Below are 60,948 nucleotides of genomic sequence, written 5' to 3'. Positions count from 1 at the left end.
GAAAAAATGAAATAAATAACGTTATATTGAAAACGTTGGTTTACCATGCAAAGGGGGGAGGGGGGAGAGTCTGATACGCGAGGGTTGTTCTTCAGACACTGGGACCAGAACAAAGCTCTTTTACTCTACGACAGGGTGTATATAATTGGTTTAGTTGTGGGACATTTGAGGACATGTTGAGAAAGCAACTCGTTCACTCAGGACGTCGGATGTGTTTTCGCGCCTCTTAAGTCTGGTGTCAACGCGCTGCTATCATGCTCTCAAATTTATGACTATCGCTCTCTCTCTATATATATCTTATCAGTTTAGCACACGGAATGATAAGCGACAAGTAGCTGCAGCGGCCACCGACCACTCTGAGCCCGCCGCGGTTCCATGGCTTAGTGGCTTCGGTGTTCGGTTGCTCCTCCCTTGGTCGCGGGTTCGATACCCGGCGGCTGCGGCCCTCGATGGAGGCCAAATACGAAAACGACTTTGCGCTTTAGCCACCCCAGGTGGTCTAAATTAATCCGGATCCTTCCACTACGGCGCCCCTCGTAGCCAATGTGCCGTTTCGGAATGTTGGAACCCACAATTATAGAAAAGTAACAATTAAAGCACAACGTTTACGCTGCAAAATTCAGCGAGCAGTGGCGTACGTATACGTCGATTTCTTTTGAATCGCTACCTGTGGCCCACACACAAAGGGCCTGTTTCCGCTTTTTGATTATTACTGCAAGGTGAAACACACTTGGGGCGTTCAAGCTGTGACCAGGATGAAAGAGGGACAATTAAGGTGGATGAGGTCACTTACTTATTTTTGGTTCCTGGTAGCATTTTTTTTTCACGCGTAAAAAAAATTAAAACATCGCCGGTTTTTTTATTGGTAGTAAAGGAAGCGGAGGGGGGGGGGGGGGGGGGGTTGGAGGGCTTGCCTTTTTTTTCCCGGAACATCTCGGGAATCAGAAAATCTCTCCAGAGAGTTAGTTCTGTAGAGAGTTAGTGGTCGAAATTATTCCGGAGCCCTCCACTACGGCACCTTTCTTCCTTTCTTCTTTCACTCCTTCCTTTACCCTTCCATTACGGCGCGGTTCAGGTGTCCAACGATATATGAGACAGATACTGCGCCATTTCCTTTCCCCCAAAACCAATTATTATTATTATTATTAGTTCTTACTTGGCACGGAATGGGCGAGAGCTTGACTACTTCATTTCTAGACCGCTTTTAATGAGCATCAATCACAGTGTAAAGTCTGAGTAAATTCGGACACGCACACGGCGTTGAAGAATACAAGAGAATCAGTTGAATTCCATTCTTCAGTGGCTGAAGAACAGCAGTGAAAGACGTTGCAGCGTCTGTCGCGGGGTTCATCGGTAAGAGTGCGTTCGCTGGCTAAATACAGAGCACCGCTGGCTTGGGCTGTTTCTGGTATCAGCGAGCAGACGCCGTCGGTTCTACCAAAAAGATGCTCTGCAGCTGCTCGTTTTGTGTTACCGCTCTCGACCAGAGATGTGAATCCTCAGAAACCGCTGGAGAAGGACTTTGATTCGATTGCTCGGCGGGCACCGTTTGTTCCAGAATAGTCTTTGTGTGCCTACACCTCCCAAAAGCACAACTATACGCAGTAATAATAATAATAATAATATTAATAATAATAATAATAATAATAATAATAATAATAATAATAATAATAATAATAATAATAATAATAATAATAATAATAATAATAATAATTGGTTTTGTGGAAAGCAAAATGGCGCAGTATCTGTCTCATATATCGTTGGACACCTGAACCGCGCCGTAAGGGAAGGGATAAAGGAGGGAGTGAAATAAGAAAGGAAGAAGGAGGTGCCGTAGTGGAGGGCTCCGGTATAATTTCGACCACCTGGGGATCTTTAACGTGCACTGACATCGCACAGCACACGAGCGCCTTAGCGTTTTTCCTCCATAAAAACGCAGCCGCCGCGGTCGGGTTCGAACCCGGGAACTCCGGATCAGTAGTCGAGCGCCCTAACCACTGAGCCACCGCGGCGGGTAAGAAACGCCATTGGGGAAGAACATCTTGGCTTAGGCCACTTCGGGTCTTTTGGCACACAGCACATTGGGGATGATCACGTGGTCGCTTTGGGCGCTTGTCCGCATCAGCACGAGGGAACGTAACAGAAGCAGATCTTGTTGTAGACGTCGGCTCTCGAAACCATTTACCGTGAATTCGGGACAGGTGCTTCTAGTTCCCTTGGCTGCCATCACCTGGTGCACCGCTTTGAACAACCAGAAATATTGCCTGAGATCGTCCGAGATGTAAGAAGGATCCCGGGTTCGAACCCGACCGCGGCGGCTGCGTTTTTATGGAGGAGAAACGCTGAGGCGACCGTGTGCTGTGCGATGTCAGTGCACGTTAAAGATCCCCAGGTGGTCGAAATTATTCCGGAGCCCTCCACTACGGGACCTCATTCTTCCTTTCTTCTTTCACTCCCTCATTTATCCCTTCCTTATTACCCGCCGCGGTGGCTCAGTGGTTAGGGCGCTCGACTACTGATCCGGAGTTCCCGGGTTCGAACCCGACCGCGGCGGCTGCGTTTTTATGGAGGAAAAACGCTAAGGCGCCCGTGTGCTGTGCGATGTCAGTGCACGTTAAAGATCCCCAGGTGGTCGAAATTATTCCGGAGCCCTCCACTACGGCACCTCCTTCTTCCTTTCTTCTTTCACTCCCTCCTTTATCCCTTCCCTTACGGCGCGGTTCAGGTGTCCAACGATATATGAGACAGATACTGCGCCATTTCCTTTCCCCCCAAAACCAATTATTTTTATTATTATTATTACGGCGCGGTACAGGTGTCCAACGATATATGAGACAGATACTGCGCCATCTCCTTTCCCTCAAAAACCAATTATTATTATTATTTATGTAAGAAGGAAAAAGAATAACCGATTGGCTGTAGAACAGAGCGTAATAGGCAGCTAGGCCTATAGCGGCGCTGGCTGTTTGCTGTTCCGAGAGAGGGAGAGAGAGAGGGGGGTTTATCGACTTGAAAGGTAGATAGGTTGGCCTGAAAAATAAATATCTGGCCTTCTACTCTGCACTGGGGAACGGGAAGAGGAGAAAAAAGAGGGTCACGATGGGGGATGATGATGATGGGAGGAGGCAGATGAAAAAATACATAAAAAACAAGGCACACTTTCTAACATTCCAAACGCGAGGCAAGGTCCGTGTCGCTTAAAAAGCGTGAGAGCGCTCGCGTTGCCTTTACAGTTCTAAAACTATCCGGCCAAGCGTCGAGGATCAAATCCTCCAAGAGGGGCGTTGTGTCCACAGACCTCAAGCAGATGCAAGCATAAGTCTTTCACGTGTATATGCTGGACACATCACTAAAACATGTTCTATAGTCTCTAAGAGAGCACGCCACATGTGGTACAGTCCGCGCAGTCCGCTTGTCCTATTAAGTGCAAGTATTTGCGCGTGAATGCCACGTTTAAACGTAGTCTACGGATAACGCATGCAACAGGGCGTGGTATTCCGCGAGGAATAGAAAAGGTCATCGCCGGATCTAGCCGTCAGCAGGAAGCCAGGACATTTGTCCGGAGGGCAGACTAAATGTGTAAAATAATTAGTAACATTAATCTTGATTGTAGTCTCGTTTAGTTGCTAATGAAGCGCGTGAGTATACGGTTAGTACAGTTCTCCTGCTTCCTTCCGTACAGTCTCTTATGCGAAAGTAGCGTGTCTTTTGATGGAACCTGAGATATATCTCCATATTGCTTACTATCAGCGCTCTCGTTGTCCGCTTGCTTTTTCTCGCTTCTTTTTTTTTTTTTTTGCGGCGGGAAAGCGTGGGTGGTGGGGTGTCCGCGAGTGTTTGCTATTTAACACAAATGAAAAGCCGCGACAGTGAATCCAAGAAGCACGCGGAAACATATCGGATGATTTCGCAAGCATCCTCCTGTGGCGAAATTTTCATTCACAACATCTACGAAGCACTCACTGGATGCCACTTTCAGAAACAGCACGCATGTTGTGCTCGTGTCATCAACGCCGCGTCTCCAGACAGTGAACATGCACCGTAGGATGCGACTTATGAATTTAATTGCAGGAGGCAAAATCGCTGACTGATTAACGCACCGCGCAGCTAACCCTATCAACACAGCAATTCCTGTACTTCTTTGCCACGGGGAAGACCCTGAGAGCCTTCTGCTGAAGTGGGTCGTGCAGTCGACCAGCGTCGCGAGCAGAAAGTTGGCCTCTTTTTACTCACAAAAAAGTAAAAACAAAAATCTGTGTCAGAAGTGGGATTCGAACCCACGCCTGGAAGACCAGACTGCGACCTGAACGCAGCGCCTTGGACCGCTCGGCCATCCTGACAGCACTGTTCTACCAGCGAAATAGGGCCAAGTCAAAAGGGTTCCCTTGGCAGTTGTGCCATTTTGTGTGTGAAGAGCCATTCTTGAAGGGTGAATGCGCCGTAACTGCGACACAGCAAAGCGAGCGACTGCCAACGTGGTCGTCGTCGCAATAGGTTCGCCCCTACGACGCGGTGCGCGTCAAATCGCGCCAGCGACGGTGGCTTCCGTGATACTCATGAACGACGCTAGTAATGGTGCCCAACGGTACTTAGTCGTCGCATTGTGTTTTATTTTATCTATGCGCCGATACTGTAAGCCTCTTTCAGGGTCATACAGGAATGATGATATATTACGCGCACTACAAAATGTGATAGGCAAAATTTAATTACCGTTGCTAAAACACATGTCGCCACCGTAAATATCGACAATACATACACGCAGCCCCAATATTGGCCATTATTAGGCCACGACAATCTTTCATGGTCCTGCAGAGACACCAACGCCTCCAGCGTTTCGAAAAGCGTGCATGACTTAAGAAGTAGTCGCACCTAGAGAGAAAGGTCTGTGCGGGTGAGTTTGATTTTTCGTAGATTTCACCTTATGACGGTGTTTTTCTGTTGTTCGCCTTCACTTTTTCGACCTGCTGATCAGGTTCCCTGTTTTCCTTTGGATTATATGAGTCAGTGCATTCAAAACCAAGGTTTTTATTCCAGTGACTGCGTTTTGCTTGAGGAAAATTGCGCCTCTTTTGGCTTTTGTTGGTTCTTAATTGCTAAGCAGGCGGTCACAAATTCGCCCTCCTATATGTATATATAGTGCGTCCTTGGTGAGCATAGTAGGCACGACGACAAAGACAACATAGGCGCTTTTTATGGTGGTGAGCATGCAGCGGCCACGGAACTCCGTTTTGGTTGGGAATTCGAGGCAATGCGATGGAAAAGTGGTTTATGATTACCGCATACAAGCGGCCTATATAAGCTGCGCAGAGAAGACAAGGCGACCATGCATACACACAACATCTGCTGATTGCATTGTTAATCCAGGTTATGGGGACGTTCAGGTGCGCGAGGAACCGGTACTAAATTTCTCGCATCTTCCTTGCTCTCAAGATGAACGTCAATCTCACATTCCAGATGGTTGTAGCCCATTTTATCAGCTGTTAGTAGAAAAAAATAAAACAACGCGAAATGAGCGTAACGTGCACTTTTTCAACCGTTTTACGTGTGAAGTAACGCTTCATGGACAAGTACGAATAAGGCCTATTCGTGGTCGAACTTAGTGAACATGACACAACATGGCGCTATTTCTTCCCATGCTGTTTGTCAATAGACTTTCAGAATAGGCGGACTCTATTGGTTAGGGGAATAGTGGGGCACCCTTACGCATGCGCAGAACAGTCCTGTTCAGGACAGAGTCGCCGCAAATCCTATATTTTTATGGGTCCTCTAGGAGAGGGCATATGATACGGGGGGGGGGGGGGGGAGTTTCGTTTGAACCGTGTATTTCTTATGCTTTTTCCACCGAAAAATGAGGTTTGGTGTGGTTTTTCTATGCAGAATTTATCTCTTGGACAGGAAGGGTGGGGGGCGGGGGTGCGACTGTTACCTCTGTCCCCCCCCCATAGGTTCAGCCCCGATTCTAGCTGAAATGAAAGCTGTTCACAACTGAAGACTGGCGCCTGGTGGTAGGACAAGACTTGTGTGCGTCTTCCTATTTACAATACGCCAAAAATGCCCGGTCATCAGTCGTCGACGTCATGCCCTTTCGCAACAACCTCCAACCAGTGTTGGCCAGCGCTAGCGGAGGCGTTTTCTAATTACAATTCCCCACCTGACTCGCTTTTCACCCCAGCTTACCGCACGTGGCTGGCACGGTCGAAGGAAACCGCGTTCTTGGGGTGTTTTTTAGCTATTTTGTTCGTAGTTTTTCCGGTGTTTTCTTGGCGATTACACCGGACAGAGACTCTCTCAGAGCAGCGGGAGCCTGACTTTCACTATCACCCCCTTGTTCCAGAACAGGAAGATGGAACGTATCAGAGTTAACATTTTCCTCTTTTTTTTCTATTCTTCTCTAACGCAACGCACCACCGCGTTTTCTATCGATCTACGTCTTCCCTGGAACGTAAGCAGCGGTAACTGGATATGCCTGGCAATGCGGCCCAATCAGATTAGTATGAAAGGCGTGTTTTGCGGTCGCTGAACAGATCGCTCCTACAGTGCTGGGGGTCTTTTTTTTTCGCCCCTCTCTGCTATGTTGAAATGAATATTGCGGATGAAAAACAATAAAAATGATAACAACAAGAACGGTATCGCCCCGCCGCGGTGGCTCAGTGGTTAGGGCGCTCGACTACTGATCCGGAGTTCCCGGGTTCGAACCCGACCGCGGCGGCTGCGTTTTTATGGAGGAAAAACGCTAATGCGCCCGTGTGCTGTGCGATGTCAGTGCACGGTTAAAGATCCCCAGGTGGTCGAAATTATTCCGGAGCCCTCCACTACGGCACCTCTTTCTTCCTTTCTTCTTTCACTCCCTCCTCTATCCCTTCCCCTACGGCGCGGTTCAGGTGTCCAACGATACATGAGACAGATACTGCGCCATTTCCTTTCCCCCAAAACCAATTATAACAAGAACGGTATCAAGTCTCACTGGTATTTGACTAAAAATACACGTCAGAACGCAATGCAATACCTCCTGCCGTTCGACAACGATCCTGCCCTTGCGGTGAAGATAGCAAGAAAAGGCAGAAATTAAAAAATCACTTACAGAATCCGTAAATGTATTCTATCATTAAAAGTTTTACGAAATGACACTTCTTTGGGGGGCATTTTAAATAATCTCTAATTGTACATCGGTTAGGAAAATTTTTTCCTCTAGAATGAAACCTGACCTGGATTCGATAGATTCTCTTCCAGGTTAATTCCATCCTACTAGCCCTTCGTCAGTGACTTAATTTGCTCGTGAATTAGTTGATTTAGCAATTATTCTTTGTAATTTGCAGCCCTGTAAGGAAGATCTAATGCTACCGAGAAATATATACTGTAGACATATCTCTTTCAAACACAAAAGTATGCTGTGAGTAGGTAATTGTGTTCTCTTAGGTACACAATTATGTACTTATAATGCTTTTTGGAAGAACGTATCACAGCTATTATGCCGTTCTTTATTTTCTGTTTATCTGTAAGAATGGGAATGCCTGAGTCTGAAGTGTCGTGGCGAATTTTGTAGAAATCCAAGCACATGTTTATGCTTTAAATTCGACCGAAATAAAATTAAGAAAAAAATTGTAGCAGAGCGTGGTTTCGATCCACGGACCTCTGGGTTATGGGCCCAGCACGCTTCCACTGCGCCACTCTGCTTTTTTTTTCTTTATTGCCTGGCTTTGACCCATAACATTTACACAAAAAACACTCAACAAAAACACACAAAACGCTATGTACATACGACACTGTCGTGGTCAGCCATCATGAGTCTGGCTTCGTCATACTAAAATTCACGAAGCATACAGAGCGGCTCTAGCCTCGAGAGCCACTCGGGAGGCTCCGCAGCTGCTTTCTGGATGGCCAGAAAGCAGTCCATTCTTTCCCGAAAATAAATTCGGGCAGGTCGTGCGTCTTTGTCACAATAATAGCCAGCCATTCTGGAGCGCCATATACAGTGGAGGCCCAAGGGCATTATGAGATCAAATGGTACCCCATCCTCATTGTCTGTGCTTAAATAACGAATTCCCTGCGCGTCAAGTGGTAGCTCTTTCTTTATTGTCCTTTGTAACACATCCCAAAAATAAACCCCTTCCCAGCAATGCAAAAAAACATGGTCTATTGTTTCGGGCTGTTTACAAATTAAGCAGTTCGATCCCCACGGTAAAAAGAAATCCTTTCCTTCCAAAAACTTTTTAACTGGGAGTGTCCCGGTGTGTAATTTAAAAAAGAAGGTCTTTACTCCTGGTGGCACCTGCATTTTCTTTACCCTTTTTAAAACATCAGCTCCAGGACCTCCACTGTACAAGGCCCTGTACATAGGCTCTGGGAAAACAATATCACAAAGATCATGGGTGGCGTAAATTTAGTGATTTATAAACCGCAATACACTTTTTTATTATGATTTAATTGTTATTTTGGTTCACATTTTGGTTGTCACAAATAGCATGGAAGCTCCGAGTTTTCTTATGTTTCTGTCTGCGTACGTAACCATACCGTGCAAATCAGTATAATGTCTCTACAGCGGGGTTTTTATTATTTTTTTTCAATATATCAGAAGCATATGGTACTTTGTGTTCGTCGGAACACGTTGGACTGCAGCTGTTATAGCTTTGACAAGACTGCACTACATCGTTTACTCATGGCATCGTCATCTTCAACTGGTGTTGTATGGCTTAGCTGGGCTCCCTAGCACTGATGATTTTGTAGTTTCCAATGACAGCTGGTACGTATGCGTCGAACGTACGCACATAATAATATATATTACTTGATATATGCACCTATATTACATAATATACACCTGAACCGCGTAGTAAGGGAAGGGATAAAGGAGGTAGTGAAAGAAGAAAGGAAGAAAGAGGTGCCGTAGTGGAGGGCTCCGTAATATATATATATATATATATATATATATATATATATATATATATATATATATATATATATATATATATATATATATATATATATATATATATATATATATATATATATATATATATATATATATATAAAGGAAGCCAACAGTCACCCAAACCAAGGTGCACAGGGGAATGTTTCTATTTTTTATAATTTGTAGTGCCAATCAATTGGATTAACGAAAATTACTTATAAAGCAGCAGAAAGCAGCGAGGGTGGCGCTGGTGAACACTCTCAGGGTTCGCTTACATGCAAAACAAAAACACCCACGAAAGCAGCATATTGGACAACCGTCGCCGTAGCTCAGTTGGTAGAGTACCGCGGACGCGATATTCGGAGGTCGTGGGTTCGGGTACCACCGGCGGCATCCTTATCTGCTATATATATATAGCAGATAAGGGTGCCGCCGGTATATATATATATATATATATATATATATATATATATATATATATATATATATATATATATATATATATATATATATATATATATATATATATATATATATATATATATATATATATATATATATATATATATATATATATATATATATATATATATTACGTGCGTACGTTCGACGCATACGTACCAGCTGTCATTGGAAACTACAAAATCCTCAGTGCTAGGGAGCCCAGCGAAGCCATACAACACCAGTTGAAGATGGCGATGCAATGAGTAAACGATGTAGTGCAGGCTTGTCAAAGTTATAACAGCTGCAGTCCAACGTGTTCCGACGAACACAAAGTACCATATGCTTCTGATATATTGAAAAAAAAATAATAAAAACCCCGCTGTAGAGACATTATACTGATTTGCACGGTATGGTTACGTACGCAGACAGAAACATAATAAAACTCGGAGCTTCCATGCTATTTGTGACAAGCAAAGTATTAATGTAAATAACAATTAAATGATAATAAAAAGTGTATTATGATTTATAAAGCACTAAATATACACCTCCGAGCACCTAGCAGAGTGGCGCAGTGGCGCAGAGTGGCTTGGCTTTCTACAAAGTTCGGCACTACATTTCCCACCTAGGCATTCCCATTCGTACAGATATTTGCTGTTCCTGCGCCGTCTGCTCATCAAGTTTGAAATGTCCGGTGTTCCTCGATATATTGTGCTTCGGCGAACACATTTCCTGAAAAACTTGTGCACATGCTAAACGGGGTAACTATTTAAAGTTAAAAAGTTGTGGTTCGAGGAAATTTCTCCCAATTTATTAGAGACAGTCTGTTTACTGATTTCAATTTTTTGTGATAGTTTTTCCTGCTTTGAAGTGGAGAGAAAGGAATACATGATAGTTTTTCCTGCTTTGAAGTGGAGAGAAAGGAATACAGTGCGAGTTTTGGATAGTTTAGATCTCCAAGCGATCAAGAAAAAAAAGTATGTGTCAGAAGTGGGATTCGAACCCACGCCCGGAAGACCGGACTGCGACCTGAACGCAGCGCCTTGGACCGCTCGGCCATCCTGACAGGACGAGAACTCTGCAATATTGGGAAGGTGTGAACAGTGTTTCACTGGGAAAAATTTGGTTTGCTTACGATAGGCACTTTGCCGATAAATAGATAACTAGCTCTGACATCATACTGCCCGTTATTTTGAATCGGCGGGCCGCAGCGAAAGTCTGCTCGTTTTTCTAATGCGCGCATGTCAACATACTGTCACATGCACAACGAAGGTAGCGTGGTGCATCGCCATGACACCTGTGTCGCCACGAGTGAGGTATTTTCAGGTGTGTAGTGCGGCGATACGGTGGCCGCAGCTGGCAAATGACATGGTTAATTGGAGAGACATCGGGGAAGCCTTTGCCCTGCACTGGGCATAGTAAGGCTGATGATGATGATGATGAGCGTAGTCAGGCTGATGCTGCTGCTGCTGATGATGAGTGCACCGAAATGATGACTTGAGCACACGCATGGGAGTCGTACATAAATTTGGCATGAATACATGCGGCACTATAGGCTTTTCAACATGATAACGCCCTGTTCCAGAAAAGTGATGATTTGGCCTCCTCGTCCTTACCGTCCAACTTTCTCCTCCTCCACTACTCCATTCCGAAGCTATGCGCCAACTTATTTGCAGCGCCCTTTTCGATCCAGTTCCCACCAAATGGTGTTACTGACCTGAAGACATGACGATAGCGTAGAAAAACGAAATGTATTGTGAAAAACAAGACGGCGCTGGGCGCGGCTGTCCATTGGTCATGTGGGGCCGAAAAGAAAATGTCTGCCGCAAAAGAAGGAAACAGAAGCATGAAAGACACGCGGCAGCGCGTGACAGAGAAGAAGAATCCTCGGCTCAGAACGGTCGTGTCTTACTAATATGCACATTAAGCCATTGTCCCGTCCTCGATCTCCAAGTTAACAGGCCTCTGTCCTTCCGTCTTCCAATCTATCAGACCACATACTACTGCCACTCATTTTCCCGTCAAAACTTTCCTGTATCCAGCAATTTGCCGCCTGTGTCTTGGCCACTCCCCCGTAGTGGGTATGTCCAGCATCGTCTGAGGCCTTCCTTCCTTCCTTCCTTCCTTCCTTCCTTCCTTCCTTCCTTCCTTCCTTCCTTCCTTCCTTCCTTCCTTCCTTCCTTCCTTCCTTCCTTCCTTCCTTCCTTCCTTCCTTCCTTCCTTCCTTCCTTCCTTCCTTCCTTCCTTCCTTCCTTCTAAGCCAAGCTCCCGGAATGCGACTTCCATCGCGGCGCCTGGTGGTGCACGGCAATCCAGGAGCCCCGTTCCCGGTACACACAGTGGTAGCACGCGGTAATCCACGCCCCCCTGGGTCTCGCCGCTTAAGATGAAGAGCCTGACCATACAGCGACGTTGGTGCCCGCAAGCGGCGCTGTCCCCCGCTCCCCGCGGCATCCGGAGTGCACGGGTGTCTACGAGGTTTCGGACACAGCCTTCCAGCTGCTGGCGGCCGGGGTCATCACCGTGCACTTAAACCTCTTCAAGTCGCATCTGTGTCCAGTCGATGGCTGGCTTAGTAAGGGCGAGGACCTGCTGACCGAAGAGACCCGGTTCCTCGCCGAGCACGTTAAGAAAGTAGTCCAGGGTGCAGTCGGCACAGCCTTCTAGCTCCTGGTCTGCGGGGCCACCACAGCCACTACTCATCATTCCTGCAGGCAGCTTACACACCAGAACTATCCGGTACCTCAACAACCGCACGAGCAAGGCTGTTTCAACGCAATCATTATGCCAAGAGGACATGGGCATTCTAGACGAGAGTTGTCAGTTCGGCCGGCTGGAGGCCGACTTGAAAATTCAAAGGGCGTAGCTCAGCTGTCAGTTCTGCTTCGCGAAGGTCTTGTATCTGTACCCGAGGTCGTATGTTGGACAAGGAATAAAGTGTCCGTTACTTGATAAGGGCGAGTCATCCTTGGAACTGACCTCCAGTTCTTGTATGTGGGGTATAAAGGCACTGAGGACCCTCCATCAAAGTTGTGTTGTTTGCAAAATTTAATTCTATGCCTCTTTCTAGACACGTTGATCTTGGTTCGGCAACAAAACACGCGTTCATTGCGTGAGAAATTGTATTTAGAAATTTCCCCGCCATTCCGGAGATTCAAATTCGAGATGTGGAGGCCTGAAAGGACTCTGTGATTACCATTCCGAAGGTAATGGTGTCGTAGCCCAGCCTCAAGGTTACACGCTAAAAGAAAATCTTGACCCTTGCTTGCGACATGCTCAGCAATTCTGGACAAAAGCATTTTTTAAAGGGAAAGAGTTTCTGAACGCAAATTTTTTTATATGTTCTTAGATTCAACTATAACAGTAAACAATATCCGCAGATCTCAGGTCGCAGCCTTGCAGTGTTTTCCTGTTAACGTTTTTGCTATCGTCAGAAAAGTTCCCAAATGGTTTTCCACGGCAGTCCTATATGGCAGTCCCGGTGACTTCGAGTGCCACTCCAGAGCAGTCAGAGGCATATGTCAGATATCATATCTCTAAAGCCGAAGGTCGAAGTATATATCATATCTCTCAAGCCGGTGGTAGGAACATGAGTCAGCCTTGCATTGCACTGACATAACCGGAAGTGAACTTCCTTGATGGCGCCTGCTTTGAGTGAGCAAAACAAATAAATAAATACTGTTTTTTCGCTTTTTCTCTGCATGCACGCTCCGCTGCTGTTCGGTTGATGGGAGACATAACCGGAAATCGGCTGCATAATTTGAAGTGCGAGGAGCAAAATTTAAAATTCTCAGCTTATGAAAAGTTATGCAGTTCAGAGTCAGTGTACACACAGTTTGTAAGCTAAACGTTTTACGCGATAGCGTATACAGCTCGTTCAGTCGAAGAGCAGTCGGCGTAGCAGTAGCTCGGCACCACGTGTCAGAAATAATCGGGGGCTGCGCAAAAAAAAAATCGTATCATGGCAATTTGTGGATCTAGTGCTTGATGATTGACTGATGTGTCACACGCAGTGATTATTTAAATAAATAATTATAATTAATTGATTAATTAAAGAAAATGGAAAATAAAAATTAAAAAAATAGGTGTTCAAAGCTGTCAAAATGCTAAGAATGAAAAGACAATGCTTGATTACGCGAATTAAGGAAAATTAATCTGTAATTGATGAATTAATCAATTGAAACAATTGAAAACAACGAAAAATGCGTTCAAAGACGCCAAATTTCTCAGAATGGAAATCCTAATCTACTACGCTGTTGCGTCATACCCTTTAGGCGGAGCTTATGTGTCCTCTCCAATTCTAGTAGATTTGCTTGTCAGGGAGGGAATATCTTATAGTAAATTGCGGGTCATTTTTTTTTTCCAACAAAAACTTAAATTTAAAAGCAGCCGGCCCGGATCTATCTTCAGTGGGGACAGAGGACGGTCTGGTTTTTAGATTTAAGTACATCGTTACAAACCAGACTGCTTCCAAACCCCAAACCAAATTTTGTGGAAGAAGTTTAAATTTAAAAAGTCCTGCTTGGAGAAAACGTCCCACAATTTAGTTGGAGTTGTTAAGGGTTCGCAATGGAGAAGGAAATAGTCACAGTTTTCGTCGTTTTTGGGATGGGAGAGAGAAAAAGAAGTGTCAGAAGTGGGATTCGAACCCACGCACGGAAGACCGTGACTCCGACCTGAACGCAGCGCCTTGGACCGCTCGGCCGTCCTGGCAGGACGAACGACCTGGCATATCGGGAGCATGTGAACTGTGTTTCCCTTCAAAAATTCTCAATTGCTTACGATAAGTACCTTGTCGATAAATCGATGGCTAATTCTGACGTCATGCTGGCCGTTATTTTGAACAGCCGGGCCGCAGCGAAAGTCTGCTTGTTTGTCTAATGCGCGCATGTCGACACACTGAGACAAGCACCGCGTAGCTAGTGTGGTTCCTCACCATGACACCTGTGTCGCCACGTGCCAGGTATTTTCAGGTGTGTAGTTCGCCAAAGTGATGACTTGATGCGAGCACGCATGAGAGTTGTGCACAAATTAGGCATGAATACATGCAGTGCTATACTGGTGTGTCCAAGAAACACGAATACAACGCTCATGTTCCACCCTGATGACTCCCTGTCCCTAAAAAGTGATAACATCGTCCCCTATCAGCCTTTCTTCCATATGATTGATTTGTCCTCCTCAGGCTTAATGGCACATACCCACGGCGGGAGATTGGCCAATGTTGGTTGGTTGGCCTCAAATAAAGATGATACATACGCATTACTGGGGAGTGGCCAAGACACAGGCACTGATTTGCTGGGAACAGGAGCGTTTAGAAGGGGAAAAGGAGTAGTAATAGAATACAGGCTGCATTGCCCTCCTTGTCATTACGCGCCAACTTTTTCTACCTCCATTGCACTGTTGTGCGTCAACTTATTTGCGGTGCCAATTTCGGTCAAGTTCGCTCCAAATGGCATTCGTGACGTGATACATCAATAAACTATGCACATTAGACATGACGTATAAAAATAAACACACAGTGAAAAACAGATGGCGCCGGGACCTCTCGGCTGTCCAACATCGATTATATGCTTGGTCGCGTGGAACATGCCATTACTGGGGCCAAAAACAAAAGGAAACACATACGCAGAAGACACGCGGTGGCACGCGACAGAGAAGAAGAATCCTTCAATGGCACGTTTCACGCGACCAAGCGTGTATGGCCGGCCGAGTTCTGGCGAGAACCCGCTGACCGGAGAGACCCGGTTCCTCGCCGAGCACGTGAACAAAGTAGTCCAGGGTGCAGTCGGCACAGCCTTCGAGCTCCTGGTCAGCGGGGCTACTAAAGCCACTCCTCATTATTCCTGCGGGCAGCTTACACACCGGAACCAGCCGGTACCCCAACCTACTGCACGAGGAAGGCTGCTACGACGCAGTCAGTATGCAAAGAGGACATGGACGTTCTAGACGATAATTGTCTACTCGGCCGGCTGGAAGCCGACTTCAAAACTTGATGGCAACATATGGCCTTAACTCAGCTGTCGGTTCTGCTTCGCGACGGCCTCATCTCTGTGTTCGAGGCCGTATGTTGGACAGCGAATAAAGTGTCCGATGCTTGATAAGGACGAGCCATCATTGGAACCTATCTCCAGTTCTTGTATGTGGGGTGCAAAGACAATGAAGGCAACGGCATCCAACTTTTGTTGTTTGTAAAATTGAATTATATGGCTCTTTATAGATATGTTAATCTTGGTTGGGAAGCAAAAGGCGTGTATGTTGCCTAAAAAAAATCCTATTTAAAAATTTTCCCGCCATTCCGGAGATTCAAATTCGGGATGTGGAGCCCTGAAAAGGACTCCATGATTACCGTTAGGAAGGGAATGGCGGCGTTGCCTGTAGCCTCGGGGATACGCGGCTAATTGTCTCGACGCTTGCTTGCGAGGTCACAGACATATGTAGCAGAACGAAATATTGCGGGTGGGGAGGGCGAAGGGATAGCGAACATGGCCTTGAAAGGCTGTGTATCCCGACATGGGGCGCTGCGACCTGTGTTAGATTATGTTAGATAAGACATGGCTGGTACCGATAAATCCTGCCTGGAAGCTCGCCACTATGGTTCATCACATGTTTAAAATGAGCTGTAAAGAGAACTCGGGAAGAGTTGGTGATATAAGTTAGTAAAGAATACATTAGTAATTTATCATTTGTCTGGTCTTGGTGGCACTGACCTTATGTCCGCTATATATAGGGCCCATGCCAGGAACTAAATGTCAACAGCTGCGAAGCCTTTTATCCTCGGAAGGGCAAATGAAATATTTAGAGTAACTGATAAACTTTAGTCGCGATGTTAGTCTCGCATATTTTCTAATAAAACCATGCGCCCGAGGTTAGTAAGAGTGCGCAAGCTCCCGACAGCACCGCCCTTGATGTGAAACCATTGTCGTTTCCGTCAATGCTTGCGTTGTCCGCTTGTTTTGTGGGGGGGGGGGGGGGGGGGTGGGGTGGGGGGGGGGTGGGGGGGGCATTTTAACAAGGTTTGTGCATGAAGGCAATATCTTTCCCATGAATCCAAGAAGCATTCGCTTACATGTCATATGATTTCGCGAGAGCCCTGCTGTGGCAAGAGCATTATTCATAAGATCCACGAAGTAGCCATTGGACGCCTCTTTCTGAAATGAATCGCGTGTTGTGCCTTAATTTTGATGCTTCGTCGTTTAGCGAGGACTCGCATCGCATGTCTGTCCATCTCAGTGCAGGTCGCATGCGACAGACAGATCCGCAAAAGATTCTAAGGCTTTATAAATCGAAATGAAGAAAGGAAAATCACAGAATAACACATGCAGCGGGCAGCTAATGGCATCGCTTCACCTCATCGCCACAGAAAATGGTGCGAAATATGGGAGTTTCTCTAATATCGGTCTTGGTAATATCGGTGGTAAAAAAGTACAACTAGGAGCAGGCGAAAAAAAAGTAAAAAAAAAAATGTGTCAGAAGTGGGATTCGAACCCACGCCCGGAAGACCGGACTGCGACCTGAACGCAGCGCCTTGGACCGCTCGGCCATCCTGACAGGACGAAGGGGGTGCAGATTGAGCAGCAGGTCAAAAGTGTAGTCCTCATCATGGAGATAAACAGATTCCTAGCTCTAACGTAATACTGGTTGCTCTGTTGAAGGAAAGCCGAAGTGTGCGCGTCTGTGTATTCCACATATGACTACCGACTAAGACATTTACGGTGGAAGTGAGCGAAGTACATCGTCATGGCGCCTGTGACGGCACGTGTGAGGTATCTTCAGGTGCGCAGGGCGCCTAAGGGACGACTTCGCGCTCTGACGCACGGGCAAGGGGCACAAATTTGACATGGCCACCTGGAGCACTACAGACATGTCCAGCAACGAGAACGAAACAATACTTTTAAGTGAATACAGAGCCGGAAAGAGCGAAACCCGGAGAGAAAAAAAAAACGCTGTATGATAATTAAAGAGGCATCGCCCTCGTTTCCGTGGGTGATCAGGTTGCCAGGGAACTAGGCAATGCAGAAGTACGAACACGGAGATATTTGTGCAGGATAGGGTTGCAGTGACGAAAGTAATAAACATGTTCTGGTAGACTGAAATGCTATACATCCAGATATCAAAGCGGACAACCTGAACCTTCCTTTAGCATTGGGCTTTGGGGACAGTGTAAGCAAAATTAACACATCGGAAGGAAACATGAGTAAAAGAAGACTGGAGTACTGGTTTCGAAAAAAACGAAGTAGAAAAACTGTCTGAATCCTCAATGAAATAAAAATACTGTAGCTTAGAACTAAGAAAATATATCTTGGAATTGAAAAAAAAAAGAATTTAATAGGGTTCAAAGCAAAAAATAAAGCATGCAAAAAATGAACAGTCGTACAAACTGTCCTACGGATTTAAAAAGAAAAAGAAAGGCTTAACTGAACACACTCATTTTTGTTGCAAACTGCCTGTAAACTGTATACAGAAAGGGCATGTTGTGAATAGTTTTGTGAATGTGAATGTGTAATGTTGTGAATAGTTTGTGAATGTGTAACGCAGTAGTGGCCAGTGCTTCAACACTCGTGAAACGCACTTGGTTCTCGCACTTGGTACGTGCAGCTAGCACCCTCTCTCCAGGCTTTTCGCGGATTAACTCAAAATAAACAACATACCACCCTCCTTGTCCTATACCCGTCCACTTTGAAGTACCACGTTGCGCATTCAAAAGAGACAAACACAGGAAAAAGCCAAGAAGACGGAAAGAGCGCAATTCTGGGTTTTTCCTGTGTTTGTCTCTTTTGAATGCGCAACGTGGTTCTTCAAAGCAATGCACCAACTAGCCCAACAAGAAGTTCTTCTAAACTACCCGTCCACTTTCTCCACCTCCATGCTTGATTTAATAATAATAATAATAATAATAATAATAATAATAATAATAATAATAATAATAATAATAATAATAATAATAATAATAATAATAATAATAATAATAATAATAATAATAATAATAATAATAAAAATGGTTTTCCGCTGTTCTGAAAATTGAAAATTGGTTTTTGGGGAAACGAAATGGCGCAGTATCTGTCTCACATCTCGGCCGACACCTGAACTGCGCCGTAAGGGAAGGGATAAAGAAGGGACTGAGAGAAGAAATGAAGAGAGAGGGGTGTTGTAGTGGAGGGCTCCGGAATAATTTCGACCACCTGGTGATCTTTAACGTGCTTTGACATGCGATGGGAGAGGCCTTTGCCCTGCAGTGAGTGTAGTAAGGCTGCTGCTGATGATGATGACATAACAATCTAGCTTCACCATCTATAGTCTTCCTGACCTCAAGAAACGAATAAGATGCGTATGCTGTTATTATAATTCTATTGGTCTAAAGGAAAGACGCCGGTGGCAGGAGCTCGAGATGTGTGAGGTGCCGGCGAGAGCCGCCGTTTCCCTCTCTCCGTGGCCTCCTTCTTGGCCGGAGCCCTATAATTATTACACCTCAGTGACGCTCCGCACAAGTCCGAACCGGCTCCAGGCTCCGGCTGACCAGAAACGCCTTCCAGGGTACCTGCCGCGGTGGCTCAGTGGTTAGAGCGCGTGGCTACTGATCCGGAGTTACCGCGGTCGAAGCCGCCTGGGGCGGCCGCGTTTCGATGGAGGCGAAAGGCTAAAGGCGACCGTGTGCTCTGCGATGTCAGTGCACGTTTAAGTTCCCCAGGTGGTCGAAATTATTCCGGAGCCCTCCACTACGGCATCTCTTTCTTCCTTTCTTCTCTCAGTACCTCCTTTATCTCTTCCCTTACGGCACGGTTCAGGTGTCCGCCGAGATGTGAGACAGATACTGCACCATTTCCATTCCTCAGAACCAAAACCAATCGGCGGAGATGTGGTGAAGCTGTGGATGGTAGATAGAACTATAGAAAACAAAATGTGTTGGGAAAAACCAGGGGGCGGTGGGCCCTGCTGTCCATTATGCCTATCCTTGATAACGTGGTGCGTGCCAGTGCTGGGGCCCAAAAGAAGGAAACAGAAACCCGGACGACACGCGGCAGCACGCGACACAGAAGAAGAATCCTTGGCAGAGAACGGTCTCATCCTCTCAGCCTCGCTCCTGGACTGCGACTTCCAGGGCAACGACTGGAGGTCCACGGAAGTCCAGGAGCCCCGTCCTCTGTACGCGGCGTGGTCGCATGCGACGAGTCACGCTTCCTGGCCGCCGCCATCGACGACACTGGACAGCCTGACCGTCCAGCTATGATGGTGCCCGCAAGCTGGCCTCTCCCGCTCCCCGAGACATCCAGAGTACATGGGGGTCTACAGGGTTGCGGGCACAGCCTTCGAGCTGCTGGCGGCCGGGGTTATCACTGTGCTCAACCACTTCGTCGCTCCTGTGGCCTGCCGATGTCCTGCCGATTAGTCGCGAGAACCTGGTGGCCGAAGTCTCTGACCTCACCGTGTACGGGAAGAAGACAATAGTGGGTGCAAGTGACACAGCCTTTGAGATTCTGGTCAGCGGGGTCACTCCTCATCGTTCTTTCGAGGAGCCGACAGACCGGCGCCAGCCGGTACCCAGACAACCATATGAGCAAGGGTGCCCCGCCGCTTTCATTATGAAAAGCTGATGGACGTCCTGGACGAGACATCTGATGGTCACACCAAGTCCTTATCCTTCCCTGATGTCGCATAGCGAACTATTTTAGAGAGCAAGTAAAAAGTGTCCGATATCTCACAAGCTCGAGTTATCCTTGGAACCTACCTTCAGTTCTTGCATGCAGGGTTTAAATAGGACATTTTCGCCGAACCTTTTTTCGTTGTTAACAGCAATTCCGTGGCTGATCGGGCCATACTGAGTTTTGTCCGGATGAAAATGGGGCATTTATTGTCTAGCATGCCAGTTTGTTTTTGTGTGCGCTAGTCTAAAATTCAGGCTTCTCGCACCACTGCAGGAGGGCGGAGATGCTTGTTGCGACGCCCCGGATGGTAAGATTTCAAATTTACGCGGATGTCAACCACACCCTGCCGTGCGTCGGTGGATGCTGGCAAACAACAATTAACGCTCGGCGGCCCGGGCTTTGCGTTCTGTGGCATTTGTTTTATTCCTTCAAGCTAGCGTTTATGTATTGGAAACACTGGTGCCGTAGATGACGTCATCATGCACCCCCACTTGGCGCCGCGCGCTGCAGAGTAGCTATGGCAGTCGTGATTTTAATCAGCAATTACATCACCATTTCAGAAGCTAGCCCACGAGAATTTCGCATGCTTTACCTGCATGTTTCGCGCTTTCGGCCCATTCAAGCTCGTCCAGTTCTAAAACATCTGCAGTTGCCTTTTGAACTAACCTGCTTCAATGGCCGGAATGACAACAAACGACGTATCAGTAGTCATACTGCCGTTTTTTTCATGACTGACGGGGCCAAAACACTAACTACGTGTAAGAGGGATCATTCGGCCCATGAAACCGAAGCAGCATCAAGGCGAATACCACAGGGTGATTTATGTATACTTATGTTGTTGTTATTGTTGTTGTCCTCTCTTCTAGCGCATCATAAGTCATGCAAACAAAATTTTGATGTGTTTTTTATTTAATTTTTTTGAAATAAAAATTCATCCCTTTTCTGTTCGTGAGGTAGAATCCACCGGTGTTGCGTTCCCGCGTGGTTTTCTTTTCTCATTACTAATTACAGGCTAACAACAACAACAACAACGACAAAAACAACATGTCTTTTCTCCTTTAACTCACTACTAACACAGTAAACATTACTTTTAGAGCACGTCCACATGGTCGGATATTGGCTGCAAGACCCAAGGAATATATCGTCGATATCGTCTATGTTAGATGCGATTAAAATGTTTTCATCATCATTATCATCTGCAACAGCGAAACACGAGGAACTGACACGCAGCGGTGGAGGAAGTAGAAGAAGAAAGCCCTCACGCACTGTCTCAAGGCGGAGTGCTGCAGTCCACGATCTAAGATGGTTCACACTGACGTCGACGAGGGCGAGATCAGCGAGGAAGGTACTCACTCGAGGCTGTTTCTTCACCGTAGGCAGCCACGAAGCGCGCAGTACAATGTAGTACTAGGATAATCCGCTCGCCCAGCATGCAAGTACTGTCGGCGTCGAAGGAACCGCGAACAAGACCGTTGCTCCGCCTTGAGTGTATGACGCAATAATCTTAATGGATACCTTCAGCAGCCTGCAGTCATCCTTGCTTATCACTTCGCAGACACGGGCACTGTTCTTTCTTTAGTACTGGAGATCCCTCCCTCGCGTGTATTCCTCTGTGGCCGAGGTTCTGCCTACATGCCCATATATGCGGATTGGTCATTTTCTACCCGACCGCGGCGGCTGCGTTTTTCTGGAGGAAAAACGCTAAGGCGCCCGTGTGCTGTGCGATGTCAGTGCACGTTAAAGATCCCCAGGTGGTCGAAATTAATCCAGAGCCCTCCACTACGGCACCTCTTCCTTTCTTCTTTCACTCCCTCCTTTATCCCTTCCCTTACGGCGCGGTTCAGGTGTCCAACGATGTGTGAGACAGATATTGCGCCATTTCCTTTCCCAAAAACCAATTATTATTACTCCACATAAATGCATCGATGGGGGTTCTCATACTACTACTAGCGCCGTGGTGCAGCTGTTAACAACACAGAGCCACCAATGAGGCTTGTGAGAACTAGGTTGTTCTTGCCGAGGAACCTCATGCGTCCAGTCAACATTTAACTGCCACCTGCCACAATGGAGACTTTGCTGACAATCCGATGGGCAGGTTGTGATGAAGTGCCAAGGTCACATTATCTAGGTGACAGGTGGGTCAGCTGCTTTTCTTGACAAGCCGGGGTTTCCGCTAAACGTCAGCCTTAATGCTTTCGCGTTAAAACGAAAAGACATTAGAGGGTTATAGCATAGCGTGATCCGCGATCCGCCACCGTGATCCGCTTGCGCGGCACCACTGTCACAGTGACACGTGAGCTCTGAGTACGCGTTGATTGGCCTCGACGCGGAAGGCGTACACGCAGCTGACGGGCACGTGGCGCCACCTGGCGCCCTCGGAGCGATCTGCGCACGCGCAGTAGCGCTTCGCGGAAGCGGTTCATAATAGCGGATCGCACTATGCTATAAATCTATATTGATTCACGATGACGGAATACTTGCGCCGTTGACATTCGCTTCCATGTCGCCAATGCCGCTGTGCTACTAGCGTTAATAGCCAAGGTCTGTATTTACTGTTCTGCACCTATTTTTTGAATTATTGTTCTCGGTTTGCAGGTGTCCTGTTCGCGTTTTGTTTGACATTAACCGTCGATGTGCAACGGTGTTAAGGGATAGCGACAGGTGTGTTATGTGCCCGTAAACGTCGACTAGCTACTAAAGTAGGCGCATAACTATTCTTAGCAGAAGCGCGCGGTTGAAATTGAGGTAATAAACGCTCTTTTGTGGCGCTCACTGAAGCTGGCTTTATGTCTCAGGCAAATTGTTCAGTGCTAATAGATGCGCGTATAATAGGGGGCCAATATTGTTCTCTGCATGTTACAGCGGCTGATACATTTTAGTTGAGTGTAAACAGCATTCCATTTTTTGTGGCACGTGGAGCACGAGGTTTTTAAAACGTTGATCGGGATTATTAAAGAGGAATATCTCGATGGTGCTACGATTCGCACCGCTGTTTTAGTCGCCGCGACAGTCCGCGACACGGCGACAGTACTGGCATTAATCAGTTAACACGAACAGGGCTAGAAGTAGCAGCTGCGGATAGTCTTGGCTAATGTCGGAACTGGCAGATGCTTTTTACACCGGAGATGCTCTCCTACACCACACCCAAGAACCCTGTAGTTTACGAGTCTACGGGACACGTCAGCTGCATCCTCCGTTTACTTGCGCAGAGCCTACGGACGATTTCCAGGAGAAGCTGATCGTCTTCGTGGCCCTGCTGACGTGCGTGTCGCTCGTCGGCGCCACCGTCATGGGCGTGGTGCAGATACTGAGGCTCAAGGCGCGGACATCGGGCCTCGAGGCGCTGCTGGATGGAGCCAACGGCACGACCAACGTCAGCGACTGGAGCAACATCGCTGGTACGCTGCATCCATACTGTCAGGAACACAAGTCTCCAGGAGGGCCGCTTTGGAGTGTGATGTGTATTGGAAGAAGCATTGGTGAATTTACTCTGCAAACAGATGTTTCATCCTGACCAGATGTCCCGATTCAACCTGGGCTTGATGACACATAATATTACTTGACACAGCAAACAATATAGCGCATAGAAATATAATCGCTGTCCTGCCTTGTTCTTCCGTTGTGTGAGGCACTACTGTTTCCTGCCTGAAGAAAATGTCCTGAGGTTTTAGCGAATAAGGAAGTTTAAACTCTGAGGGTAAACCGAGCCACAAGTGTGAGCCAGTAGATGACCTCATGTCTCCCAACGCCTTCGTGGTACCGGCAGACACGTCTCCATGGCGACCGCTGCACTACGACCTGCTGCTCCACCCGAACCTGGAGAACCAGACGTACGAAGGTTACGTGCACGCCGTGTTCCGGATGCAGAAGAACGCCCGCAAGGTGACCGCCAGCCTATTGGAAACAGTCGTAACGTAACGAAAGGAAGCACGCCGATAGGTCCCGATGGGACGACGGAGGAGGGAACATCTCGTGAGGTGCTTCAAGGCGTTGAGTGGGAATGAATGTCGTTTTATGATATGCAGCTCGATGAAGTTTGTTAAAGAGTGCTTTATTGTGATTAGGCCTCTACAGCCAGTCGAAAAAAAATGAAAGATTTCTCCAAGTGGCTTACCGACAACAATTTGAGAGGAGCCCTCTCCGGTCCCTGCACGAAAATCTCTGAAATGAATTTCTATAGTATACGGGGAACCGAAATCATGCCTTTATGGCAAATGCGCGAAATAAAAAAAAAGCCATGCCCAAAATTGGACAAAATGTTTGCCGTTTTGTTGTAAGCACATATTTTTCTGTAGTACTGTAGTATTTTTCTGTACTTTATCACTACAACCACGGATAGCGCAAATACTAACGAAAATTCTTCTTTTACTACAAAATTGGTACGTACTGCAACTTAATGGGCAAAAATACTACAGGACATCTGCCGTGTCGACAGAAAGCTTTATTTTGTGTTTTTCGACTGGTGATCAATTACGGGTTTTCCTTCTTCATCATGACTGGGTAGCTGTGCCTATGCAATTGACTGTGACCCTAAACTTGCTTATCTTCTCCTTGTTCGTCAAGCCTACGGAAAGGATGGCATGAAGCTGCGTAGCCTGTCATGAAAAGAGTGCACATTCTTTAGCATTCCTGTCTTTTCTTTTGTTCCAGATCGAACTGGACTCCAGCCGGACGCTTGAGATCGCAACGACAGTGCTTCGGTGGAAGTCCTTTCCTGTGCGGGTGACGCGCATCCTCCGGCAGGGCGACAAGCTCGTCGTGGAGACGACTCATCTTCTCAGGATAGGACGCACGTAAGCCGTGTTATCTTCCCTTGTCAACGCAGGAAGTTGTGTGGGAGATTTCCGGCTCTGCTTGATCAACCTCCACATAATTTGCGTATCCCGTCCGTGCGATTACGAGACAAGAACGCTCCGAAAAGAGTGCCGGGCCACCGGACTCCCGCCTCACACGAAAACTTCCCTGTTGGCGGCCCGGGCAGAAATCGATCAAGCCCATCGCTCAACAATGCCAGCAGTGTAGTATGTTTCTGAGATCGGCGTGAACGGCCGGTTTCGGAGCAGGAGAGAAAACAAGTTGATTTTTGTGTGCTAATGCGTGTACCGCAAGGAAATTTGCACTCATATGAGGGTTGTATGGGTAGGGAACCCACATTTGCACACATGTAATGGCAACAAAGGGGTGCAAACACGATTGTAATTGGCGTTCTCTTTACACTGTGACAATCCACTTTTTTTCAAGATGTGGCGCCCTCGAGGGAGTGGTGAAAAGTCGCCCGGTACTGATTGCAAACTCACGTGGGAATGAATGAATGAAAAACTTTATTGGTTCCTTTAGGAAGTAGTAGCGGTAAAGGACGAAGTCTTAGTCTTGAAGCTTGGGTCCTCCTTGGCCGTGGGTGGGCCCCTAGTCCAGGGCACCACTGAGTCGGGCCACCTCGCTTGCGTGTGCTATGAGGGCCCTTTGGACCCCTTGCTCGCAGCTGGTGAGCCGGCTCTCCCATTGCTCCGTACTTGGTGTTTTGTGTTTGTGGAATGCTTGATTTCTTCCGCACTCCCATGTGACATGATATAGTGTTGGTTTTGCTCCTCACCACGGACAGTTGGCGCTATACTGTGTGGGGAATATCTTGTTTAATATGTATAAGTTTGGGAAGGAGCCTGTTTGCAGTCTTCGCCATCCTGTGGCTTCCTCCTTGGATAATGCTTTATGTGGTGGGTGGTATTGGAATCTCAGCCCCTTATATAGGTTTAATAATTCCGAATAGCTGTCCCCGAAATTAATCTGGGGCCCCTCCGGGGTTAATGACGTTACTGCTCGGCTGGTCATTCCTCGAGCTAGGTTGTCTGCCCCTTCGTTGCCCCTGATCCCTGAGTGACTCGGTATCCAGGTTATGTTGTGTATTGGTCGCCCCTCAGGGAGCAGAGCTCTACTGAGGATCTTGAGTGCCGTGCTGCTAATTCTGCCTCTAGTATAGTTCCGGCACGCCTCTTGTGAATCCGTTAAGATGTTAAGGGATCTCCCTGTCCTATATCCTTCATTCGCTGCCAGGGCGACAGCAATCTCCTCTGCCTCTGTTATGTTAGATACTCCGGCTGTGAGGCTTGTGATGTGTTCTCCGTGGTAATTTACAACTACTGCTACCGCGCTATTTTTGTGTGTTTGGGGGTATAGGGAGGCATCAGTGTAGACTGTGTTGTCCCGATGCCCCATGTTCCTCTCATAAAATTCTGCCCTAACCTGTCTCCTGTTAGCATGGAGGTTTGGATCCATGTTTCGGGGGATAGGTTGTGTGCATAGCTTCTTTCTTAGCGGGTCTGGTATTGCGGCCCTGCTATTTTGTGGCTTTTCTATTCCCCGACCTAGCTTTGTCAGGAGCGCCCTTCCAGTCGTTGTGTTGCTAAGTCTTCGTATTTGTGCCTTCGTATTTTAAGTCTTCGTATTTGTGTATTTGTATCGATCCCGCTAACATCATGCCTAGACAAGCTGTACGAGAGAATAGTTACCCGACGAATACAAACGCATCTAGAAGACGGAGAATGGTACCCCAACACCATGTTCGGATTCAGGGCAAATTTATCAACCCAAGACATCTTGCTACAACTAAAAGAAGAGGTACTCGAAACAATGCCAAAGAACGGGGAGAACGTTGTCATGGCCATCGATATTAAAGGGGCCTTTGACAACGTATCCCACGCCGCCATTATGGAAGGACTTAACACCGCCAACTGCGGGAAGAAGGTCCATGACTACGTTAGAAGCTCCCTCACGGACAGAACAGCGACGGTAGGCCTAGGAGACCTGCGGAGTGACACCTTTCAAACGCCATGCAAGGGCACTCCGCAAGGCTCAGAAATCTCGCCAATACTCTTTAACATAGCGATGGTCAACCTCGCCAAGAAACTCAGCCAAGTCCAGGGGATTAGTCATGCAACGTACGCAGACGATATGACCATCTGGACCACCCAAGGCTCAATGGGGGAGAAGCAGGAGGCGCTACAAGAGGCTGCCACCTGTATTGAAGAATACACAAAACAAAGAGGACTTAAATGCTCCACGGAAAAATCTGAGCTCCTCAGAGTGTGTAGGCACCCTACGGATGCTCCACTCGAAATAAAACTAGAGGGCCAGAACATCCCGGAACAAAAGATGATCAGAATCCTCGTCATGTGGCTGCAAGGAAGCCGGAAGTGCAGTCATGCACTCAGCCTGCTAAGCAAAGCGGCAGGACAAGTAGGCCGGATGATCAGCAGAATAGCGCACAAGAGGTATGGCATGAAGGAGGAGGACACACTCAGGCTAGTCAACAGCCTAGTGGTCAGCCGGGTAACATATTCATTACCGTACCATGTGACTATCAAAGCAGAGAAGGAGCAAGCGGAGAAAATACTCCGGAAGGCATACAAAACAGCTCTTCATCTCCCAAGAAATACATCCAACGACAAGCTCATGCAACTCGGAATCAGCAACACCTTCGAAGAATTAAGAGAACGCACGTGGGAGACAAAGTCACGATCTGGTTCCACGAGGAGCCAGCTGCCCCTGGGAAGTGACGTGTGTGTGTGTGTGTGTGTTACTAATGGGAACTGCGCATACGCAGGCAAGCAGGCAGGCAGGCAGGCTGGCTGGCTGGCAGACAGGCTGGCTGGCTGGCTACGTGCCTGAGCATGCGCAGTTCACGTTAGTGACAGGAACATGTGACAGATGGCGGCAGCTGTCAAGCAGGCAGGCTGGCAAGAAAGTATAGTTTAGGTTCGGGTTGGTGGTTGCTTAACACTGGAGTAAATTGCAGGCGCTTCATAGTTTTACAAGAAGAGAAGCCAGGAAAGAGCTTCAACGTTCAAATGTGCTGAGTTGTACATAACAGCCTCAACGTGCACCCGAAGCACTCGTTTCCGAAAACAACCTGTTGTACTTTGACTTACCTCTTTTTTGATCAATCGATTCTTTCGTTATCCTTTGCGTTTCTTTTTCTTCATGTCAAGAATAAACTTTCTGCTGGTAGTGTGCACATAACCATGCTGAACGTCTTGTCTGGCTTCTCTTCTTTTCTTGTAAAGCTATGCAGCGCCTGCAATTTCATCATCGTCAGCCTGACTACGCCCACTGCAGGGCAAGGGCCACTCTCATATGTCTCCAATTAACCCTGTTCTTTGCCAGCTGCTGCCACCGTATCCCCTCAAACTTCCTAATCTCATCCGCTCACCTAACCTTCTGCCGCCCTCTGCTACGCTTGCCTTCTCTTGGAATCCGCTCCGTTACCCTTAAGGACCTGCGGTTATCTTGCCTTCGCATTACATGTCCTGCCCAAGCCCACTTCTTCCTCTTGATTTCTATTAGGATGTCATTAACCCGCCTTTGTTCCCTCACCCACTCTACCCGCTTCCGGTCTCTTAAAGTTACACCTATTATTCTTCTTTCCATGGCTCGCTGCGTTGCCCTTAACTTAAGCTGAACCCTTTTCTTTAGCCTCCACGTTTCTGCCCCATAGGTGAGTGCCGGTAAGATAGAGCTGTTGTACACGTTTCTCTTGAGGGATACTGGTAAACTGCCATTCATGATCTGAGAGAACCTGCCATATGCGCTCCACCCCATTCTTATCCTTCTAGTTATTTCCCTCTCATGATCCACATCAGCGGTCACTAGCAGCCGTAAGTAGACATTCCTTTACCCCGTCCAGCAGCTGGCTACCAATTGTGAACTGCTGTTCCCTTGTGGGACTGTTAAACTTTATGCATGTTAATTTTTAGGCCCACCGTTCTTCTCTGCAATTTACTCCAGTGTCAAACAAGCAAGCCTACAAACACAAATAAAAAAAGAAAAAACACTTCGGTTGGGGGGGGGGGGGGGGGTCAGTATGCACCCTTCTTTTGGTTTGCGCTGTTTGTGTTTATATCATAACCGGCTTCTTTGGAACGCAGGTACAATCTGACGGTGCAGTTTCGTGGCCGATTCCACCAGCGACACGGCCTAGTCCTGAAGAGGGAGGGAAACGAAATCGCATTGTTCATGCGCCCCCGGTGAGTTCGCGTACTTATTGAATTGTCTGGTTATTTAAAGACGGAACACTTCAGCGCTTAAGCACTTTTTTATTATCAGTAACACTGGCTGGGTTTCCTAGCGTTCAAAATTCTCGCTGGAAATATTTTACTGCGAAGAAAAGCATTATGATGACGAAAAACAATTTTAAGATTTTTGACTGCAGCATCGGTCTCTGTAATGCACTTTGAAATGACTGCTGTCAGCGTTGATGAATGCAATCCAGAAGGCCGCTTGCCTTCCGGTCTCTGGCAGTATGAATATAATAGCAACAAAAAAGCTCTCATTTTATATCTCCGTGAGGCTGAAAAGACGTTAAATTATTACGCTGGCCTGTCGCTCTATTCATGTAGCCTGCCCCCCTTCGATAACGGCTTCTGGGTATCAAGATAAATAAACAGATCATGGCTTCTACAGGAAAGACATTTTGAGAGAAAAATCTTCTCTTACTCGTGAGTAACCACTGTCGGTATGTTAATAGTGTAGCCTGCATATCTGTGCGAGCTATATTGTAGAGAGCGCATAGTTAGCTTTCAAGGACAGACCTTACTTTTTATTAGTGCATACACCACGAAAAGCTTCCGATGAACTCATGCATCTGGAAGAAGGTGCTTAACTAAAAAGTTCGCTTCTCGGTAATATCTACGGTGTATTGCTCAATTCGTGCTAGTGAAATGTCTACATTTATTGTCGCCTTGACCTGCACTTATATAACAAAAAAGGCCTCAAGTAAAACACCACCCCGCACTGACGCAGCCCAGTGTTTTTGCTAAGACCACCCGACAGTGGCGACCAGGTCAAAAAACACACGAGTAATTCAAAGCGCAATAAAGGGCGAAAGCATTGCTCATACAAGGCGTTGAGAGAGCATGCACACATGTACCGAAGAACGTCTCCAAGAACTGCACAGCTATACCGCAGAGTTCTAATGTCCACGCAGAGACCTCGAGGCCCACGTGAGCTTCCCGTGTTTCGGAGACCCCGGCTGGAAGACCACCTTCGACGTGCGCCTGCTCGTTAGCGAGCACATGCAGACCTCCTCCACGGCGCGCCTGCGGAACGTCTCCTCCCACAGCAACGGAACTGCTGTGCACACCTTCCACAGGTATACTCGGGGCGGACCCGACCGGTCGTCTCGTTTTACTGGCTGGTTGCTTCGGTAGATACCCGGGGCCTATTTCTGTTACGAAACTATTTGGGATTCATTCTTCTGCCCCTTCTTCTTTGGCAGGGGTCTCCTTTGATACTGTGAACGCTGACAGAGGGCAATTAAAAAAAAGAGTTCACAGGGACGCCTAATTACCTTATGTGTTGGCAATGCTATAGCATTGGAAGCTGTTGCCACCTTCATCGGAAGGGACCTCACTCCCGGTCTGGTGATGTCAGTTTTGTCTGGTGATGTCACTTTCGGTATAGTGATGTCGCTTTCGTTCTGGTGGTGTCAATTTTGGTCTGGTGATGTCACTTTTGTTCTGGTGATGTCACTTTCGGTCTGCTGATGTCACCTTTAATCTGGTGATGTCACTTTTGGTCTGATGATGTCATTTTTCGTGTGGTGGTGTCACTTTTGGTCTGGTGATGTCACTTTTGGTCTGGTGATGTCACTTTCGGTCTGCTGATGTCACTTTTAATCTGATGATGTCATTTTTGGTCTGATGATGTCATTTTCTGTGTGGTGATGTCACTTCTGGTCTGCTGACATCTCTTCCCTCGAGCTAAAAGGGACTATCCGGTATGGGGACGTCACTTCCGTCTAGCCAAGAAGGTGATCTTATGTTTCTGAACGCAATTTTTTCCCGATGAGGCTTTTATGCTATCGGATTAAAAACATCTAAAGGAAAGAAAAATTTGAGAATCAAGTTAGATATATTAATTTTCCCAAAAATGCCATCTTGTGTACAGCAGCAATTAGTACATTCCTCAGAGCAATATAGACAGTAGATGTCGCTCTTGAGCTGTCCCACAGAAATAATCGTAATGAATATTTTGCTGTTGAAAAGAAAGGTTTGCAGGAATAGCTCGACTGGATATGCGGAGCGAGGAGGCACTGCCGGGAGGACAGTAGCGATTGTGACGTCAGCTCTATCTGCTGTAGTGTGTTTTGTGAGGCCAAACGCTTGTCCTCACGTGCTACGTATTTTTACCTGTGCAGAAACTTTGGTATTCTGCGGTTTTTCAAACACGGCGAACATTTTGAATTTCTTTTCAGTTCACTGCGCCAAATTATCTTCAACTATAAACTACACATTGTAAAATAAAAAGCGTGCAATACGGTGCTAGCATGCAGGGTTTAAAGTCTGGAAGCAGCACAGAGGCTATGAGAAACAGCCTGGTGGAGGACTCAGGATTAATTAAGCGCACCTGGGACTCTTAATCATGGTCTTTGCAACTTTACATCACTGCTGTGGCACACTGTCGCGTAACGAAACTGCGAAAGGCTTATCGAGACACTTCTCATACCCGGAAGATGAATTTCTCGAGCTGGGACTGATGTCCTAATATTCTTAATGCCTAACTTTCTGCTCGGGTGCGAATCCTAAAACGAAAAATTCGGCTGGTATTCGAAACCTTTCAATATTCGCACAAGAACTGTCCATTATATAGCGCTTATTGCTTAACATTGAACTCTTCACATATCCAATGTTGCAGGACCGACCCCATGTCAGCGTACCTCCTGTCCGTCATCGTCACAAATTTCAGCATGGTTTCGAGCGAGAGACTCAAGCTCTGGTCGCCCCTGTCGTGAGTAAACGCACCTCTGTCTTCACGTGGAAAAAGTATTCGCAGGGGAACCTAATTTCATTATGTGTTGGCGATGCGGCAGCATTAACACCTTTTGATGTCTTTCTTTACCGGATGTAACGTAACTTCCGGTCTGGCGACGTCACTTCCGTCCAGCCAATGTTAATGTCCCGGTTTGTTGACGCCAGTTCTCGCCAGCCAATCCGAACGATTCAGTCTGGTAGAGTTGCCAAGCCATGCATCTCCTTGCAGTTGTGACAGCACTGTGCACACTTTTGTTGTCTAGATTCTTTGCAGCGTGGAATTATAGTTTTTATCAATTTACAAAGCACGTCTTTACTTTGGGCTCTGCATTTAATCCAGCACAAAAGACTTATTAGAAGATTACGACACTAGGTAGTGCGAATTTCTGGCGCAGGTGCAAGTGCTTTCATTTCGCGATGTATTGAGCACCGCTGTCTCTGCAGCACCCTCAGCTATCACTCCTGTCACGAGCCGCGCCACCATCAGTCTGCCTCTCTCTGGCGCGTCTCTCAGCAGCAGCCGCAGACTGAACGTGCCACATACCTCCATTCCTGTCATACCTTTCTCGTTCCACAATAATCCTCCTCCTCTTTCCGCGGTAACCTCCATCGGCCTTGACGTGTAGCAGCCTCCAGGAAGTTAGCGACTTTCTTCCACGGTAACGTCCTCAGTGTGGTTACCGTGGTAGACACATGTAACAACTCTGGTAATTACGACATTAACGGTAAACGCAATCTTGGAGGTGACATAGTGAACACTCACAGTATCTACAACGACAACGTGGAAGCTCAGCCCGAGAAAAAAGCGCTTAACAGCTGTGCTGCCAAGGTCTCCAGAACGCTTGTTCGACAACCAAAGTGTAAGTTTCTATTGGTGTTCGCTTCCTATAGACCGCACTGGTGAACTTAGTGGTACGTGCGGGTTAACGTCCCACAACTGAACGTAGCTTCTGGCAAAGCTCCGGATTAATTTCGACGACTTTGGGATTTTTAACGGGCGCTTTTAAGGCAAAACACGTAGGCGATTTTGCATTTCGCATCCATCGAAACGCAGCCTCCAAGGTCGTCGCGATTCGCACCCGCATCCTGTGACCCGGCAAGTCAACGCCATAGCGGCTGAGCAGGTAAGGTACCGTGGGTGCCATACTCGTGAAAGTGAAAGTCGCACTCACGTGCTCATAAGCGGGAGTACCATGAGGTGATCCTTGGGAGACATCCAACCTGTGGCAGAGATTGCATTTCGCTTGTACCGAGGACTTGTGCATCTTGGAGCCAATGTGCGAGTCTCGCTGGGTTCCCAGGTTCTCTCGCTCCAGGTCTACTGTGCTGACGACTGTCACGCGGGCGATGCGGATCGTTGAGGGACTGGTGAGTGTCCGCGAGAACGGCTCGATCGTACTGGACCTGTTCGTGGTGCCTCGTCTGGTACACCTCGCCGCATCGGGCGCCGGCTTCATCGTGCTGCGCCAGGACGTCTTCGACAGCCAGCGCCCCTGGCAGAGCCGCAACTGGTTAATCACCGTCGTCCACCACATGCTGGTGCAGTACTTTCTCTCGTACGCCACGCCTCGGTGAGTGGAATTCTCTGTAGGATTGAAACCATTTTTTTCGCTCAGAAATATGTTGTAGAGATTCTACGACAAACCTTCGCGGAACTGGTTTTGTGTTGCAACTTGTAGCAACACTGCTACGTCTGCTGTTCCAGGCAGGGGTAAGATATGTGAGTTTGAACACAGTGGCCCGTGCCGAAGGCAGATAATGTCCCCTATTTCCTTTAGGCGCTACGGGATGACTCTTCGCTCAGCGCCCCGCTTTCGCACATGAAGTGAATCTATTGAAGGGATAAGTGACGGCGCTTATTGCTACAAAAGCGGTAAAGCTTTCCCCGCTTTGGGGGTGGGGTCCTGGCCCCAGAGCTCGTAGTATATCACGAACGTTTATCGCACTAGTTTCTTGCGCAAGATACGGGAAAGTTTGGCGGCAAGGCTCCATGCGGGCGAGGCTAAATATTGAAACGCGTCTCCGCACCCTTGCGTCCATCACTGCACGCCCGGTCTTATTCCCACTTTGGAAGGAATTCAAAGATCTTTCCGCGCGTGCATGGCGTTGATGCGCTGAACGGTGGATGGCTGGCCAAACGCCAAGAAAGCGGCTATCCGCGTTATCACCCAGTTTCTGTGGCAGCGAGAGGGCTCATGTATGTTTTTGTTTCGGCCGTTGAGGTTTGATCGCTTGGCTGATAAATAACGCTGTTATCGCAGGCCCGGTTGAAACTCCGTCATTGGCATTTCATTTGGCCGCTGGTGTACAATTCTGCTCGCGTGTCTTGCCCTCACCTGTATATCTGGTACGGTGGCTCAAGATAACACTTTTGGTCTGTGCTAAGCGGCAGCTTCTTTGTCCGCAATGTAGCCCTCGCCTGAATATGAGGAAAGAGCGGCAATGTTTTTATAAGCGTGTAGTAAGCAACACGTATAAAGTGTATAACGCATTCAAGGCTGCGTATGACGGGAGAAAAGGTTATATCAGCAAACTGAAAAGTAAGAACCAAGTCGGAAAATAGAACAGAAAATTTTCTGCCGCCAGAAAAGATCGTTTGTAGTGTTTTTGGCCATGAACTTGCAGCAACAGGAGATTTTGTAGTATTACGCTGTCCATTGTCGTAGCGACGTTACTATAGAATAATGCTGCAGAAAAGTGGGACAAAAAATGCTTAGTATTACAAAAACTCTCTAGCTGCGACAAGACCAGAAAACAATTTGTTGCATTTTAGGCATGATTTGTTGCATTTTAGTAATGAGCCTAAATAGAATGTAATATCTTCTAAAGTGAATATACAAAAGTGTATTTCTACGGCATTTCGAACAAGGGTTGGTGCTGCGTGCCGAGTAACTTTTTTTTTTGTTCTACTGCCTTGTCCTTACCTATGTGTGATGCAAACTGAATTCACTGCCTATTCCGCGCAGCACCATTCGGGATATATGGATAGCCGAGTCGCTGGCGTACGTCTACCAGAGGAAGGTCTTGTCCCGCATGGGTCTGGGCTCAACAATCAACCGGCTGCGCTTGCTGGACCGGCGCAAGGCGATGGAAGCCGACGACAACAGGCGGGACGGCGGCGCGCTGAGGGCCCGGCTCCTCTTCTCCATGCTCAGCGACCTCTGCCCCGAAACGTGCGTTGAAGGCGTTTGCTCGATCTTTGACGCAAAGAAAAAGCAGAGCTAAGAGATTTTCATTGCGAAGGGCAGGGTTTCTCTGAAAACATCCATTTCTGTCTCCATTTAAAAATGGTCTATAGACTTTCTATAGACTTTTTATAGAATCTAGCCATCTTTTAGACTCCTTTTGTATAATAGCAAAAAAATAGGAGCACTCGCCAAAAAAGAAAAAAGGAAAAACAAAGACGTTTCGGGGCCCGTACGGGTCCCTTGTTCACGTCTTTGTTTTTCCTTTTTTCTTTTTTGGCGAGTGCTCCTCTTTTCCTGCTATTATGTTCCCTCCTCGCCAGACGGGATTCCGTCAAACGCTCGACTACGTTAGACTCCTTTTGTATATGAACTGTCTATAGACTATCTATAGACTAAAATATAGAAGCGCCTCAATTTACTTTTGTTTGTAGACTAAAGTATACAGACTATATAGACTAAAGTATACAACCACCTTAATTTCCTTTTGTCTACAGACGGTCTATACACTATCTATAGACTGAAGTCAACTATAGCCTTAATTTTCCTTTGTATATAGACGGTCCATAGACTATATATGAACTTAAGACTATAGCCTTAATTTTATTCATGTATAGACAGTCTACATATTATCTATAGGCCATAGATAGTCTATAGTCTGAAGACCGCTCTATAACAATCCCAATTTCTTTTTATCTGACAATCTCTACACGGCCTTTCGACTAAGTACAGAACAATGACAATTTTTTTGCACTGCATGCTGACGGAAATTGCATTCGGTGACCGCAACTATGGCTTGAGTCCCCCACCTCCTTCGCTATTTCGGAATTTAAAAAAAAAATATTGTGTGAGGACAATGCAACGCCCTCCTGCTTATCGTTTTCAGAAGCCTTGAAAAGCTTTCCGTTATACCGTGACGTATATTATGAGTACAATTCAACAATAATTAATGCTAACAGGTAAAGCGAGGCAAGACAGCCATTCCTGAAGTAAGGTGTGACCGCAAATTGTACTACATAAAGTGAACGCGCTCTCACTAGAAGGAATAGTTCGAGACAATTCAATTCCATCTTTCGATCGTTACTGTCCAACGCGCTGAATTCAGAAGCACTTCATCATCGATTCTACCATTTCTCTTTAAAGCTACCTGAAAATAAAGGAAGAAAAACGGTTGTCAGAATTCAAGGATGTGCCCATCTCTTAAAAACACCGTTAGAAGAGTCTCAGAGAGCACTGTCCTCTGCTTGATTAACATCTGCCACTTATACCTTACAGTGAGTACTCACCTGAAAAGTGCTGGGACGCAACAATCACAAAACCTGTATTCTTTTGTCCCCGTCCATACACCTGCTGGTCCGGAGCCGATGACACGCTGATGTCGCCAATTCGAGTTTGTCTAAACACGAAAACACTGAAAAAATACGTTATGCTATGCCACTTTTCGATAATCATTCGAAAAGTGTGCCACATCCTATTTGGTGGGAGATGCGGCGCGTATGGACAAAGCAGTAAGGTTTTGGTTTTGTTTTCGGGAATACAATAAGGTTTTTAAAGGTTTCTAATTTAAGGTTTTAATTTAATTTACTAGTTTTTAATTTAAGCTTATAAACCAATTGCCATCTGTTGTCTTGGATACCAGATCAAGCTACACACGGCAATAGTGCGAGCAGTAAAGATACGACCGTGAAGTGGGTTTCTGTTTCACGTTTTACCCATTTTACCGCGAGACGGCGGAAAATCATTCGGGCTGCAAACAACTGTGTGCACGGATGTGTCGTTGTCGTCGGTCGTGTTTTCTCGTGGGTTAAGCTTTCATCTAAATCCAACTTAATCGTGCGCTTACGGTAAGTCTTCGCGACTATTTTTTATTTATTTTGTCCCCGAAACCACTCTAAGCAGAGCTGTGTGTGCAGAACAGGTTATATGCGCCGCGACAAACTAATGAATGCTAATAGTGTGTTGGTGGAATAAAAGTCATTGCCGGAGCGAATGGCCAGCCTGTGAAAACACCGCGAAGAACCTACGAGTAGCATCCTAAATCCCCTTTCGCTGCAAACGTATGGATTCGTTCATCCCTGTTATCAGAACCGTTGGCCGCCGCCTCTGGTCTGCGGGCACTTCATTTTGAAAGCTGAGTGAAGTCGCCTCGAGAAGATATGGCTTGTTCCGAGAGACTAGTTCACGAACCCCGCTTACGCGTGCACAACTTTCTTTAACAGCATTTGCATGAGAGGCACAGTATGCGTTATTGTTCTCAGAGGGCTACGTTACGAAAATGCCAGTGTAACTAGGCGCATATTTGCGCAAACGAATGCAATTAAGCTCGCGCTGTGTTATTCTGGCTGCGCCTATTGACGAAGACGTTAATTCTATCATTGAAATAGTTCCTACTTGGAGCGCATTTGTTGCTTTCGTTGATATTTCTACCAGCCTTAGGTTAGGATACCTGCATGCAAGAACCATCACTTTTCGGCGGTGTTTGGGCTACACTTGAAGAAACGAAGTGAATTTGAGACAGTATTGACAGTAATGCGTATGTTGGCTCAAGCTCACGCCTGCTTTTGAAACGGCGCAGCTGAAGCCACTGTGTGCTGCTCGAGTTTCGCTGATAATGAGTTCGGCATGGAAGCGCGTCAACCTGCTTGTTTCTATGCGCGCGCTGATGCATGACAATGCTATTCCCTGTCTGTGCTTCAAGTTACGGGCGCAAAACTGTGGTGGACTGGTTAGCAGTCTGCCTGATAAGATTTTGCATGGCTTGTGCCCGTTTAAGTATCGTCGTACAGTGGTGAGCAGCCCTGTCTAGATCGCGCCGACGGTGCTCAGCGGAGCAAGTCAGAGCCATCTAACATTGGGCTCTGGGTTTCAGTTATGCGTCCCGTGCGCATGCGCGGCCAAAATTAAGCGCTACCTGCTCGTGGGTTCTCGGCATCTTTTCCGCTCAGTGCTTGCGCTTCACGCCGCCAGGGCTGCTCTGAATATATGTAACAGCGGCCGGAAAGCCAACGTGTTTCGCGCTATCACGAGACGGCTAGGCAAGCAAGTGATATCGGGTGATTGCACGTTTCAAACACGCACGAGACTGCGTGTGCGAGAATTGGGCCTCGTTGGTTGTCTGCTTTCGTCCTGTCCGTACAATGTTGCGCGTTACCACACCGACCAGGTGTTGTAGGCGTATTGTTTGATGGCGTGCCTTTGCGCTTCGCTGACATTGCATTTGGCATTCGTACAGATCAAGGAACTTGGATACAGAAACGCGCGATCATCCGCTATCACTCGCGCTTGCTTGCCTGGCCATCTCGCTACACTCGTGAACCACGGCGGCATGGCGACGCCCTGGCCATCATCGTCACAGCGTCCCAAATGCAGGCTGTGCGCCCTTGGCGGCACCAAACGAACTCGCAAGACGTGGGATCGACAAGGAAACGATGAGCAGGCTTCCCTCCGTTTTTGCCGCGCATGCTCACGCGACGCATAACTCAAACCCAGAGCCTAACGGTAGATGGCGCTGACCTGCTCCGTAGAGCACCGTTGGCGCGCTCTAGACAAGGCTGCTCACCGCTGTACTATGTACCAGGCTTCAAGCAGGGTATTATGAACCTCTTGTTCAATAGCGGGTATAAGAATAAATGGTGCAATATTCTCCTGTTGGGATCCCTGTGTAAGGAGCACTGAATATGCATTTTATGGAGGAAACTCTCTCAACAGCTCGTAGCGGGTCAATGCTGATAGGTGGCACAATTGTTCGAAGTCTTCTGTTCCAATTAATGTAAAAGGAGTGCCGTACAGAGATCTGTTATGACAGTAGGCATCCAGTGTAGAGGTAGTGTCCCAGGGATTATGGGGCTTAGAAAAACTTAGAATTTGTCATGCGTATTTACTGAACTGATGAAGCCGGCGCGATGGCTCTGTGGTTATCGTGTTCGCCTGGTGACCTGAAAAATGAAGGTTAGATCCCGGCCTCGGCGGTCACATTTTGATAGATGCGAAATGCTAGAGGCCTGTGTACTATGCACTGTCAGCGCACGGTAAAAAACCGCAGGTGGTCGAAATCGTCCGCAGCCCTTAACTACAGCGTCTCTCATAGCCTGAGTCACCTTGGGTCTTTGAACCCCATAAAACCAAAACAGAACGATCAAGATTAGCTTTCTAGAACGGGATAGCCAGGATTTGCCTTGCGTTTTAAAACACGTTTGTATAGATGGAGTTGGAACTTTTTTCAGTTCCCCTTATATTCTTCCTTTGCGCTGTAGAGGCCAGCATGCCCGGATGATTAACTGCAGACAACAGGTCGCAAGAAATCTCCTGAGGAATCTAGTTGGACAGTTACTTTTAACATTTATTTGCATAATGTGGTGCATTCTTATGGTGTATGTATTGCACATTTTTCAGCTTGGATAGCGTGGAAATAAACTAAATTTATTAGTATATTGATCGTCATGTCATTTGTGAAGACCGTGTGGTGACCGTTTCCAACGGTTGTACACTGTCTGTTTATAGACCTCCTGCATGTTTGTAAACAAACGAGGTGGCGCTGCAGTCGCTAGCGAGCTCGTGGTAGGCAGAAGGTCGGGGACTGGCGTCGCGGATAGGTGTTGAGCGCTGGTTTTCAAGGCTTGTAGGCGCGTTTCCAGTTTCTGCGAATCATAGCAATGATCGATGCTTCCAACTTAGTAGTTTGTCGAAGTACACGAGCTCGCGTTGGCCACGTGCGGCCTATAAAGAGAAATTGTTTGCCACTGTATTGTATATATGGTTAGTAGTAAACATGTAGAAAGCGTTCCTGCCGTTTATTTGTGCGCTAGGCATTGAATAAAATAAGTTTTGACACTCTGCACTAGCCGGAATGATTTTACTTCGGGACAGTAGTGAGGGGAAGCGCTGGCCTTGTTTCGTCGGAGCAGACATGCGCTCATCGTCTGCAGACATGCGCTCATCGTCAGCGCGACACGTACGTGTCGCGCTGTGCGAAAAGTGGGGACAGCGTCGTGTCCCTGATCTCCTGTCTCGCTTAGCGCTGTTTTTAGCCGCATGACCACACACCAGCCAGGCCGACTTGTCCTCTTGTTAAGCTGGTCGATTTGGTGAAAATTTTTGATTTCTAGAATTATTTTCTTTCCTAGCCCTGAAGTCTAGTTTCGTGACGAAAAATTATAGCAAAATATTGAGTACAAATTTATAAATTACGCTTTTTAGAAGTGTGGTCGTCAAAAATTGTGAGGTAATTTCTTTGATTTCAGTGCCGCATTTCTTTGACCAAAGCGAAAGCGAAGATGCCATAAACGAGGGAATAAACTTTAAGGTTCACTTTGTGACCTCACATTTTTTGCGACTGGATCACTCACCTTCGTAATTCGCATGAAAATCAAATGATTCCATTGTCGCAAACTATTCCTGAGACGTTGAGGAGCGTAATAAATCTCGATTTTTTTCCCTACACGTGCAGTACTGTGTTAGTTATTTCTTGCAAGAAACGTTTTCATGTAACTATGCATGCATAAGTACTGATCATATAGAAAAAGAACTAATCGCGTCATCGTACAGAACAGGGCTTTATGTACATGCTGGCATAAAAAAACTGCGCCCTATCTACTTAATTATTTGAGACCTTGGGGGGACTTGACGACGGTGTTAATTATAATTACCCAGAACTGCACCAGGCATAGCTATAAATAAAAGGAATTACTGAAACTAGCGTAGGAATTTCATATTTGCACCAAGTTTAGTTACATATCGCATGCATGAGTAACGAAAACATTTCATTGCCGCGTCCCCTCTCAATCTCGCCACGTGTCTGTTAGTAGCTCGCCTGCGGCTGATTCTTTCCAAACAAGCTTTGCGATCATGTACTACCTCATGAAACATGACACATGCATGATGCAATGAAAAAGCATATGGCGTTTAGCACACTTAAGTATACGCTATTCTAAGCACACCAACGCGACCGCGCAAGATTGGCACAACTTACCAGACTTCTTTCTACTCGAATGAAACAATTACGTCGTCATATCAAGAAACAGTTTCAAGTAAATATTAAATGTCATAAAACGCGCCATTAAAACATGGTGTGCTATTAACAAAAGAACGCATTCCTTGGGGGCGAGTGAACCTGTCGGCGCCCCGTGCACTCCGGCTCAAGGTGATAAGTACGTGAGCAGCTGCATATGTCTTTTTTTTTCCTTGAGCAATTATCAGCCTACTATCCTGAAGTTCAGGTGAATGAACGCAGTAACTTGCATGCTATTAAGTGCATTGAGTGGCAGTGCCGATCGACTCCCAGACTTCGCGCTTTACTACCGTGGCCCAATGCCTGTTAGCCAGTTTCCGAATGCGGCATTTATGCGCGAGAAACCTATCGAGGCTAATTTAATATTTTTTATGCTACTACGCGGATCCAGCAGTGACGCAGCTGGTCAATACATACTGCTTCGGCAGTGCACAGGCTTGAAGCAGCCGCCGGTAGCTGCGGCAGCTGCGGTAGGCACAGGCAAGCGGAGCCTGTTTTGCTTACCATGCGAAAGTCGCTGCTAACATCAGCGCCATCGCATCTTCGTGACGTCGCGGGGTGAAGGAGGTCCATAGACAGTCTATAGGGAATGATGTACTGAATGTTTAGTAGACAGCGGTCTATAAATTGTCTGTAGACAAAGGTCTATAGCATTGCTAAGCCGTATACCCATGGAATGTCTATAGAACAGTAGACTGTCTGTAGACAGAAATATACAGGAGGTGTACGACCATAAGTCTATAGATCGTCTATTGACGTGTCTATAGACCTCTGTGTGTTAGACTTTCAGTAGACATCTATAGACTCTCTATAGACAAGTCTACTAAAAGCGTATGGCCCTATATGTAAAGACTGTCTATAAAATAGTATATAGGATTTGTATAAAGAAAGGCGATAGACTTCAAAGACTAAAGTCTACAGACAGCCTATGGACTGTTTAAAGCAATTTTTACAAGGGCTTTCTTACAGTGTCAGCTGTATGGCTGGCCATTGTCTGCTTGCCACGAATCTTTACACCGCCGTGTTCAAGTTGAATCTCATAAATCCGAAAATAGTGAATCCCCGAAAAAAAAGTCTGAAAAGACGCATGTGATGTAAGAAATGTGTTTTAGTTATTTCTTGTTCGTCGTTCGCGGCTTACACAGCGGCTGCACCGAATCGGGTGCTGCGAACACGTCGTGTAAGGGCAGCTTTTCCTTGCAGCTCCATTCTACCTGCGATGCACCAGGTGTAAAAATAAACGTCATTTTATTTTGGTCAAAAATTATGGAAGCTGCTAGCTATCTGGAAGCTTGAGGAGCGATCGACTTGAAGAAGTAATAACAGGTGCTGTGTCAGGAGATGGGTTTGTCTGGAGCTGTTGTACCTGATCAAGCCCACGACCCTAACTTGGGCGGAAATATACTCACGAACGTCAGTCTATGTCACAGGCCTGACTGAGGAGGCCTGAGCTTAAAGGATTTATCGGTACTCCAATTCACATATATGCTTACCTTTCCTGGGCGCAGTATCCAGTCTGGCATTCACCGGTACCTCTCCACGAATGAGTACGGAGTCGCCGACGACCGGACCTTCTGGCAGACGTAGCACCCCTCAGGTGTACTGTCTCGGAACATGGACACGTGGGCCAACTACGGGGGCTACCCCGTGCTCAGCGCGCTCCGGGTGTCCAACGACCGCGGACCAGCTCTCGTTCTCAAGCAGGCCAGTTTTACACACTTGCACCATAGACTGAATATCTGTTGGGCGGTTATTTCTACAATGACATCAGTACGAGGGGCTTATTTCTAGGTAAACGACATTGGTATGTGACGTGGGATTATTATATAGAGACCTAAAATTCAAGCGTTCAGATCCACTCCGAGGAGAGAATTGTTGACGCGGGTCTAAGCCATGAGAGGTACAGGAACCGAGACGCGGGTGCACTTTAAATGGACCATCTGTGGTCTGAAAATCCTTAAGGGTCCACTTGTGGCGTGAAGGCGAGGATACCACGTTTTTCGCTTTGCTCTGGGGAGTTCTGGGGATCGTCGGGTGTCGAAGAGAAATCTAGGGTCTTGAATCAAATGTGCACGAGGATGGCCGCAAACACTAGTGCAGGCTGAACATCTGGATTCCGTGATGCATGCTTTGCCTGCCGGCGTGCTTTGTTTGACGGTGCACGTTAGGGTTAAGAATGACGTTTATCAGGTGTTATGACGTCGGTTGTTTGTTGCGTAGGCCGACACCCAAAACTCCAGTAACAACCAGGAGTCCGATGAGGCTCTCTCAAGGGACGAAAGTAGCGTTCTGAAGAATGCGCCATGCGTGAATCCAGGTGTACCTAAGACTGGGAATTGTTGTCGACATGGCCCACCAAAGCTGTTCTTTTTCTTCTTTGTTTAGAAGGACAGTGCTAATGGAAATGGAAGTTAAACTCCAACTTGGATACTTACATGAAAACGTTTCCAACTTTTCAAAAACCATTTGACTTGTGCATAAAACATCAACTCTTTATTGCACTCGTCAATATCTGAGGATTTGTGTGAAAGAAACATTCATTGCATTGCAATTCGTTATGAAATGTCGAAGCGACTAGTAATATCAATCGAAGAAAATGCAAGAACTGAGAGAACCATCTTTAAAGCCTTTATTCCCTCCTTTGCCCCGTTTATTGCCTGGTATGCTTTGGCTTTTGGCGAGAAGAATGGTACACCTCAACCAACAGAAGCTCGAATTTGCAGATCTCTCCTCTTCATGGTGTCCCTCAGATAGTGGTGCTCCGTCGTCGGTCTGAAACCCGCAGAACTGGCGATGCGTGGAGACCATCAGAATTGCGATTCACTAAGAATTTTCGACGACCAGACATTTAAAAAGTTCGTTGATGCATTTGTAATATTATTTCGCTATAATATTTCATCACGTGGCCGATGAAGTTATAAAACAAAAAATTGGCGGTGGCTTAACTCGGCTATGCCAGGTTATACGTAGCTAAAGCTAAGGCATTGCTTGGTTAGCCTTGATTAATCTTGATTGCAAGTCCAAGTTAGTCTGGTTGTCTGGCTAGTTGTTGTCACGTGGTTTGTCACACGGTTGGTCACGTGATGCGGTGTGACCACGGTGGGAATGCGAGCACGACGAAATTGCGAGTTCGTGGCCAGTGTAGCTTTCGCTACAAAACCCAGGTACGCTTAATCTCTGCCTTTATGACTATGACGCGATAACGTAATATAGGTCCCAGCAGTGGCTGTCTGCAAATGTGCAAGATCACGCGGCGTACATAAAAAGCCGCAGTTCAAACAAGCTGTACGAACATGCCTGGTGGGCCGTGGGTACCCCGTATGACTCGTGACCTCAGGTTCGAGGGTTTGTTTCCCGACTGATGACTGGAATTTTCTTTTGGGCACATTATATTTACTTTTTATGCTTGCATGTTTTAATGACGGTTGAGTAATTTTGCAACCTTGTAACCACGAGTTTTTTAATGTCTTAATCATTTTTGAAATCCGCCGCTTCACATGTGACGTAGTCTTTTTGACCGGTCTGGATTTTTGGGTGACAAGGACTCTGCACGATTTTTGCAGAAGGGGATCGCTTTAAACGTATACTGAAAAAAGATAATATTGACCAAATTTCCCACTGAAAGGTTCCGTAAGAGCCATCCGTATAAAATTAACACCACAGAAAAGTTTTTGTTGTCAGAAAAGATTTTGCTGTTGTTTTTGGGACCTGATAACATAAATTCTGGTAGTAACAGGATTTTCTGTAGTATTGAGCAGTCTCCTGTCGTAACGACAGAGCCAGTTCTGTCGCAACAACAGACAACTTCACAATACTACAGAAAAATCTGTCGTAACGACAGAACGACAGAAAATTTCCGTTGATCATGGTACCCGCTCTGTCGTATTTTTCGACTGCGATGGTAAGGATTTCTGCGGATGTGGAGTCCATATTACATGGAAAAATGTATGGAGAGCAATGTCTTCCCTTTATGGTTTCTATTTGATGCTAAAAAACATTCCATATATTCTCGAAGATTTCCATAAAGTGTGCGCGACATCATATGCAGTCCTTAAGTATCCATATGCGCTATGCAGCGCTATCCATATACTCCATACAACTCTATATGCTCTATTTCTGGACGCCATACGATCCACGTGGAAAAGATACGCAGTTATGCGACACGTATTATGGATAGTTTCAGCAGTGCTTGCTTTTTTACCTGCCGCCTCGGCCGTTAAGTAGGAAAACTTCTCTGTCCCCAGGGCTGGCACTGCTTCGTCGATCTTGAGTGCAACGCGACGCTCGTGTGGACGGTGCCATTTTCGGTGACCGTGGAAGGACGTTACCGCTTTCCTCAAAATGGCGCCCGGTTTTTGAGGGGAACCATACAGCGTTACAAGTGAGTGCTGCTGCACGTTCTCTCCTGCCGAATCCCGCACAAGAATAAAAGGAACAAAAGTCTAATAACAAGTGAAATAGCGTGCGGAGTTCTTAAGAGGATGGTTTCGGTCATGATATTCACACTTTACGAGTGGGCGCTTGACGCAAATGATCGACATTTGCCGGACATCATCGAGGTGCTTGAGTCAGCTTTGATGGCCCGAACGGGCTGTTAGCTTACCCCATTGACATGCCATTCATACTTGCTGCGTATTAAACAAACACGCGATAATCCGAGAGTACGGCGTGTCGTCTGATGAGCGACGCACGGGCAGTATTTCAACTGCGATGTGGTATCAACTGAAATACGTTAGATTTCGATTGCTAATCGCATGCTTTTGAGGATTTCTCTATGCTTACACAGCACACTGTGCACCGAAGGCACACGCTAGCGTTGTCGTCACCGATGTGTACGCGTGCGAGCACGATCAGCTGTGTGTCCTGCAGTCTGCGGCAGCCCTCAATAACTTCAGGTCGTTGTTTTCGATCTCAAGCAGCCTATTCCTGCCGTGCGCGTGGAACAAAAGTAAACTGCTTAATGGCTGGAAAACGGCAATAGTCATTCCAAAACTCAAGCCGGGAAAGGACCGATGCCTTGCAGAAAGCTATCGTGCGATAACTCTACCTAGCTGCCTCTGCAAAAACCTTTCAACATCTCGTCAATACATGGCTTGTGTACATTTTAGAAATGAACAAGCGAATAGATCGATTCCAGTGCGGTTTCGGACGTCGCCGATCTACGGTAGACCTATTGGTGCACCTTGAAACACACATCCGGGAGGCCCACACAAATGGCCAGTACTGTCTGCCGGTTTTTTTCTTTCTAGAAAAAGCATACTACATAACTTAGGCATATGGAATCCTGCAGGACCTCGTCAACACTGGAATTGCCGGAATAATGCTGCGCTGTATTGACTCTTTCTTTCGGTACCTTTGGAGTCCGTTTGGGCAGTCGTCTTTCTGATGTGTTCGTTCAAAAAAATAGTCCCCCAAGGTAGCGTGTTGAGTGTGACGCTCTTTTCCCTAAAAATAAATTCAGTATCTAATATATTCAAGCCTTGTGTGCAGTACGTAGATGATCTGCAACTCAGTTTTACATCATGCAACTTTGCTATCTGCGAACGACGAATACAAACAACTGTCAATCGCCTTACAAAGTGAACGGATGAAAATGGTTTTAGGTTATCTCCAGAAAAACGGCTTCAATCTGCTTCTCAGGCAAACGAGACCTGCTTCCACATCCATCCCTGCATCTCAATGAAAAAAAAAAACCATCCACGTAAAAACTACAAAAGTTTCTCGGTTTGATTTTTGACTCTTAACGAACGTTCGGACTGCACACCAGACAGCTGAACCTCCGCACTCAGAAAGCAACAAATATTCTGAAAGTTCTGTCCAACAAGGCATTGAGTCCAGACGGGCTTTGCTTACTCCGTCTATGCCGATCACTGATTCGCTCAAAGATTGACTATGGGTGCGTTGTTTATTGTTCAGCCTGACCATGCACATTGAAAGCTCTAGACCCCGTCCATCATTGCGGTTTAAGGATTATTTCAGGCGCACACCGAACGTCACCTGTTCAAAGCCTATATGTTACGAACTATCCTTGCAGTCGTGAAGAATGTTCTTAACACTGAAATACGACCAAAATATTTTCACGGCAGGAACACCCTCGCAAACCTAATTTCGAAAATACACGTCAGACGACTCTCTTCCGAAATAAGACAAACTACATACCAGCCATAGGAATCAGGTTAATCGAGATCGCCGAATCATGTGAATTCAATCTTTCTGTAGAGCATCCGTTCCCGTAAGAAATTGACGTCGCACCCTGGAGGAAAACGCCCGTGCAGTGCAATTCTGCATTGGCCAAGCACGATAAGAAAGCTGTACCGTTGGTACTTACAAAAATAGTATTTTAAATCGAAGATAAATGCAGCGAATTTACAGCTTTATACACAGATGGCTTAAAAACACATGACCATGTTAGTGCAGCTGCTGTGCAAAAGGGTTCAACCGGCCGTGCCATTGTAATTAACCAAATGCAAGCTTCTACACTGTGGAATTGTATGGGATATTAACAGCACTGGACGAAATAAGTAATCAACACAATAAAACGCAGTAATGTATGCTGACTCCAGAATTGCCTTCACTGCAATTAGCTCGAAATGAACACCAAAAAACCCTCTTTTACTCTCTGTCCTACAACAACTTCATCAGCTTGCGATACGCGGGTACAGTGTACACTTCTGCTGGTCTTCAAGCCATGCTGGGATTCCAGGAAACGAGCTCGCCGACTCCGTGGCAGGAAATGCAACCAGAAGCTATGCCAACAAAATGATTCCCTGCCGGGACTATAAAGGAGCAATTAAGCGTGCGCTGAAATCTAAATGGCAGGTTGAATGCAGCCCTGAGCAAAATAACAAAATGCACCTCATAAAGCCAAACATAAAAGAATGGAAGGATTGCCATCATAAAAACAATTTTATGAACTTATACATTCAAGACCACACACACACGCACACGCACACTTATTTGCTCATGGCAGCAGAACCACCTGAATGCGAGCGCAGCAGTGGCCCGCTCTCAGTCATTCGCATCCTTTTAACCTGCACATTTTATGAAATGCATCGTAATGCTCATTTTGCAAACCTTTACAAATATAACGTACCATTCCATTCATCTTTTATTAGGTGATGAACCTATGGTATCACTTGACAAAGTTATGAAATTTTAAAGTTTTTATAGTTTTTTTATCCTACCAGATCACCTAAAGGGTACCCTGTCACAGACAAGGAGGTGCCGTAGCCATGCACGGTGGGAGGCAACTCCTCGCCCTCTTGCTCTTGGCAGTGCCCTACATACAGCCTCCATTTCAATGTATTTTTACTGCCATCATTACACTACATTTTAAGTAATGATATTTAATTATTGTGATTTTGTTCCAGCCATTTATGCTGGATTTTTAGTCTCTTTTATTTGCTTATTGTGCGTAGCGTTTCATAATTGCACCATTTTCACTATTAAACTACATTTAGATAAACATTGCTTTGGCGCTCTTTGGCCTTAGTCGCCCTTGCGCCAATAAACTCCCAACTAATCTGCATACACGACTGACACTGTGTAGTGAATTCCTGTGTAAGAGCCCACCAAGTGCCTTGCGAGCAGTAAGGTTGCAGCACGATGGAGCGCCAGTGCATATCTCGTTGTGAGTTTGGAGCTGCCTGGTCATACACGTTAATTTTTAGTGGATAGGGCTCGGTGGGTCTTTGTTCTGGCCTGTGAGATCGCTTGACCCAACTTTATTGCATACATTTTCCATGGATTCATATTGTAATGAAGACAGGACCGGCACAGATCACAGTCTCAGCGAAGTCCAGCGCACAGCAGGGAACTCACAAGATGGCTGTCCGATCCACACACACACTTCGTCTTTTGCGTCGGCGCGCTCCCATGAGCACGCGCCATTACCCCCTCCATCAAGGCGGCGGCCCGACGCCGGAAACGAACACGTACAGCAAAGGTAATGTTCGGTATAGACGGCGGACGGCAGAGAATACAGGGAGCTGTTCAGCTGGTAAAGCGGCGGGTTGCAGCCTGTCATGGTAGGGCTTCATGCGCACCACGTGGACAGTCTCGGTCGGATGGCGCCGACGTGGTGAGGAGGTCGTGTCCCGCGGAAAAACTTCGTATGTGACATCACTTATACAACGAACCACCTCGTACGGACCGAAGTAGCGTCGGAAAAGCTTTTCGGAGAGTCCGCGGCGGCGCACAGGTGTCCATACCCATACAGAGTCGCCGGGCTCGTACCGAACGCATCGGTGTCGGAGGTTGTAGCGACCAGCGTCGAGTTGTTGTTGATGTCGAATCCGGCACCTTGCGAGTTGGCGGGCTTCTTCAGCCCGCTGGACGAATGTGTCAACGTCAGCGTAGGGGCCGATGTCTCCGTCGTTGTGAGCAGCGGGTAGCATAGCATCCAGCATGGTAGTGACACACCGTCCGTAGACCAGCTGGAAAGGTGTAAGAAGGGTAGTCTCCTGTTCTGCCGTATTGTAGGCGAAGGTTGCATAAGGAAGAACTTCGTCCCACGTACGATGCTCAACGTCGACATACATAGCAAGCATATCTGCAAGCGTCCGGTTGAGGCGTTCAGTCAAGCCGTTTGTTTGGGGATGATAGGCTGTTGTCTTCCGGTGACTGGTGTGGGTGAGTTTGAAGAGAGATTGCATTAATGCCGCCGTAAAGGTGGTTCCACGGTCCGTGATGACGACTGATGGCGCACTGTGACGCAAGACGATTGATGTCATAAAAAACTGAGCCACTTCTGCAGCACTAGCGTGGGGGAGCGCCTGTGTCTCGGCGTACTGCGTTAAGTAGTCCGTCACCACAACAATCCATTTGTTCCCAGAGGAAGACAATGGGAATGGGCCCAGCAAGTCCATGCCCACTTGTTGGAAAGGGGTTGTAGGCGGTGGGATGGGCGGGAGAAGCCCTGCGGGTTTAACTGGTGGTGTCTTTCATCGCTGGCAGTCACGGCAGGTCCTCACATATTGCTGGACTGATGAGAGCAACTTTGGCCAGTAACACTTCGCACGAATGCGGGCATACGTCCGCGTAACACCCAAATGGCCATCCGATGGCTCGTCGTGACAGGCGTGCAAGATTTCTGGACGGAGTTCGGATGGCACAACCAGAAGAAAGGTTTCCGTGTTATGGGCGAAGTTCCTCTTGTAAAGGACGCCATCTCGGAGACTGTAGGAACCCAAACCTCGAACGAAAAGCCGCGGAACAGCGACGTTAAGGCCCTCCAGATGCTCGATGAGCGGACGCAACTCTGAGTCAGCCCGTTGACGCCGGGCCATATCGGACGACGTGACGAGAGCAAAAAACGAGAAGTCCTCCTCCGTTTCGGCCGGAGCAACGTCGGCAGGTGCACGTGACAAGCAATCGGCGTCATTGTGCTTACGGCCGGACTTGTACACTACCGTGATGTCGTATTCCTGGAGGCGAAGGCTCCATCTCGCAAGCCGTCCCGAAGGGTCTTTGAGATTGGCTAGCCAGCATAACGAATGATGGTCACTGACAGCTCGAAACGGGCGACCATAGAGATATGGTCGGAACTTGCTAATCGCCCACACTACCGCAAGGCATTCCTTCTCTGTGGTAGAGTAGTTTGCCTCTGCTTTCGAGAGGGAGCGGCTGGCGTACGCGATGACTTTCTTGTTGCCATCCTGCCACTGAACGAGAATAGCGCCGAGACCAACATTGCTGGCGTCAGTATGAATTTCAGTGGCAGCTCGTTCATCAAAATGGGCGAGTATTGGGACAGTTTGTAGGCGGCTGCGTAGCTCGTTGAAGGCAGATTCCTGATCATCATGCCACACAAAAGATACATTGTCTCTAGTAAGCATTGTAAGGGGCTCGGCAATTGTAGAAAAGTTTTCAACGAAACGTCTGTAATAGGCACAGAGGCCCAGAAACCTACGAACGGACTTTTTGTCGGTTGGGCGCGGGAACTGTGCCACAGCGGCAGTCTTCTCCGGGTCAGGACGGACTCCGTCAGCGCTTATCACGTGACCAAGAAAACTGAGCTCTTTGAAACCAAAGTGACACTTTTGTGGCTTTATCGCCAACTGTGCCGAACGGAGCGCCTGTAACACCATTCGCAGTCGGTTGAGGTGTTCCTCGAAGCTAGGAGCAAAAATGACATCATCAAGGTACACTAGGCATGTCTGCCATTTCAGCCCAGAAAGAACGGTGTCCATCATGCGTTGGAAGGTTGCTGGCGCAGAACAGAGTCCAAAGGGTAGCACTTTGAATTCATAAAGGCCGTCAGGTGTCACGAACGCTGTCTTCTCTCTGTCCCTTTCGTCCACTTCGATCTGCCAGTAGCTATTCTTAAGGTCGAGTGAAGAAAAATATTTAGCGTCACGCAGTCGATCCAAGGCGTCGTCGATACGTGGAAGGGGGTAAACGTCACGTTTCGTGACACGATTCAACTTCCGATAATCGACGCAGAATCACAAGCTGTTATCTTTTTTCTTCACCAATACCACAGGCGAAGCCCAGGGGCTCGTGGACGGCTGGACTACGTCGTCTGCAAGCATTTCTTGCACTTGGGATCGTATAGCCTCCCGTTCCACCGGCGACACTCTGTACGGGTGTTGGGATATGGGGCTAGTCTCCTCGTTGACGACGATGGCTACCGGGGTGCGCCCTACCTTTGATGTCGTGGCGAAGCACTCTGCGAAATCGTGAAGGAGCTCTAACAAGCGCTGCTTCTGACCCACCGACAAGCCAGGATTAATGTCCACGGTAGACAGAACGGTTGCTGCATCGCGTCCGTCCGGCGACGGTAGCTCCAGAGCACATATTTCTGCGGGCTCAACGAAGTCGGTAACGTATGCGACGGCCGTTCCTTTCGCAATAGGCTGGAACTCTGTTCCGAAGTTGGTGATCAAGAGTGTCGCAGAGCGATCCCGTAAGCGAACAAGCCCTCTTGCAGCGCAGATTCCTTTCTCGAGTAGAAGGCTGACGTTTCTCTCTGCCATAACGTCTCGATCACCGGGCGAGTCACTTTGCACGGGGACCATCATGCTGCACCGCGGAGGCACCGTCACGTCATCAGCAGCAATACGCAGGGCGGGTATCCTGGAGTCGTCTGGGTCGGCTATTTCAATTGCTTGCGTCGGCGAAAACGTCACGCGCGGCTCTTGTAAATTGATAACGGCGCCGTTAGCTTGTAAAAAGTCCAGGCCGAGAATGACATCGCGCGAACAGTGAGGTAGGACAACAAAGTCACAAACGTAAATAAATCCGTCGATTGTAACTCTCCCCGTACACCGGCCAACAGGGGTAATTAGGTGCCCACCAGCTGTGCGAATCTGAGGCCCAGTCCACGCGGTTAAAACTTTCCTCAGTTCTTTTGCTAGCTCGTTGCTCATAACCGAATAGTCCGCTCCCCTATCAACCAATGCCGTAACCGCTAAATCGTCGATATCGACCGGTAAGTTCGAAGCTGCACATCCTTTGTGATCGTCACGTGTCCTCGTTTGATAGCCGTCGTCTGGTCGGGAACGCGATGGAACATGTTCGGCTGTTCGCTCGTCAGCGGCCTTACCTCCGCAGGCTGCTGGGTCTAGTTTCCCCGGCGAGGACTCGGTGAGCGGCTGAAACGGCTTGTCGAAGGACGGGGACTCGGCGAACGATAGCGGCTAGAGGTTGGTGGGCGGTAGTCAGGGCGAGGGAAATCAGTGTGAGTGTGATCCCGGCGCTTTGACAGGTGCTCCTCAATTTCGCGGGACCGTTCGCCATTGGGCGGACAGGGGACTCGCGGATGAAATCCGCGAATTCCAGCTCGACGATAAGGGCACCACCGCAAGATATGGCCAGTCTCACCGCAGTGGTAGCAAAGGGGCCGCTGGTCAGGTGCCCGCCACACGTTCGTCTTCCGCAGCCTGGCTTCGGGCAACACAGGGACAGGTGGGGGCCGCGGCTGGAAAGCAGATGCAGATGGGCTGGTGCTCCAAGGGACGAGGTCGCAGTTCTGTCGGAGTACCGACGCATACGTCTGGCGCGGGGGCGTCGGTGTAAGGGCAGCAGGGGCAACAGGTTCAGGAACCACCTGCTGCACTTCCTCTCGGATAATTTGTGCTAACGATGGACACTGCGGCTGCGACTGGGCAGAGAGGCGCATTTTGTGCAACTCTTCTTTGACGATAGATCAAACCAGCTCACGAAGGGTGTCAGCGGAGTCGCTGGAGGCTGGCGCAAAGTCGGCAGTTGATACAGTGTTCACGGCGTGATTGTAATAGCGGGCGCGTTGTTGCAGGGTCTTATCGACGGTAGTGGCCTCCGATAGAAGCTCCGAAGTGGTGTTAGGTGGGTTTCGCACAAGCCCAGCAAACAGTTCTTCTTTTATCCCGCGCATCAGGTGGCGCACTTTCTTGTCCTCGGCCATGTTTGGATCCGCCCTTCTGAACAGTCGTGTCATGTCCTCATAATACATTGCAACGCTCTCATTGGGTCGCTGGTTCCTTGACTGCAGCGCCGACTCAGTTCGTTCCCGACGGTCGGTGTTGACGTAGGTCGCCAGCAACTGGCTACGGAACCGTTCCCAAGAAGGAAACGTTGTCTCGTGGTTCTCGTACCACGTCCGCGCCGAGTCGTCAAGAGCGAAGTAAACATTGTGCAGCTTCCGCTCCGCATCCCAGCCGTTGTACCTGGCAACGCGCTCGAACTGGTCAAGCCAGTCCTCCGCGTCCTCAAACACTTCGCCATGAAAGGTCGGCGGCGATCGCTGCTGGAGGACCAGGAAATGAGCAGCTGAGTTCCCGTTGTCAGCCATAGCTGCCGCGTCTCCGTTGCTAGCCATAGGTGCCGCGTCAGTCCTGCGCGTCGCAGCTGGAGCCCTGGTCCTAGGGGATAACGGACCGTACTCTGGTGACTGACCTTGGATTCGGCGGCTCGTACTGCGATGAATCGGAGTCAAATCCGTGTTCATAGAGAGCCTTCGGGGCACGTAGATGTTGGAAAGTACCCAGCACCTCCACCAAAAATGTAACGAAGACAGGACCGGCACAGATCACAGTCTCAGCGAAGTCCAGCGCACAGCAGGGAACTCGCAAGATGGCTGTCCGAACCACGCACACACTTCGTCTTTTGCGTCGCCGCGCTCCCATGAGCACGCGCCAATATCAATAGCAGATTGCATCGAATTACCCACGCACAGCTAAGTTATCTGGACGCATTGAACGCAGTGAAACACGTTGCCTTCGCTGACAGACGAGGACAAAAGACGAGCTCAATCTCACAAACCAGATATTAACAAAGTTTGCGATTTGATGGGAATAACGCGCTGCACGAGGGAAAACGACACCTGACACGACGGACACAGGACAAGCGTGCTCTTTCAGCTTGGTCTCAGCAAAATTCTCCAGCGCAGTTAGGGGCATATCCTTACAGTGACCGCCTTTAATCACCACAAACTTCCCCGTTTCTATAGGCAGTGTGCACACGTGCCTACGAAGAGGGGAAGGAGAGGAAAAGAAGGCAAATCAACCCTGCGCGACAATCCATCAAAACCGCTCCAAAAAATTCTTTTCCGCGTTGTACAATGAAACGGAGGTGTCACTCACACAGTTATCACCTCTTGCCTTGATGTGGTGTGCCTCTAGAAGTTCACGGGAAACTTTGTCATTACTCCTGCCCAGAATTCTGATATTATTTAGCAGTGGCTCACAACCCGTGCATGCAATGCAATGAGCAGGCAAATTTGCTCCTTCTCTATTCCTAATTGAACGCTGATGCTCCCCTGCGCGTTCATTCACGCATAGTTTGCGCTCTTTCAGTCTCCCTCGTGCTTTTTCCTGTGTGTGTCTTTTGTGCGCAATTCGTACCTACAACAGTATGCACCAACTCGCCCAACAAGAAGTTCTTAATTCCCCGTTTCATTCGACAGTAGTAACGCTAAGTTGCTGGACTTCAAAAAATTGGCGGTGGTTTAGCTTTGGTTAAACCTAGAGATACGCGACAGCTACAGGTGGCCGAGTGGAAATTGGTCACGTCACCAACCACGTGATCAGCCATGGCGCCGCGCCGCCGGCAGCTGCTCCGCACCACGTGACCAACCACGTGACAGCTTGGCGGACTTTTGTAGCTATCGTGGTCTAGTGGGTTGGGCGCCCGTCTCGGCTGCGGGAGGTGGTCGGTTCGAAACCCACTGCCGGACACCCACCGGTAAAATGGGTACAAGCGTCCCCCGGCCTGGCGCCCGGCTTTCATTAGGGGTGTTCGCTTGGGAGAAGCTCCGTAAACCCCGCTGCGTGCCGAGTGCTCCACCAGCTGCGAACGGTGCCTTCGGCCACCGTGGTTAGAAGGTATCATTCATAAACTTCTGTAGCTATCGCTACAAAAGTCCAGCGTCTCCTTAGTGGCGCACCTTAGTGGCGCATGATTGGAGGAGAGTACTTCATAACACACCGGATGCCGCGCACCCGTCAAATGTACAACCAACTAGCCTACATTGTTGCATTGCAAGTTTGCGATGTCTAGCTCATTTTTTGCGCTTGTCTGTCAACACTGTCGTCATGTCTCACCTTAACGGAACCAGGAAACGTCGTGTACCCTGATGGGCAGAGCCACCACAGCGGTATTAAGTTCATGTCTGCAATAGAGGGACGCAGTCGAGAAAAGATTCAAAGCACAGGTTGCGGTAGACAGCATGAGCTTGGAGTACTACTTATAAATGGCACAGCAGGGGCAGCCCTAGCTGCACAGGACATCGGTCCAATATTGCAGAATATTGGAGATGTGCTGGCAAAGGCTCTTCCTTCATAGGCCAATATCGGGCCGACGTTCAGTGCTGCTTGGGAAGAGCCAATGGCGCAGCGAACCTTCCCACGTTCCCGCTTTGTAGGATGTCTCAGGACATGATGTCATCGTGGCTGCTGCTGAACACGGGCACCGTCTCCTACTTCCGCGTCCAGTACGACGCGGAGAACATTGCGCTCCTGACTAATCAGCTGCTGCACAACAATTCCGTCCTGCCGGAGACGGCCAGGGCACTCTTCCTGGACGACATGGTGGCGCTGGCAGTCCGCAGGATGGTGTCCATCGACGCCCTGGTCGGATTCCTCACCTACCTGCCAGTACGCCGCTTCATATACATGCACTTCCTGTCTTGAAGGGGCCATGCAACTATAATTACTGAGACTAGAAAAAGCTATTGATCGGTATTCCATTGCTACTCACTGCCCCACAAAATTGTTTAGCGAAGCTTCAACAGCGAAGATATCAGCGTATATCTTATATCTATATCAGCGTATACGCTTGTGAGCGCAGTAAATAATGTTCCTGAAAACGGTGAACAGATGAGCACATTGTGCGATACACTTATGTTGGAGTATTTCACTAGAGAGCAGCATCAAGCCTCCAGGAGGAGGCCGCATTTGCTTCATACCTTACTCGAGGCTTTGCGCTCCTAAGTTATAGGTGATGGCTTATTGCTTGCTTTGACGAAGAGCTTAGATAAATGCTGTGGTAGTCAGACTTCCTGCAGCAGTTGTGCGGCGTTCACGCTCAGATGGAGAGAGAGAGACAGACAGACAGAATAAAGAAATTGTAGTGAAGTTAACCATGCAGTACACAGTTGGCCACCCTACACGTCGGAAGGGGTTGGGTTATAACGGGGCGAAAGAAAAATAGGAAAGTTCTGGTCGTTGCCTTGTTCTATAAGAACAGTTCTATAAACAGGCCTATAAAAACAGTTGGCTGACCACAGTCAGACGCTCAGAATATTTGAGGAGCGCCTTGACGCCTTTCCTAGCGTGCGTAAGTTGAGGCGAAGGCCCCGGAATCTTGAGTCTATGCCGCAGAGCATGCAAGGGGCACACACATAGCTCCGACTCCTGTGTGCTTCGCTTCGGCGCAGAAGGAACAGAGTTGCGCGGTGTGGCAACTGTACTCGCTGGTGTCCCGCAAGGCCCTGGAGCAGTTCTCGGGGCGCACCGAGTACAAGCCCTTCTACCAACGCAACCAGGAAGTGTGCATGCTGCTCCAAATGTCGAGGACCAATGATGCCTGCGTGCGAGCCATGCGCCGGAAGACGTGCTGCACATTCAGGATGTTCTGCGTGGTCCGTTCGACTACGCTGCCAACGCTGAACTTGAACGACACGGTCACGTCACCCGAGCCATTTGGCCGCCGGATTTATTTTCCGCATTGACCGTACATTCCTTGCTCAGCGCAGAACGCAAAGCGCTCGGTAAAGATGTTTTACTCTGGTAGCTGTACAAGTGTCTGTTCCAGAGCAAAATGTAAGGCTAGTTTAGGGTAAAATACTTTGGAAATGGGTCTTTGGCCTCACCTTGAGTAGAAAAAAAATACCTTGTGCCATGGCGCTTTTTGGCCACAGATGCCCTTGCGCAATAAACACCACCACCACCACCGCCGCCGCCGTCATCATATCATCATCATCATCAATATACTGTCTTTATCCGTAACCGTTCACCAAAGAATATAGTGAATGAAATGTGTGAAAACAAAGGGTTGATGTGTGTGAAGCAGCTCACGGGTGCTTTCAGCTATAAGGTATTTTCGGGGATACCACGTAGGAACACGTGCGCGACGTGTCGAAATTTGTTCTGCACTTTTTGTTTGTGCTGCTCTGGCGACATATATAATGGGTGCATCCAACCTAATTAAAATGAGCGCTTGTCTTTGTACTACACCTCCGTGTGAATCTTCATTTTTTATTCTACTGTAGCACTAACTCTCATGTCTGGCCATTTTGGCTCTTACCAGACATTATGGCGTCCGTTGTGGGTGTTGCACAAGCTAGACCTGTAGCGTTCACCTGCTGGAACGTGGGAAGTAGATCCAGATAGTCTAGCTTCGCACGCGTCAGTGTGGGTGTGGTTGAGGATATGTGCCACGTGATGTCGTGTGTTCAAGATGGGCTTATTGAGTAGGCGCGCCGGTGTGTGTGGTGTTATAAATTCCATAGACAGTCTATAGACAATCTATGGATTTATGGTCACACAAGCCGCCGCGGTGGCTGAGTGGTTATGGCGCTTGGCTGCTGACCCGAAAGACGCGGGTTCGATCCAGGCCACGGCGGTCGAATTTCGATGGAGGCGAAATTTTAGAGGCCCGTGTACTGTGCGATGTCAGTGCACGTTAAAGAACCCCAGGTGGCCGAAATTTCCGGAGCCCTCCACTACGGCGTCCCTCATAGCCTGAGTTGCTTTGGGACGTTAAACCCCAATAAACCAAACTAAACCAAACCAGTTCATCTTCCCTATACCTCTAAGCCTACTAGCACGTAGAGCGCTGAAGAAAAGCATGCTAACACATACATGCACATTAATTAATATCGATCATCATATTTTACTATTACTCAAGGCATATACACCTGTTGCATTATTATTTTTTTGTGGGGTCCTCTTTTTTTTCGAGCTTGTGGTTCCGGTGCAAGTTTTCCACTCAGAGTTGCTATGGTCACCACTATTGGATCCAAAGCCAGGGCACATCTAAATCTCATTATTTTCGTCACTAGCGCCTCGGCGCGTCAAGCACCATTCAAGACATAGATCCAAATATTATAGCAGTTGTATACTTCTATTATGAAGATATCATGTCATACAATCATTTTTGTTTCAATAATCGCCGAATTACAGTGATTGAAATTCACTTTTTTTTGCATAATTCAGTCGATGCCAAATCACTAAACTCAAATACATTTTGCCACAGTTAATATACTGTAAGTTGTGTTAGTAATTGATTTTCATTCACATATACCAGATCTGTATTATTCAGTCACAGAAGAGAAACCTTTATTTTTTTAAGCCTCGCATTACGTCGTATTTTGATTCCTGCATAAGTACTCCCTTAGCCGCCGCGGTGGCTGAGTGGTTATGGCGCTCGGCTGCCGATCCGAAAGACACGGGTTCGAATCCCGGCCGTGGCGGTCGAATTTCGATGCAGGCGAAATTCCAGAGGCCCGTGTGCTGTGCGATGACAGTGCACGTTAAAGAACCCCAGGTGGTCGAAATTTCCGGCACCCTCCACTACGGTGTTCATCATAGCCCGAGTCGCTTTGGGACGTTAAACCCTCACAAACCACGCATAAGTACTCTCATACTTCATTAGCTGTTCAACTATTTCTTGAATACAAGCTCATTCGATCTCAATAAATGCGGCAGAACAGAGCTACATCCCTTGGCGGGTTCCTCTATGATGGGCGATCAATCCACCCCCCCCCCCCCCCCCGCCTCTTCCCCGCTCTATTTTTTTTTTCTGCTGTGCAACATTTTTCCTTGGCCCAGCACTTTTTCATATTTGATTGATTTAATCCCGTCGTGCCTTAGATGTTACGAGCTGGGCATTTTTATTTCTAGCTCTATGTTTGGAGGCCACCCGATTCTCTGTAGGAATGTCTGGTATCAACCTAAGGCGCACGTCAAGAAATATTATTTAGTGCAGGCGGTGTCTTGATTCGATAAGGTCGGGCGATGCAAATAAGAACAATAAGTGTCATCCATCACCGTCGGTGACAAGTGAGCATGCGAGGCTGTGCCGTCAGCGGTGCGTTCCACAGACGCGCCAGTGGGAAGGCAACTGTCGAGGCGGCGGCGGCGCCTCGATGGCGGGATTCCATTCCCAATGTAAATTACCGCTCTTTCGTATACACGCATTAGTAGTGCATAGTGCACTTTGTAGAGAATAATGTGGCACGCAGACCAAGCTACAGCTGTCGTAAATGTCTTCCAACATAGACGTCGATTGATTATAGCTGCTTATTTCAGTTTTATTTACTTTCTTGCACCGGTGTGCATGCATGAGAAAATCACGGGAATTTACTTTGCCTGGCACGGGGCCTAACAGTGATGGAGCTTGATGCGGTGCACATGCACACCTGCAGGTGCTTGCATCCCGCACACACAAAATCATGCGCTCTCGATGAATTCCTCTGTTCACGTGGTATGTGCTTACCGTGGGTAATGTAAGGCATCGTATAGTGGAGGGCTTCATACAAATACCAACCACCTGAGATTCTTCAATGTGCACTTACATCGAACAACACACTGTCGTTTTTGCGTTCAGCTTCTATTAAAATACGGCTTCCGGGACAGGGATTCGCGCCCGCGACCTTGTGCTCAGCATCAGAACGACATAAGCATTAATCAAGCGCAGCGGACCCTGTATAAATGTTTTACCTGCAATAAAAGTGAGGAATTTACGTCTTAAACAAAGATTATTGATGTTGAGATAGCTAAAATATAGACGTTAGTTGTTCGGCAGTCACCGTATCTATACATTCGTTATTCCCCAAGAGTGCGTAAGCCCCAAGAGTACGTAAGCGCTACATTACATGAGGGTTTTGTATAACGACGGCAAAAAGAAACGTTATAACAGCTGATTTTTTTTAATCTTCGCAGATTTTTTTAACACAACTTGCGAGAGGTACGTCGGTATGGTTTGTGCAGCTGCATTTTATAGCAAGGCGTACATTATGTACTGTATAGAGATCGAACTAAAAAACTCTTAATTGAAATGCCTTATCTAATTTTTATTTTTTAAGCGTGGAACAATATATTGCGAATTTGAATGCCGTCAACATCGAAGGCGAGCGCAGTTTTTTAATTTTCGGAATCAGGACTGTGGTGCGAAATATAGAGCTTCAAAAATACGCATTTGTAAGTGTGTTGAGTTGGCTTTCTCGCACTGCAGACTTATACCCTGGCCTCACTGCACGTGGTACTGTCGCTTAAATCACGTTTTCTTCCTCTTCATTATAAAAGAACACAAACTTTGTATTTTCTGCATTTGAAGTGTGGGCGGCGCCATTTTCTAAAGGTGAAATTCGAAAAAAAACCAAGTCAATGTGCTTGCAAAGTCTTAATTTGTAGCTGGATTTGTTCGGCCCGGCCAGTAGACACATGCGTCAGCAGCCCCTTTTTGGCAGTTTCATCTAAAGAATTGCACTTTCTAGCCACACGCAAGTGACATAGCGATTGGCTTCTTAAGTGTCATGAATGAA

General features: G+C 47.5%; 3 protein-coding genes and 6 non-coding genes across 9 annotated transcripts; 4 read left to right on the top strand and 5 right to left on the bottom strand.

Moving 5' to 3' along the window:
• Positions 1 to 4,256: 4,256 nt before the first annotated feature.
• On the bottom strand, positions 4,257 to 4,340 carry TRNAL-CAG (transfer RNA leucine (anticodon CAG)). The gene has a single exon. It is a non-coding gene; the product is annotated as a tRNA-Leu (tRNA).
• Positions 4,341 to 7,602: 3,262 nt separating this feature from the next.
• On the bottom strand, positions 7,603 to 7,674 carry TRNAM-CAU (transfer RNA methionine (anticodon CAU)). Its single transcript has one exon. It is a non-coding gene; the product is annotated as a tRNA-Met (tRNA).
• A 2,654-nt stretch (positions 7,675 to 10,328) lies between these two features.
• TRNAL-CAG (transfer RNA leucine (anticodon CAG)) lies at positions 10,329 to 10,412 on the bottom strand. The gene has a single exon. It is a non-coding gene; the product is annotated as a tRNA-Leu (tRNA).
• A 3,562-nt stretch (positions 10,413 to 13,974) lies between these two features.
• TRNAL-CAG (transfer RNA leucine (anticodon CAG)) lies at positions 13,975 to 14,059 on the bottom strand. Its single transcript has one exon. It is a non-coding gene; the product is annotated as a tRNA-Leu (tRNA).
• Positions 14,060 to 16,810: 2,751 nt separating this feature from the next.
• Positions 16,811 to 16,894, bottom strand: TRNAL-CAG (transfer RNA leucine (anticodon CAG)). Its single transcript has one exon. It is a non-coding gene; the product is annotated as a tRNA-Leu (tRNA).
• Positions 16,895 to 21,288: 4,394 nt separating this feature from the next.
• LOC144103743 (leucyl-cystinyl aminopeptidase-like) lies at positions 21,289 to 31,771 on the top strand. The gene is made up of 7 exons (XM_077636398.1): positions 21,289 to 21,358; positions 23,196 to 23,384; positions 23,753 to 23,868; positions 24,637 to 24,779; positions 28,908 to 29,006; positions 29,966 to 30,130; positions 31,675 to 31,771. Exons 1-7 carry the CDS (start codon positions 21,289 to 21,291, stop codon positions 31,769 to 31,771), a joined length of 879 nt encoding a protein of 292 aa, XP_077492524.1.
• Positions 31,772 to 33,063: 1,292 nt separating this feature from the next.
• LOC144104639 (uncharacterized) lies at positions 33,064 to 42,723 on the top strand. Its single transcript, XM_077637774.1, has 3 exons — positions 33,064 to 33,361; positions 34,757 to 34,963; positions 42,491 to 42,723. Exons 1-3 carry the CDS (start codon positions 33,066 to 33,068, stop codon positions 42,567 to 42,569), a joined length of 582 nt encoding a protein of 193 aa, XP_077493900.1. The 5' UTR covers positions 33,064 to 33,065; the 3' UTR covers positions 42,570 to 42,723.
• Positions 42,724 to 45,229: 2,506 nt separating this feature from the next.
• LOC144104638 (aminopeptidase N-like) lies at positions 45,230 to 57,224 on the top strand. The gene is made up of 3 exons (XM_077637773.1): positions 45,230 to 45,363; positions 55,825 to 56,056; positions 56,839 to 57,224. Exons 2-3 carry the CDS (start codon positions 55,826 to 55,828, stop codon positions 57,130 to 57,132), a joined length of 525 nt encoding a protein of 174 aa, XP_077493899.1. The 5' UTR covers positions 45,230 to 45,363; position 55,825; the 3' UTR covers positions 57,133 to 57,224.
• Positions 57,225 to 58,802: 1,578 nt separating this feature from the next.
• TRNAG-GCC (transfer RNA glycine (anticodon GCC)) lies at positions 58,803 to 58,875 on the top strand. The gene has a single exon. It is a non-coding gene; the product is annotated as a tRNA-Gly (tRNA).
• Positions 58,876 to 60,948: the final 2,073 nt, after the last annotated feature.

This window comes from Amblyomma americanum, chromosome 9 (assembly GCF_052857255.1).
Source record: "Amblyomma americanum isolate KBUSLIRL-KWMA chromosome 9, ASM5285725v1, whole genome shotgun sequence".
Classification (NCBI taxonomy): Eukaryota; Metazoa; Arthropoda; class Arachnida; order Ixodida; family Ixodidae; genus Amblyomma; species Amblyomma americanum.
Note: the sequence above shows the minus strand (reverse complement) of the source record. Positions and strands in the feature narration are given on the sequence as shown.

Excerpts from the sequence above, each read along its gene's own strand:
- LOC144103743 (XM_077636398.1), top strand. The coding sequence starts at position 21,289 with ATGGTTCACACTGACGTCGACGAGGGCGAGATCAGCGAGGAAGGTACT. Across the intron at positions 23,385-23,752 it reads CGACTGGAGCAACATCGCTG|ACACGTCTCCATGGCGACCG; the intron begins GTACGCTGCATC and ends TGGTACCGGCAG. Across the intron at positions 30,131-31,674 it reads GCTGTGCACACCTTCCACAG|GACCGACCCCATGTCAGCGT; the intron begins GTATACTCGGGG and ends CCAATGTTGCAG.
- LOC144104639 (XM_077637774.1), top strand. The coding sequence starts at position 33,066 with ATGTGCGAGTCTCGCTGGGTTCCCAGGTTCTCTCGCTCCAGGTCTACT. Across the intron at positions 33,362-34,756 it reads CTCTCGTACGCCACGCCTCG|CACCATTCGGGATATATGGA; the intron begins GTGAGTGGAATT and ends TATTCCGCGCAG. Across the intron at positions 34,964-42,490 it reads AGCGACCTCTGCCCCGAAAC|TATCCAGTCTGGCATTCACC; the intron begins GTGCGTTGAAGG and ends TCCTGGGCGCAG.
- LOC144104638 (XM_077637773.1), top strand. The coding sequence starts at position 55,826 with ATGTCTCAGGACATGATGTCATCGTGGCTGCTGCTGAACACGGGCACC. Across the intron at positions 56,057-56,838 it reads GATTCCTCACCTACCTGCCA|AAGGAACAGAGTTGCGCGGT; the intron begins GTACGCCGCTTC and ends GCTTCGGCGCAG.